Source organism: Oryctolagus cuniculus, chromosome 9 (genome assembly GCF_964237555.1).
Source record: "Oryctolagus cuniculus chromosome 9, mOryCun1.1, whole genome shotgun sequence".
Taxonomy (NCBI): domain Eukaryota; kingdom Metazoa; phylum Chordata; class Mammalia; order Lagomorpha; family Leporidae; genus Oryctolagus; species Oryctolagus cuniculus.
In genome coordinates, this window is record NC_091440.1 from 107,579,404 (window position 1) to 107,651,492 (window position 72,089).

At 39.1% G+C, this 72,089-nt stretch overlaps 1 protein-coding gene and 1 pseudogene across 1 annotated transcript; both read left to right on the top strand.

Moving 5' to 3' along the window:
- The first annotated feature begins 16,523 nt into the window (after positions 1-16,523).
- LOC100343627 (heterogeneous nuclear ribonucleoprotein A1 pseudogene) lies at positions 16,524-18,434 on the top strand (annotated as a pseudogene).
- A 2,174-nt stretch (positions 18,435-20,608) lies between these two features.
- On the top strand, positions 20,609-22,052 carry LOC108176120 (ubiquitin-conjugating enzyme E2 D1). Its single transcript, XM_051841635.2, has one exon. The coding sequence runs from the start codon at positions 20,774-20,776 to the stop codon at positions 21,215-21,217; it is 444 nt and encodes a 147-aa protein (XP_051697595.2). The 5' UTR covers positions 20,609-20,773; the 3' UTR covers positions 21,218-22,052.
- Positions 22,053-72,089: the final 50,037 nt, after the last annotated feature.

The window sequence follows — 72,089 nt, forward strand, 5'->3', positions numbered from 1 at the left end:
AGGGCCAGGGCTGGGCCAGGTTGAAGCCAGGAGCCAGGCACTTCTTTCAGGTCTCCCATGTTGGTATAGGAGTCCAAGCACTTGGACCTTTGGCTGATTTCCCAGGCACTTTATTATTTTTTAATGATATTTATTTTATTTATTTGAGAGGTTGAGTTATAGGAGTGAGAGAGAGACAGAGAGAAAGTCTTCAGTCTGCTGATTCACTCTCCAAATGACCGCAACTGCCAGAGCTGCACCAATCCGAAGTCAGGAGCCAGGAGCTTTTTCTAGGTATCCCATGTGGGTGCAAGGTCCCAAGGACTTGGGCCATCTTCCATTGTTTTCCAAGGCCACAACAGAGAGCTGGATTGGAAGAGGAGCAGCCAGGACTAGAACTGGCATCTCTGTGGGATGCAGCCGCTGCAGGTGGAGGATTAACCTGCTGTGCCACGAGCCCTCCCCTCCCAGGCACTTTAGAAGGGAGCTGAATCAGAAGTGGAGCTGCTGAAATGCTCCCACTGTAGGGGTAATCTAATCAGTTCTGCCAGAATGCTGGCCCCTGGCATTTCCCTGTTTACAACTACTGAACATATTTTAGGGTGAATATTAGAAATACCTGTAATAAAATATACTTATTAGGGGCTCAGCAGACTCATAGAATGGCAGATGTCCTAAATAGCACTCTGGCCTCAGAATCAGCCCTAAAGGCATTTGGATCTGGCTGAAAAGCCCATGAGAGTATTTCAGGCATGGAAAGCCAAGAAACTCTGGCAAAAGATCTCTGTGAGTGAGATCCCAGTGGAAAGAACAGGTCTTCAAAGAAGGAGGGACCTTTCTCTGAAGGGAGGAGAGAACCTCCACTTTGACTATGACCTTGTCTAAACAAGATAAGAATCGGAGAACTCAGAGGGCTTCCATAGCCTTGGAAACTCATGACAAGAGCCTAGGGCGATTACTGATGCCATAGACAGGAGTGTCAATTGGTAAAGTCAACAACAGGAGTCACTGTGCACTTACTCCTCATGTAGGATCTCTGTCCTTAATGTGCTGTGTATTGAGATTTAATGCTATAACGAGTACTCAAACAATATATTTCACTTTGTGTTTCTATGGGGGTGCAAACTGTTGAAATCTTTACTTAATGCATACTAAACTGATCCTCTGTAAAAAAAAAAAAAGAAAGAAAGAAAGAAAGAAATTATCAACTCCCAACTTGACTCTCACTGGGATTAAACATGACAATAGGTCTGATCTGATTTCATCATCATTTAAAAAAAATCATCTATTATTTTTCACTTTATGTTTCTGTGTGGGAGCAAACTGTTGAAATCCTTACTTAATGTATACTAAGCTGATCTTCTGTAAATTAAGATAATCGAAAATGAATCTTGATGTGAATGGAAGGGGAGAGGGAGTGGGAAAGGGGAGGGTTGTGGGTGGGAGGGACGGTATGGGGGGGAAGCCATTGTAATCCATAAATCGTACTTTGGAAATTTATATTCATTAAATAAAAGTTAAAAAAAAAAAAGAAGTGGAGCTGCTGAAATGCTCCCACTGCAGGGGTAATTTAATCAGTTCTGCAAGAATGCTGGCCCCTGGCATTTCCTTGTTTAGAACTACTGAACATATTTTTAGGGTGAATATTAGAAATACCTGTAATAAAATATGCTTATTAGGGGCTGTCACCATGCCTCACTTGGTTAATCCTCCGCCTTACCGCTCCTGCATCCCATATGGGCGCCGAGTTCTAGTCCCGACTACTCCTCTTCCAGTTCAGCTCTCTGCTGTGGCCTGCGAATGCAGTGGAAGATGGCCCAGGTGCTTGGGCTCCTGCACTCGCGTGGGAGACCATGAGGAGGCACCTGGCTCCTGGCTTCAGATCAGTGCAGCGTGTTGGCAGGGGCAGCCATTTGGGGGTGAACCAACGGAAGGAAGACCTTTCTCCCTGTCTGTCTCTCACTGTCTAACTCTGTCAATTATATATTGGCCTGTGCCACGGCTCAATAGGCTAATCCTCCGCCTGCGGCGCTGGCACCCCGGGTTATAGTCCCGGTCGGGGTGCCGGATTCTGTCCCGGTTGCTCCTCTTCCAGTCCAGCTCTCTGCTATGGCCCGGGATTGCAGTGGAGGATGGCCCAAGTGCTTGGGCCCTGCACCCCATGGGAGACCAGGAGAAGCACCTGGCTACTGGCTCAGATCAGCCGGCTGCAGCGGCCATTGGAGGGTGAACCAACGGACAAAACGAAGACCTTATTCTCTGTCTCTCTCTCTCACTGTCCACTCTGCCTGTCAAAAAAAAAAAATGGGAGACCAGGAGGAAGCATCTGGCTCCTGGCTTCAGATTGGTACAGCACTGTCCTTAGCGGCCATTTGGGGTTTGAACCAACAGAATGAAGACCTCTCTCTCTCTCTCTCACTGTCTAACTCTGTCTGTCAAAAAAAAAAAAAAAAAAAAGAATCTCTTCTTAGGCCACTCTTCAGGAAAAAAGGAAGGAGAAACAGAGAAATCAAACCACAGGTCCTAGAAAAATCCTAAAAAAAAATTAGAAAATCAGAGGAATTCTTGATTTTCACCATGCTAGTCCATCACTGTCAATTGTAGTCTGGACCTCTAGAGAAGTCTACTGACAACTCTCCATTGAGAGACAGTACAATGACTCAATATATATACTCAGTAAATGTTAATTAATTGAGTGACCCACTCAGGAACCAATGGGAAAAGGTGACCAAGTTAATGTTGTCCTGCTGAATAGCTCTGTTGATCCAAACTGCAAGACAAAAAAAGGTGCATTTGGAAGAAGAATGTAGTATCCGGACTATTCAAATATATGGAATCGATTAGTAGTATCTCCCCACAATAGATGCCCAGCCATATGATAGTGTGTAATTTATAAAATTTTATTGAGACTGAACAACATCTCTGAGATTTTTATCATTGTCATTTAACAGATGAAGAAACCGAGGTATAGATGTGGTGATTAGGAAATTGTACTAGTGTCTCAGAGCTAATTACCTGTTGAATGTCCATACTACAGAAAGTACTTTATACATTCATTCATACATTCAATCCACATCAAAGAATGAATGACATGCTTCACAGAACTAGAAAAAATAATCCTAAAATTCATATGGAAACAAAAAAGATCCCAAATAATCAAACAGTCTTTAACAAAAAAACAAAGCCAGAGGCATCACAATACTGTATTTCAGAACATACTACAGCGCTATTATAACCAAAATACCATGATACTGGCAAAAATAGACATGTAGACATATGAAACAGAATAGAAACTAACAAATAAATTCACATATGTTCCATGAACTAATCTTTGATAAAAGAGAAAAAAGCATTCCCTGGATAAAGGAAAGTCTCTTGAATAAATGGTGTTGAGGAAATTGGATTTCTACATGCAAAAATTTGAAAAAAGTCCCCTAGCTTACAGGCAAGAATTAACGTAAAATTGATCAAGGATCTAAATCTAAGGTCTGAAATGATCAAACTACTAGAGGAAAACAGGGAAACACTACAAGACAGTATTTTGGCCAAGTCTTTTGGGTAAGACACATAAGCATAGGCAATAAAAGGAAAAATAGACAAATAACATTACATCAAACTAAGGTTTCTGACTAGTAAACAAATAACAATGTGAAGAGATAACTGACAGAATGGAGAAAATGCTGACAAACTGTGTATCTGATAAAAGGTTAATATCCAGAATAAGACACTTACAAACAATCCTGATAAGAAAGAGCAAAGGATAGGGATAGACATTTTTTCAAAGAAATACAAATGACAAACAGGCACATGAAAAAAAAAATGCTCAGGATCGTTTTCCACTGGGGAAAGGCAAATAAAAACCAAAGAGAGATATTATCTCAGTCCAGTTAGAATGGCTATCAACCAGAAATCAAAAAATAACAAATACTCAGAGGATGGGGAGAAAATATACTAGTGGTAGAAATGCATATTAGAGGCTGGCGCCGCGGCTCACTAGGCTAATCCTCCACCTTGTGGTGCCGGCACACCGGGTTCTAGTCCCGGTTGGGGTGCCGGATTCTGTCCCGGTTGCCCCTCTTCCAGGCCAGCTCTCTGCTGTGGCCAGGGAGTGCAGTGGAGGATGGCCCAAGTGCTTGGGCCCTGCACCCCATGAGAGACCAGGATAAGTACCTGGCTCCTGCCATCGGATCAGCGCGGTGCGCTGGCCACAGCGTGCCAGCCACAGCGGCCATTGGAGGGTGAACCAATGGCAAAAGGAAGACATTTCTTTCTGTCTCTCTCACTGTTCACTCTGCCTGTCAAAAAACAAAAAAACAAAAAACAAAACAAAAAAGAAATGCGTATTAGAACAACCATTAAGAAAACAATACAGAGATTGCACAAAATACTATATAACATATATAATATATATACAAATAATATAACACAAATATCCCAATTCTGGGAATATATAGAAAGGAAATGAAGTCAGCATGTGTATGGGATACCTATGTTCACATGTATTTAATACCGCAATTCATAATTGGAAAACATCAAATCAACCAAGCTGTCCATTAACTGATGACTGAATAGACAACATGCCATATATACAAATCCTAAAATTTGCAACAAAATGGGTAGAATTGGAGATCAATATACCAAGAAAAATTAGCCAGATGCAGAAAGACAAATTCCACATATTTTCCCTCAGATGGGGAAGTTCATATATAGAGAGAATATAAAAATAGCTTTTGTATTTTATCAAATACTCAATATTTTATCAAAGTTAGAAAGACATTATTCAAGATGATAAAAATTTTACTCTTTTCTCACTTTTTTGTCAATGTGAATAGTTTCTATTGATATTGAATGAGAAAAATTTGCATTGCAAAAAATTTCATTTCTTGTTTACTTTGTATGTCACCAGATCATGTTTTGCTTTTTTGATCATTATGTTTGGATCTATTTTCTTTATAGCTATTTCCTGGACTTGTCTTTTTTGTAGCATACATTGCAGGTATTGGTTTAGAGCTTATTCTTGATTTTATGGAGCAAATCAAGTAGGGTATCCTCTTTATAGTTTCTGGAAGAATTTGCATGAAGCTATTATTTTTTTCCCTGATTAGCCCAAAAATATGCCACTCACCCCACTATTCCTGGATGTTTCTGTGTGGAATGTTTTAATTTAAGAAATGAACTCTATTGGGGCTGGTGTTGAGCTTCAGTGGATTAAGCAGCCATCTGGAACACTGGTACCCCAGACAGCTGCCAGCTGCCACCATGTGGGAGACCTGGTGGGGTTCTGGGTTCCTGGTTTCTGCCTGGCCCAGTGGGGTCCATTTGGGGAGTGAACCAGCCAGTGAAAAGTCTCTCTCTGTCTCGATCTCAGTCTCTTTGTCTCCTTTTCCAATTTTCACTCTCTCTTAGAATCATATCTATGAACCTTATTTAATGTGTTCATTTTGTTTTAATATAGTAACATAAATAATGTATCAGATAGTAAAAATCAATCCATCAGTCAATATTTGAATTCTTCAAACCTGTTTAGGTGGCAGAACACCTCAAAGCAGGGTATTCTTTTCAAATAACCTTGATTACTCACATGTTTAGCTATATAATCTGAGAATACTGTTAAATGACTACATTGTACATAGAGACCTCTATTCACTACGCATGGGGCATGGAGGCTCTACACTAACTCAGAGTTAACAGTGCATACATTTGTATGAAGAAAAACCATTTTGAGTTAAAATAGCTGATTACCCATTGCATACAGGACTACTTTCAATTATGAAAAGAGGTGAAATGCAAATGGAAAAAAGAAATATACCATAGAAAGAAGAATATTTTCCTTTGGATATTAGAATGCAGAGAGCTATTTTCAAAAATGGTAATATATTGTTTTCCTTGAAAAAAAAGACATCCTTTGTAACATGTTTACATTCAAAGATATTTTATGTAAGCATACAATTTTACAGATTAAAAAAAGGAGAGAGAGAGAGGATACTACCGATATGAAAGAAATCAAACAGAAAGTAAACATAAAACATTTTGTACAAACTCAAAGCTAGTTCTTCCATGAGACTTATAAAACTTCTGCTTGCAATGATCTATAAAAAAGAAAGAGTTATGAGTAGAATAAAATGAAAAAGGGAATTAAAATATAATAAATGTTATTATTTTGAGCTGACATTTATTGAGTACACAATGTATCTCAGGTAATATTCTAAGGAAACATCAGAGGTAGAGTAATATGCAGTCAGTGAGTTGTATAAACTGTTGCTCTTCAGGCGACTCAGGGTGTCAAAGATTTCTTCAGTTGAACCACGGGGTGTTCCAAAGTCCATGGTAAAAGCATGTAAATATTCTGATTTTTAAAATTAAGAATAGATATTTTAGATTGAAAATAATTTTGTCTATCCACAAGTTTTTTGTTGTCTAGCATACCAAACAGCAAGGTTGATTCCTCCCTCCATCTCTGCCACACTGAACTGAATAAGTAAAATTAGAATAAATTTGGATAACTTTCAGTCGCTACATTATTGTATCAATGGATGCTTTTATTTTGCATTTGACAATTAACCAAATCATATGATTTAGCTTTAGATACAGAGGTAACTGCTGCATGAATGAAATGGCACTATCTAATTTAAGTGGATGTATGGAAATGATTAAAACACTATACTATTGCACTGATATAGCTACAGATGCTTTACATCAGTATTTTAAATTCAGGAGGCAGCGCCGTGGCGTAGTGGATTAAAGCCCCAGTCTTCAGCGCCAGCATCCCATATGGGCACCAGTTTGAGACTAGGCTGCTTCACTTCCAATCCAGCTCTCTACTATGACCTGGGAAAGCAATAGAAGATGGCCCAAGTCTTTGGGGCTCTGAATCCGCGTGTGAGACCTGGAAGAAGAGCCTGGCTCCTGGCTTTGGATCAGCAAGGCCTTTGCGGCCTTCTAGGGAGTGAACCAGCATGGGAGACCTCTCACTCTCTGCCTCTGCTTCTCTGTAACTCTGCCTTTCAAATAAATAAATAAATCTCTTTTTAAAAAATTTAAGTTCAAGGATATAAGGAATTAGGTGCAATTGGTTTAACTTCTGTTAAAATAGTTAGATGACAGTGATGCAATTTCAAATCTATATGTTTTTCAACTAATTAGTGGCTTCCTCAGATTCAATCAGCACTGGAAAATCACTAAAACCGCAGGCTAGGGAAATTCTTTACTTTTAATTGTTCTGTTTGTTGATGGACACAACACTGGGTACATTGTCAGCTAATAAACTTTGACTTGGACCTTAACAAAATATGCTGTGTTAACACCCAGTATCAAAGAAATAAGGGCCACTCTCTTCTTCAAAGCTTACAAAATGATGATTCAAAATTGTTGATTACATATTCACAAAATATTTTTAAAAAATCACCCCTACAATTGTGCCAAAAAATTCTTGGAAAATTTCCAAGATATTTCCATTTTGCACATTTTGATGTCACCTTAGTATATTATTAAATTTATTAGCAGAAATTTGCTTACAATTTTCACTAATCTTTGAAATGTCTGGTAGCATCTGTAGCTATCTTTGTTCTGAATATTGGTGTCTTTTGTGTCTTCTTGATTTTCAGAACTTAAGTAAATATACTGATATGCTACAAGAATCAGCTTTTGATTTTTTCTATTGTTTTTCTGTTTTTGATTTCTGCTAATATATTTATGATTTCCTTTACTTTGATGGCTTTTAATAATTTGTTCTTATTTTTTTAAGATTTTATTTATTTATTTGAGGTAGAGTTAGACAGTGAGAGGAAGAGGCAGAGAGAGGTCTTCCTTCCGTTGATTCACTCCTCAAATGACTGCAATGGCCAGAGCTGCGCCGATCCGAAGCCAGTGTGCAAGGCTGAATAACTGATTTCTGACCTTTCTTTTCTTCAGAGAAGCATCTTGTACTTCCCCACGAAGCACCGCTCCAGCTAGTCACACAAATTCTGCTACCCTTCACTTTCAATTTCTTTCAATTCAAAATATTTTCTATTTTCTATGAGGATTTATTCTTTGATCTATGTGTCAATCATAAATATATGCTTTAATTCCCATATATTTGGGGGATTTTACATATATCTTCTGCTGCTGAGTTTTCATACTAATTAAATTACGGTCTGAGAACATGCTGTATGTGACTTACATTATTTCTAATTTGTGGACTTTTCCTGCCTCCAAATATGTCCACACCAGTGAATGTTCCATGTGCATTTGAAGGAAATGTTGTCTCCTGTTAGTGGAATACTCTGTGTATGTCAGTCAGGTCCATTTGGCTGATACTGCTCTTCCAGACTTTCTATATTCTGACTTTTTGTTTAAATTATCTGGCACTCACTGACAGAGGTTGCTGAAGTGTTCAATTGTCATTGAAGGTCTGGACGTTTCTCCTTGCAGTGTTATCAGTTTAGGGTTTATGTATCTTCAAGCCCATGATTAGGTACTCATAAATTTAGAATGTAGATCATCTTATTGCACTGTTCCCTTCATTATTATATAATATTCCTATTATCATTGCAGTAGTCTGTCAAACAGACTTTTCTTTCAGCACAAAAAGATAGAACTTTGTCATCTTCCGGTTTGCATGGTTTAGGTAAGGAATTATAATTACCACAATCTGAAAACTCTGTGATGACCTGTTATTTTTCACTCTTTTTTTTAGAAAGCTCTTGTTTAATGAATAAAAATTTCATAGTTACAGCTTTAGGAATATGGTGCTTATCCACCCCATACCTCCCTCCCACCCCCAAACCATGCCCCCTCCTACTCCCTCTCCCATCCCATTCTTCATTAAGATTTATTTTAATTATCTTTATATACAGAGGACCAACTCCATACTAAGTAAAGATTTCAGCAGTGTGCACCCACACAGACATACAAACATATTTGTGGTTCAGAAGAGATAGAAGACTATATTCAAGACATTTGCTTTTTTTTTTTTTTCTCCATACTGTGTCCATTTTTCTGAGAAGGCCATGGGAGGAATTATTTCATTTATGATATCATAGTTTTATATCCAATATCTCTGAAGAGTTTCAGCATATGTTTATACAATTTTAAAAATTTATTTCAGAGATAGAGATCTCCCACCAACTTGTCACTCCCAAAATGTCCATAAACAGCTGCCACTGGGCCAGGCTGAAGACAGGAGTCAGGAACTCATTGTGGATCTCCATGTGGGTGGCAGGGATCCAAGCCCCAAAGGGTGCACATCACCAGCTGGAATCAGAAGCCCAGGTCTTACGCACTGTGCAACCACTTGCCATATATGCATGCTCTAAAACTTTTTCCTACTAGCTTTTTTGACTTATAAAAAAAAGTTACTGCTGTAAATTCCAGCATCTTGAACATACCTAAATTTGCCCGAGTCCTTTTATGATTTGACAGTGAATATTTTCTTACCTTTTCTGTGTTTGAATCTAATATATATTTTATTGTTTTTATTTTTGTTTGCGGCATGACAAACACTGTAGGTTAGTCCAGAAAAGAACACGGCTCTAATTCTGTTGACTGTGATCTGGTTTTTGCATCATTGCTCCTGTGGTCACCATCGGTCCACCACAGACTTTAAGTTCTTTCAGTGATGTGCAACTGCTACCTCGCACTGCATGTGAGGTCTGGGGAGCTCAGCAGGGTTTCTTTGTATTTTTGTTCCACCTCTTGCTTCAGCAAGCTGTGGTCACCTGCACCCTAAAGGAGATCTCGCTAAACTCTTGCCCATTCCCTCAGTGAGCTGCCTGTGTCAAATGGATGAAGTGTTGGCAGCAAACAGAAATCCCCACTCCAGGTCTAGCTTCAGTCTCGTGCAGCAGCCTGAGTGTGGCTGTCACAGCATTCCCTGCTCCTCCCATGCAGCAGTTAGGTCCCTCCTTGCACCTGTAGGGGGTCTCAGGCAGGAAAGAATTAGACTTGGGCTGGCACTGCACACGTCTGCCTGTGTCACTGTGGGAGCTTTGGCCCAGAGGGTTCCCTGGCCCTTGCTCAGTGATGGATTTCCTGAGATGCCTTGTCATGACCTTTCTCATGAGCTGCCCTGGAGGCCTGTTGAAGAGGCATGGGGGTTCCCCTCCCAACAAGGATTTCCAGTCACTCATGGACACCCAGACGTAGCTTTAAAGGTTTGTTGGGGTCATGGTTGGCCTAGCAGTTAAGACCCCTGCATTCTACAGTTCTTGCTTCTGAGTCAACTTCTTAACAGGAACCCAGGAAGCAGCAGTGATGTCTCAAGTAGCTGTATTCCTGCCTCTCACATGGAGACCTCTCATCCCACTCCCTTCTTCTTTCAAATAAAACAAAGAGTTTGTTAAAATTGTCTGGGTTTTTGCAGATTTTTTTTTTTTAAATTTATGTTATACGCAGGGTTACATACGGAGAGAGGGAGAGACAGAGAAAGGTCTTCTATCTGCTGGTTCATTCCCCAAATGGCTGCAGTGGGCAGCACTGGGTCAATTCCAAGCTTGGAACCAGGACTTTCTTCTGGGTCTCCCACGTAGGTGCAGCGTCCCAAGCACTTGGACCATGTTCCACTGCTTTCCCAGGCCATAGCAGAGAGTTGGATTGGAAGAGGAGCAGCCGGGTCATGAACTAGCACCCCTGCGGGATACTGCACTGCAGGTGTAGGCATAGCCTACTCTGCCAAAGCATCAGCCACTAGATTTTATGTTTTTAAGTAACCTTTATGGCATGAACCTCTCTCTCCCATGTCTTGTCAAAAGTGAAATAGTGTTTGAATGCCATCACCTCCGTGTGGGTTACATCCCTGTTTAGAATTCAGCTGATTGGCCTCACATGTGACCTCAGCACTCTGATGTAATGAAAATTTGGATTTTTATAGATTATCTAGATTTTTTCAACAGAGGGAAAGCAATTTTTGATAGGACTTTCTTTTTTCCTAGTCGAAGAAGACCATACAAATAATTCATCTTTTAACTCAGATGATTCAGTTTCTTTTAAAACATTTCTTGGTGAGAATTGTGGCTAAGTAACTCAATAAGAATTTTATCTATACAGTAACAAAAACTGATATACTTAATCACTTTGGAAATGGGGGAGGAGGTAGGAAAATATTAAAACCTCACATTGTTAACCCAAGAAAACAATTCATACTAAAAGTTAAGCATATTGGGTGTTTCAAAAAGTTTGTGAAAATGTGCGTATCATTTAAAAATTTTAATTTATTCAAGTGCCAGAAAGACACACAAAGAGAAACAGACAGAAGCAGGTAGATAGAGTTTTTGTCCATTGGTTTGCTCCAGACATGCCTGCAATGGTTGGGGCTGGTTTGGGGACAGAGCCAGGATCTGTAAACTCAATCCAGGTCTCCCTCTTGGTCACAGGAACTCAATAACTTGAGCCATCACTACTGCTTCCTGAGGTCCACATTAGCAGGAAGCAGGAAGCAGGAAGCAGGAAGCAGGAGAAAGATGTGGGAATTGAACTTAGGTACTCCTTAGAGGTTTTTCATGTTTAGATGCTCCAATATAGGATGTGAATGTCTTTCTTGGCATTTCAATTGCTATGCTTACTACCTGTATCAGGAATCTCTTTCCTTTCCATTTTCTATGAACTTTTTGAAGCCCTTTTAATATTTTAAATAATCAAACTCTAATATTTCAACATTGTTTATGAAATATTATCTCAGCTTCTGTAGGAAAATCTAGGAAACAATGTCATATAAAAAACACTAATTTGAAATATTCCTTTAGTTTAATGTCTCATATTTTATTTTTCTCTAAGTTCTTTAAAAATATTTTTACAATGAAATCAATGCATATACAGCATAACCCTATTTTTCTAAAAAGCTTCTATCTTCTATTCATCTACTTACTTATCTGTCTATATATCCTACTGTATCTATCTATATATCTACTGTATATTTATATTTACCCTACACAACATATTATGCAATCCACAACTATTATTAAATAGTATGTAATTCTTTGAATTAGAAATATTTTTCTTCTTTGTATTTATCTGTGATTTTCTGTTAAAGAGTTCTGCAAAAATGGAAACCATGTTTATTCTGTGAATAAAAATCAAAATGCATGCCTAGTTTTTTTGAGACTCCTCATATTTCTTAAAAAACAATTGTCAATTTAATTAAAGAAGTATACAAAAATGACTAGAAGTATGTTTAAGAATTTTATGATTATAGATGGTGAAATATTTCTTCTTTGTACTTTAATATAACAATTTTGAACAATAATTTTAAATTAGAGTAGCCAAATATTTAATCTGCACATTTTCATACATTTAAGAATGTTGAGCAAACACATTTTTAAAATCTCATATACGACATTTATTATCAGGTTGACAAAATAGATGAGAGTACACTCAATAGCTGGCAGATATATTTAAGAAACTCCAGAAATGTGTTTCACAATATAGCATCTTAACGCTAAAAAAATTGAAAATGTATTTTAACTTCTGTAGACTCTGAAATAAAGAAAAGCTGTATAGTAATATCATGGATTAGTCAATATCACCTTTTATTAGGATTTTAAAATAAAGTCTAAATACATAAGCAAAAAATTGAAATACATAGTTTATTCATAATACATATTTTCAACAACTTATGAAAACAATCTTTTTGCACAAAAAACTTTTTTGTCAAAAGAATCACACTTTTAAAAAATTTTTATTTAATAAATATAAATTTCAGAGGTACAACATTTGGGGCCAGTGCTGTGGCACAGCGATTAACGCCCTGGCCTGAAGTGCCTGCATCGAATATGGGCACTGGTTCTAGTCCTAGCTGCTCCACTTCCAATCCAGCTCTCAACTATGGCCTGAGAAAGCAGTAGAAGATGGCCCACATCCTTGGGCCCCTGCACCCATGTGGGAGACCCAGAAGAAGCTCCTGGCTCCCAGCTTTGGATTGGTGCAGCTCCAGCCATGGCAGTCATCTGGGGAGTGAACCAGTGAATGGAAGACCCCTCTCTCTCTCTCTCTTTCTCTGGTTCTCCTCTATCTGTGTAGCTGTGACTTTCAAATAAATAAATAAACCTTTAAAAAAAATAAAGGCCGGTGCCGCGGCTCACTAGGCTAATCCTCCACCTACGGCACAGGCACCACTCTTCTAGTCCCGGTTGGGGTGCTGGTCTGTCGCAGTTGCTCCTCTTACAGCCCAGCTTTCTGCTGTGGCCCAGGAGGCAGTGGAGGATGGCCCAAGTGCTTGGGCCCTGCACCCGCATGGGAGACCAGGAAGAGGCACCTGGCTCCCGATTTCGGATTGGCGCAGTGCACTGGCTGTAGCAGCCATTTGGGGTTGAACCAACAGAAGGAAGACCTTTCTCTCTGTCTCTCTCTCTCACTGTCTAGCTTGGCCTGACAAAAAATTTAAAAAAAATAATAAAAATTAAAAAGAGAAAGTACAACTTTTGGATTATAGCGGCCTTTTCTCCCATAACCTCCCTCCCACCCACAACCACCCCATCTCCCATACCCTTTCCCATCCCATTTTTCATCAAGATTCATTTTCAATTATCTTTATATACAGAAGATCAACTTGGTATATGCTAAGTAAAGATTTCAATAGTTTGTACCCACACAGAAACACAAAGTATGAAGTATTGTTTGAGTAGTTGTTTTACCATTAATTCACATAGTACAACACATTAAGGACAGAGATCCTATATGGGGAGTAAGTGCACAGTGACTCCCGTTATTGATTTGAAAGTTGACACTCTTATTTATGATGTCAGTAATCACCCTGAGCTCTTGTCATGAGTTGCCTAGGCTATGGAAGCCTCTTGAGTTCACAAACTCATATCTTATTTAGACGAGGCCATAGTCAAGTTCTCTGCTCCCTCGTTCTTTTATGGCCCTTACTTTCCACCAGGATCTCACTCACAGAGATGTTTCATTCAGGTCATTTTTTTTATTTTTTATTTTTTATTTTTTTTTTTTTTTTTGCCACAGTGTCTTGGCTTTCCATGCCTGAGAAATTCTCATGGGCTTTTTAGCCAGATCCGAATGCCTTAAGGGCTGATTCTGAGGCCAGTGTTATAGGGCTTTTGCCATTCTATGACTCTGCTGTGTATCCCGCTTCCCATGTTGGATCATTCTCTCCTTTTTAATTCTATCAGTTATTATTAGCAGACACCAGTCTTGTTTATGTGATCCCTTTGACTCTTAATCCTATTATTATGATCAATTATGAACTGAAACTGATCACTTTGACTAGTGAGATGGCATTGGTACATGCCACCTTGATGGGGTTGATTTGGAATCCCCTGTCCCGTTTCTAGCTCTACCATTCGGGGTAAGTCCCAATGAACATGTGCCACACTGTACATCTCCTCCCTCTCTTATTCCCACTCTTATATTTAACAGGGATCACTTTTCAGTTAAATTTAAACACCTAAGAATAATTGTGTCTTAATGAGTTCAATCAATGGTATTAAGTAGAACGAAAAAAATACTACAAGAAATAAAATAGTAAGTCAGGAAAAGGGCTGATCAAGTCATTGTTTCTCATAGAGTCCGTTTCACTTCTACAGGTTTCCTTTTAGGTGCTCAGACAGTTGCCACAGTTCAGCGAGAACATATGATATTTGTCTTTTAATTATGTTGTTTTTAATTAAGTTGTTTCACAAACTTGTGGGAGTAACCTGGGGTGTTTTTAAATACACACCACTTTAACTGAAGTGGAAAACACTACATGGAGAGAGGACTGACCTTCTTTAAGTGGTTGTTACACTTAGCAAGTGAGGAAGTGTTGCTTCCCTCCCCTATGCCACCGAAGCTCTAGACTCTACTTGCCAAGGCAGAGCACCAATTGAATTCTTCATTTCTAATATTTCAGTTTAGTTTCCTATCTCTATCTCCTGAGAGAATTTCTCACCTGTCTGCAGATGGTCTAGAGATGGGCATCTCACCTGTTGGACGTGGAGGCTTGCAAGGCGGAGAGCAGATCCTTTGTACCCTGTGACTTAGAGAGTCTGCACTCTATGATTATGTGACATCTACATAGTTTGGGGAAAGTGTGGGGTGTGGCTGTGTCATTGGAAATCACGCAGTCTGACGTCATAAGCTCAGAACTCCTGGGAAAGCAAAGAGGATGGCCCAAGTCCTTGGATCCCTGCACTTGCATGGGAGATCCAGAAGAAACTCTTGGCTCTTGGCTTCAGATCAGCTCAGCTCTGGCCATTGTGGCCATTTGGGGAGTGAAGCAGTGGATGGAAGACCTCTCTCTCTCTCTCTCTCAGTCTCTACATCTCTCTGTAACTCTGTCTTTCAAATAAGTAAAATAAATCTTTAAAAAAAAAGCAGAGAGCCACCTTGCCCAATCTGGGTGTACTCTGGGTGCTTGCCCCATACACAAAAGTGGGCCACAGCTCCCTGCTTCCACCTGCACACACCTCTGGATATCTACTATAAATTACAGTGTTCCAGTATTCTATGGAGGCAAATTCTCAAAAACAAAGCCATCAGAAAAGATATCAACACTTTTCACAAAAATCTCTCCCTCCCTTCCTTCCTTCCTCCCTCCCTCCTTCCTTTTTCTCTTCCTCCTTCCCAATCATTTTTTTCTTTCTGAGATCCAATTTAAGCTTATCTAAATATTTTGACGGTGTCCCACAGTGTTTGAATGCTATGTTCCTTTTTTCACGCTTTACTTATTTGTTCTTTCATTTGGGTAGCATTTTGAACTACCTCTGTGTTTCCTGTGTTTTTCTTTCAGCATTGACACCATGGAAAGGGACATCTCAACTCCAAAGCCATGTTTTTCTTTTACAGCATTTTTATTGATTTTTTTGTACATTTTCAAGTCACACATGATATGCATTACTCCTATTAATTTCTTTATCACATTAATTATAGCTCTTTTAAATTGATATCTTCAAATTTCAAAATTTTAGAATAATTTCTGAATGTCATCTATGACCAACTTTATTTCTGGACCAACCATTGCTACTGTTCTTTCCCTTGTTCCTCAGGCATCTCATTTTCTTGAAAGCTGCTCCATTTTTTTCGAATTGGGAGCTAGTGATAAACAGTATTTATATCTGACAATGGATGCATATCCTCTGGAGCAGTTAGTGTAGGCAAAATAGACAAACTACTCTGGAGTTCATTTGGTTTGGGCTTATTTTTTTGCTATGCTCATGACAAAGCAGAAGTTGAATTCTCTACTTTTTTTTTTTTTTTTTTTTTTTTTTTGACAGGCAGAATTAGACAGTGAGAGAAAGAGAAAGAGGCAGAGAGAAAGGTCTTCCTTTTTCCATTGATTCACCCCCCAAGTGGCCGCTAAGGCTGACTGACACTGCACAGATCCGAAGGCAGGAGCCAGGTGCTTCCTCCTGGTTTCCCATGCGGGTGCAGGGGCCAAGCACTTGGGCCATCCTCCACTGCCTTCCTGGGCCACAGCAGAGAGCTGGACTGGAAGAGGAGCAACCAGGACAGAATCCAGCGCCCCGACCTGGACTAGAACAGGGGTGCCGGCGCCGCAGGTGGAGGATTAGCCTAGTGAGCTGCGGCGCCAGCCTGCTCTACCTTTTTTTTTTTAAAAGATTTTTTATTGGGATACACTCGTTGGCTTACTCCTTTCTGCCTGCGGACGCCGCCGAGGAAGCATCGTCGAGTTCTCTCTTCCCACCGCCGTCATGTCGAAGTCAGAGTCGCCCAAGGAGCCCGAGCAGCTGCGGAAGCTCTTCATCGGAGGGCTGAGCTTTGAGACGACCGATGAGAGCCTGAGGAGCCATTTTGAGCAATGGGGCACGCTCATGGACTGCGTGGTAATGAGAGACCCAAACACCAAGCGCTCCAGGGGCTTTGGGTTTGTCACCTACGCCACCGTGGAGGAGGTGGATGCGGCCATGAACGCAAGGCCACACAAAGTGGATGGAAGAGTTGTGGAACCAAAGAGGGCTGTGTCGAGAGAAGATTCCCAAAGACCAGGTGCCCACCTCACTGTGAAAAAGATCTTCGTGGGTGGCATGAAAGAAGACACTGAAGAGCATCACCTCCGAGATCACTTTGAGCAGTACGGGAAAATCGAGGTGATTGAGATCATGACTGACCGAGGCAGTGGCAAGAGGAGGGGCTTTGCTTTTGTGACCTTCGATGACCATGACTCCGTGGATAAGATTGTCATTCAGAAATACCACACTGTGAATGGCCACAACTGTGAAGTGAGGAAGGCCCTGTCGAAGCAGGAGATGGCCAGCACTTCGTCCACCCCGAGAGGTCGAAGTGGTTCTGGAAACTTTGGTGGTGGTCGTGGAGGTGGTTTTGGTGGCAATGACAACTTTGGTCATGGAGGAAACTTCAGTGGTCGTGGTGGCTTCGGCGGCAGCCGCGGTGGAGGTGGTTATGGTGGCAGTGGGGATGGTTACAATGGATTTGGTAATGACGGTGGTTATGGAGGAGGCGGCCCTGGTTACTCTGGAGGAAGCAGAGGCTATGGAAGTGGTGGACAGGGTTATGGAAACCAGGGCAGTGGCTATGGCAGGAGTGGCAGCTATGACAGCTATAACAACGGCGGAGGCGGCTTTGGCGGTGGTAGTGGAAGCAATTTTGGAGGCAGCGGAGGCTACAATGATTTTGGCAATTACAACAATCAATCTTCAAATTTTGGACCCATGAAGGGAGGAAATTTTGGAGGCAGAAGCTCTGGCCCCTATGGTGGTGGCGGCCAAAATTTTGCCAAACCACGAAATCAAGGTGGCTATGGTGGTTCTAGCAGCAGCAGCAGCTATGGCAGTGGCAGAAGGTTTTAATAACTGCCAGGAACCAAAGCCTAGCAGGAGAGGAGAGCCAGAGAAGTGACAGGGAAGCTACAGGTTACAACAGATTTGTGAACTCAGCCAAGCACAGTGGTGGCAGGGCCTAGCTGCTACAAAGAAGACATGTTTTAGACAATACTCATGTGTGTATGGGCAAAAAAACTCGAGGACTGTATTTGTGACTAATTGTATAACAGGTTATTTTAGTTTCTGTTCTGTGGAAAGTGTAAAGCATTCCAACAAAGGGTTTTAATGTAGTTTTTTCTTTTTTTTTTCTTTTGCACCCATGCTGTTGATTGCTAAATGTAATAGTCTGATCATGACGCTGAATAAATGTGTTTTTTTTTTTTAATGTGCTGTGTAAAGTTAGTCTACTCTGAAGCCATCTTGGTAAACTTCCCCAAAAAGTGTAAAGTCAGAATTCATCAGGCTGATGCCAGGTTCCATTTGAGATTTATTTACAAAATGCTTGGGTGGAGAAGCTGTTCTCAGATACATGAGTTACTGTTGTGACCTTCTGAAGTTCACCATTAAAAGCCACCCAAGCAAAGTCATGGGGTTATTTGGTTATAAGAATGATTGTTGGCACATCCTTTGCAATATATCTAAATTGAATAATGGTACCAGATAAAATTACAGATGGGAATGAAGCTGTGTATCATCCATTATCCTGTGTAATCAATAAACGATTTAATTCTCTTGAAAAAAAAAGATTTTTTATTTATTTATTTGACAGGTAGAGTTACAGACAGTGAAAGAGAGAGACAGAGAGAAAGGTCTTCCTTCCATTGGTTCATTCCCCAAATGGCTGCAATCCCAGAGCTATGCCTATCCAAAGACAGAAGTCAGGTGTTTTCTCTTGGTCTCCCATTGGGAGCAGGGACCCAAGCACTTGGGCCATCCTCCACTGCCTTCCCAGGCCATAGCAGAGAGCAGGACTAGAAGAGGAGCAACGGGGACTAGAACCAGCACCCATATGGGATGCTGGCACCACAAGCGGAGGACTAACCTAGTGCGCCACAGCGCTGGCCCTTCAGTTTATGCTGAATCTGCCACGCTGGTGAGGATTTTCATGCAACACCTCAACCACCCATAATCTTTGCATTCATGAAACACAGAGAAAGTTTCTTTAAGGGCTCTTGACCTTACATACTAGTAGAAGAAAGCAGTTGTTGCTTGCTCTTCAGTGCTTACTAAGCTCCTAGCAGAGAACATGGTTACCTATTGGCCTGGTTGTCATAGTTCTGCATATGCTAATTACCTAGCCTTGGTGGTGGGGTTTGTTCTACTCCTTCTTTCTTGTGTCAGACAGATGGCTCTATCCTTGTGTATGGCAGGTCTCCCACAAGCTGTAGCAAGTCGTATTGGAGAGTGTTATCAACCTGCATTGTGAAGTGAACCATGCTGATCTTCAGAGCTCAGAAGCTTTATTCTCCATCAAACACTAATAAGGAACTATTAAGAAAAAGAATATTTAACTGAGATGCCAAAAAGTGGGGCGGGGGGCAGGGATCCAAATAGAGTTTCTTAGAAATCCCAAAGTGAGAATCACAAATCCATCAAGTAGGGATATTTCCACCGCTGATTGGTTACACCACCAAAAAGTAATTCCCATTGAAAACAGAATTATTATTTGATCCAGCAATCCCACTATTCCTTTTGTAACCAAATGAATTGACTTCAGTGTATTCAAGAATCTACACTTGCATGTTTATTTCAGACTGTTCACAAAAATCAAGATATGGGATCAACCTAAGTATTTCTTAATTTTAAAAATACTTTGTATATAGACATAATGCAATATTATTCAGCCATAAAATAGAATTAGAATCTGTCATTTGCAGCAGCATGGATAGAATTGGAATACATTATTTTTAGTGAAGTAAGCAACATACAGAAAGATGAGTACTAAATATTCTCACTTTTTTAAGATATATTTATTTATTTTAAAGTCAGAGTTACAGAGAGAGACAGAGAGAGACAGAGAAAGAGAGTTAGGTCTTCTGTCTGATGGTTCACACCCCAGTTGGCCACAATGGCCAGAGCTGCGCCAATCCAAAGTCAGGAGCCAGGAGCTTCTTCTGGGTCTTCACATGGGTGCAGGATCCCAATGACTTGGGCCATTTTCCACTGCTTTCCTAGGCCATAGCAGAGAGCTGGATTGGAAGAGGAGCAGCCGGAACTAGAATCGGCACCCACATGGGATACCAGCACATCAGGCCAGGGCATTAACCTGATGCGCCACAGTGCCGGCCCCCTAAATGTCCTCACTTTTATATGGAAGCTAAAACATTGATCTTAAAGCAGAGACTAGAAGAGTGGTTACCAGAGCCTGAGAAGCATGTAGCAGAGAGTGATGGAGAAAAGATGTTGATTGATACAGAGGTGCAACTGGTTATGAGAAATAACTTCTAATGTCTTATAGCAATTATGAATATTTCAAGTTAGTTAGTAAAGATGATTTTGAATATACTCAACACAAAGAAGTAATAAATGTCTGAGTTGATAGACATGCTAGTTACCCTTAGTGGATCATTAATATTGCAAATGCATATTACATATCATACTATTCCCAATAACCCTATATAATTACTCTCCATGTGTCAGTCAAAATAAAATATATTTTTGTTTAAATTTATTTAGAAATTTATTTTAAGATTTAACAATTTTAACATTTTGCAATATACACTTCATATGGTGATATTATATGCATACATATATACATTGTTTTTGCTTTAAAATGGGAATATTTATATCACATAATGTGGGATTCATGTTAGTGATCACAATGTAAAGAAAAGAGGGGCATTGTTATGTATATGATAAAATCCAGTGGAGTAAATACTTATATGAATGTATATAGTAAAAATAATATTCACGGCACATTCGGAGCAGCCACAGGCTCTCGGAGCGAGCCAGCCAGCGGCGAGCTGGGGACGCACCGGGCAGATCCAACCGAGCAGCCCGTGAGCCGAGCCCGCGACCACCCACGCCCCCGAGCCCCACAGCCGTCCCCCGCCAGCCGGTGTCCCCTCTGCCCTCCCTGACCCATGGCGCTGAAGCGGATTCAGAAGGAATTAAGTGACCTACAGCGTGATCCACCGGCTCACTGTTCCGCTGGCCCTGTGGGAGATGACTTGTTCCACTGGCAAGCAACTATTATGGGGCCTCCCAATAGTGCATATCAAGGTGGAGTCTTCTTCCTCACCGTACATTTTCCAACAGATTATCCTTTTAAGCCACCAAAGATTGCTTTCACAACAAAAATTCACCATCCAAATATAAACAGTAATGGAAGTATTTGTCTAGATATCCTGAGGTCCCAGTGGTCACCAGCCCTGACTGTATCAAAAGTTTTATTGTCCATATGTTCTCTACTTTGTGATCCTAATCCAGATGACCCTTTAGTACCAGATATTGCACAAATATATAAATCAGACAAAGAAAAATACAACACACATGCAAGAGAATGGACTCAGAAATATGCAATGTAAAATGAAAAAAAATTTTTTCATATATACCAGAGTACTGTAAAATCTAGGTTTTTTTCATCATTAGCAGTAAATTGAGCACTGTTTACTGTTTCATTGTACCATGAAACTCTTTGATTTTTACCCATCTTAAGTGTGTTTTCTGAAGCAAGACAAAACAAACTTCCAAAAATACCCTTAAGACTGTGATGAGAACATTTATCATTTTGTATGCATTGAGAAAGACATTTATTACGGTATTTAAGATACTTGGACATCTGCATCTTCAGCTTACAAGATCTACAATGCAGCTGAAAAGCAACCAAATTATTTTTTGCTGAAACTAGATGTTTTCACATGAGAAATACTGTATGTGTTGTCTAAGATGTCGTCACTTTTATAAATCTGTATTCAGATTTCATTCTTTGTTAGCTCACTTTATAATTTGTATTTTTTTACTGTATAGACTAAATATATTCTATTTACATGTGTGTCAACTCATTACTTTTTCCTGTGAACAGTATTGAAAAAACCCAACAGCTGATAATTAAATGAATTAACTGTGTCTCCCTTGTCTTAGGATATTCTGTAGATTGATCGCAAATTTCTTAAACCTGAAATGATCTTTACACTGTAATTTTGAGTATACTGATTATGGAGAAACACTTGTTTTGATTTTGTATACTTGACTTAACTTTATTGCAATGTGAATTAATTGCACTGCTAAGTAGGAAGATGTATAACTTTTATTTGTTGCTATTCACATTTGAATTTTTTTCTGTATGGGCTACATTATATTAACACCTTTTACAGATCTTACTGTAGCTTTTTCCATATAAATAAAATGTTTTTTCTACTATTTGTCTTGATTACTAAAAAAAGTGAAAATTACTTTATAAGTAAGGATTAAAGCTCTGTGTAAAATTTTGCATGAAAATTATTTCCAAATTGTGACTATGAAGTCTATTGTGTTTGGCATTAATCACCATTAATTATAAACTTTATTGCTTTAGGTTAGTATCTCTTTATTAAATTGTGTATCTATAAGATCGTATACTTTGGTCTCTTGTAGAGGAGAATTTAGAAGATGGAGTTTGTCTTAAATCACATCTAAAACGGATTATTGCAAAGGTCTTGAAGTGAGTGTAAGGCAGTGTCACCCACCATGAAGAAAATTGTGTTTGTAGACCTGAGGAATCACTAGATTAATTAAAAAAATGCTCTTCTAGATGTAATAGGCAGTGTAATTCTTAACATTTTAAAATCTGAAATTTCTAAAACAGAATTTTAATGCCATCACAATTTGAAAAACATTTTTTATTATAGAAGTTACAAAGAAAATCCTAAATAGATACTTCCTTCTGTTTTTATAAATTGCCAGTTCAAAATGCTTTAAATTAGCAGATTGTAGATTTTAAGAAAATATAGAAAGCTCCAATGTTTAAATTGAGAAAAATACATCTCTTTAGTGTTTAGCATGCTTATCAAACTTGAGTGAGTGTCATTTTTAAGAACAGTTGTAGCTCTTGATTATTGTAGTAGCTGTGTAAGTGTGCAGGAATCTGTGATGGGTGTAGTCGTTAACAAAGGATTTAAATCACTTGAGTATTTGATCATGGTTCACTATTTTATTAAAGCACAAAATAACCTTGTTGTTAGAAATTATGTGTTTTTAAAAATGAATGTAAAATAATTAAATGAATTGTGAAATGGATGTTTAAGAACATATAGTCTTTTTTTTTTTTTTTTTGACAGGCAGAGTGGACAGTGAGAGAGAGAGACAGAGAGAAAGGTCTTCCTTTGCCGTTGGTTCACCCTCCAATGGCCGCCGCGGCTGGCGCGCTGCGGCCGGCGCACCGCGCTGATCCGATGGCAGGAGCCAGGGGCCAGGTGCTTTTCCTGGTCTCCCATGTGGGTGCAGGGCCCAAGCACCTGGGCCATCCTCCACTGCACTCCCTGGCCACAGCAGAGGGCTGGCCTGGAAGAGGGGCAACCGGGACAGAATCCGGTGCCCCGACCGGGACTAGAACCCGGTGTGCCGGCGCCGCTAGGCGGAGGATTAGCCTAGTGAGCCGCGGCGCCGGCCCTAAGAACATATAGTCTTAAAAAGCAACTTTATTAAGTGATGTCTTGAAATAGCCATAACGTGAAAAATACTGCTTCACTGGCTATATATATAAGCTACATTTGCACTGAATTTGACACTCAACATCTTTAGATTTAAGTATTTATTATATTTTGATAGTAAAGGGTTTTGTTTCTTGAGTATCTTTCACTCTTTTTTTAAACTTTTCATTTCTGTGGCATTTATTTTTGAAAGTGTCTTTTTTTCTTTATTAAAGTTTTTGAAACTTGCCTAAAAATAATATTCACATAGCTTTTACTCTTTATATTAATGTCCACATATGAGAGAAAATGTGATATTAATCTTTCTGTGTCTGCCTTATTTCACGTAACATAATGATCTCCAGTTGCATTCATTTTGTTGCAAATGTCAGAATTTCTTTCTTTTTCATGTCTCAGTAATAGTTCATCATATATATATACACACACATAAATATTACATTTTCTTCACACAGTAATCAGTTAATGACATCTATGCTTATTCCATATATCTGTTAAGCACTGGGATGCTATAAACATGGGAGTGCAGGTATCGTTTTCCTTGTTGACTTTGTTACTGCAGGATATATTCCTAGAGGAGGGATGGCTGAGTCATGTCGAAGATACATTTTCAGTCTTTGAGGAATCTCCATACTGCTTTCCATAAAACAGTACTAATTATTGAAGAAGGGCTTATTCTTCTCACAAATGTAACGAAAACGTCTTGAACATTCACCACTACTAATATAGTGTGGATTCAGGCACCCACATTTTTCATCCACATTATTTGACTGACGGAAATGCCTATGTCAGAGAATATATTTATTTTAGAATATCATTCTTTGGGCAAAATACATTGTCACAATTTAAAAATGTGTGTGTGTGTGTGTGATTATTAAGTGAACACAAAATCCCTCTGACAGATGTACAGGTGCTACATCAGCAGTTGTAAGACTTTCTAAGGTACAGTTCATGCTGGTGAATGACTGGAGATGAGGACAAAGTGGAAAGGACACAGTGGACAGGATTTAGATGAGCACATTCTGGAAGTTCTTCTGAGATTTGTGAAACTCACGGGAGTTACTAAATAAGGTAAGGTTATTAGGACGCATTATAATTAGATACAGTGACAGCTCCAGTGTCCTGTGACTCAGATTGATGGGCAGGTAGCAGGAGGCCACAGCGCCTTCCTCACCTTCAGCACTAGGAGGAGCTGGTTGGCATTTCACACACAAGGTGACCTTACTCCCTCTGAGCTCCTGTCTTGTCAACCAAACAGAGCATTAGTATTTTGTGAAGCAGGACAATGAGGATATTCAACATGGATTCTAAGTTATAGGACTATGCTATGATATATGGAAAAAGTGTACAATATGAATTTTCCACCAGATACATGAGTCCAATAATAATAATTTCAAGTCACAAATATATTATTGGCAAGAAGTCACCAACCATTTAACTTCAGCATATTGCTTTAGTTGTGCCCTTTTTAGGTATCCCACTGCTCTTTCCTGGTTTCCTCTTTTCTATCTCACTACTTTTCATAGAAACCTCTTGTAATCATCCTCATCACCACAACATCTTAAATGTTTGGGTGAACCAGCGATCAGGTCCTGGATATCTCAACAATCAAAGCCCTCACAACAGGGGCTGGCCTTGTGGCACAGTGAATGAAGCTGCTGCTTGAGATGCCAACAAACCATATGAGCCCTTGTTCAATTCATGGCTGCTTCACATCCAATTCAGCTCCTGTCAATGTGCTGGGAAACCAACAGAACATAGCCCAAGTCCTGGGACACCCGCCACTACATGGGACACCTGGATGAAGCTCCTGACTCCTATCTTTGGCCTGGCCCATCCCTGGCTGTTGTGGCTATTTGGGGAGTCAACCAGGAGATGGAGGATCACTCTCTCTCTAAGTTTGCCTTTCAAATAATATAGGGCATAAAAAAGCCCTCAGAATATCATCTCGTAGTGTTAATACTCCTGCATACACTGACACACACTAAGTACACATCAGCAGGACAAACTTTTACATGAACTTCATAATCATGTGCCAACATGTCTATGTGACATGCCCACAGAAATCTATAATGGATGTATCAAACTTGTAACTAAAACTAATACCTGATGTTCTGTGGGGAGCAATCCGGACTGGACTGAGTTACTGGAATTAAGACTTATTCTATGCATCTGCTCTCCCACAATATGTCGTTGGGAGAGAAGTAAACAGCTTCCGCACAGCTGCCTCCAGTTCAACCAATAAACTGTAGGACTTGCTCCTGATTGGAGAGCAGCGTACTCGGCGTGTGGGCAGCCGAGTTAGGATTGGCAGAGGAGGACTATAAAGGAGGAGAGAGACGGCATGCACCAGGAACATCTAAGGGGAACTTCTAGCTGAAGGAACACCTGTGCAGCCCCCGAGAAAGCCGGCCGGCGGTGTGCCGCTCCCCTGCGGAAGTGGGGAATGTGGCCAGGGGGAACTGCCCTTCCACGGAGGTGGAAGGGATAGTAGCCAACCCGGGAAGAACCAGCAGCAAACCCGGGGAGGGCCGAGCAGACAGAAAGAACAGCGCAGGGTCTTGTGTCGCTCCTCCACGAAGAGGGGGAGCGACATAATGGTGCCGTGACTCGGATAGAAAACCTAGGACGGATAGGAAACCTAGGACGGATAGGAAACTTAGGAGGGAAGAAACGGGAAGAAGTGGGAAATTACTGGAGAGAGAGACTAGCAAACAGCCTAGGGAAAATATCGGAGAGAGAGACTAGCTAACAGCCTAGGGAAAAGCCGGACGAAAAGGGTGCCGGAAGAAGCTGTTGAAAGCCTAGGCATAGACTCGGATACGGACTACGGGGGGAAGCTGGGAGAAATCTCTAAGGTCGAAAGTGAAAGTGAAAGCTAGAACAAACAGACTCGGACGCGGACTGTGGGGAGGGGCCAGGAGAAATGAGGGAGGAGATTGTTGGAGGAAAGCTTGGGGAAACATACCGGGTAGAGAAAAATGTTAGGGAAATTGAAGCCGCGGGGGGCAGGCCGAGGCAGAAACGAAAGCCTCTTTGGGATTCTCAAGTTAGCCCGGGAATGGGGGGTGAAAAGTTGAAACCAGAAGCTGAAACGTAAGCCAGATTGGGATCCGTCTGATTAGCCCAGGGAGCAAAGGACGGGAAGCCAAACCGTGGGGTGGAGACGTATGCTGGGTTGAATTCGCCAGGCTAGCCCGGGGAACTTGGATTGAATGCTAGTGGTGGACACGTAAGCTACGCTGTGTGACTCGCGGAGGCTGCCGTGCGCAGAGAGAGCGTGCAGGGCACAAGTAGATAGGGAACGGGGCTGGCGCGAGGCCGTGGTTCAGACGCGAAAGGGTTAAGTGCGAGACCGCGGAGTGTGCGCGCAAAGCCGAGCCGCGCAGATGAGAGAGGCGCGGGCTGAAGCAGCTCAGAGCCGGCGAGGCGCCGAGAAGCAGCCTTGGGGAGGAGCCCGCTGGCGGGGCGAGGCGCCAGGAAGCCGCAGGGATAAGAGAAACAAAAGTTTAGAAGTAAAATGAGAGAAATGGGAATGTTGGCAGACAGAAGTAAAATGGGAGAAATAGGAATGCCCGGAGATAGAGAAATAGAGAAATAGAAAGGCCTCCCTACAACACTGCAATGTGAGAGCTTGGATTCGGTCTGCCTGATTAAGGCGGTAAGCACCAGCAAGCAGCTCGACCAGAGTATGAGCTGCAGGTCACCGAAGATAGGCACGAACCAACACTAATAAGTCTCCCCCACAATACGGCAATGAGAAAGCTTGGATTCGGTCTGCCTGATTAAGGCGGTAAGCGCCAGCAGGCGGCTCGACCAGAGTATGAGCCGCAGGTCACCGAACACAGGCACGCATCAGCGCCTAAAAACCTCCTCACAACATGGCGAAGAGAGGACCCGGATTCGGTTTGCCTGATTGATAGGACTTGTAAGAACCTGTGGCAACTCTAGCAAGTAGAGCAGAGTGTGTGCCGCGGGACACCGAAGACAGGCGCGTATCAACGCCAAAAATAAAAAGAAAGGGGGATCTGTGGGGAGCAATCCGGACTGGACTGAGTTACTGGAATTAAGACTTATTCTATGCATCTGCTCTCCCACAATATGGCGTTGGGAGAGAAGTAAACAGCTTCCGCACAGCTGCCTCCAGTTCAACCAATAAACTGTAGGACTTGCTCCTGATTGGAGAGCAGCGTACTCGGCGTGTGGGCAGCCGAGTTAGGATTGGCGGAGGAGGACTATAAAGGAGGAGAGAGACGGCATGCACCAGGAACATCTAAGGGGAACATCTAGCTGAAGGAACACCTGTGCAGCCCCCGAGAAAGCCGGCCGGCGGTGTGCCGCTCCCCTGCGGAAGTGGGGAATGTGGCCAGGGGGAACTGCCCTTCCACGGAGGTGGAAGGGATAGTAGCCAACCCGGGAAGAACCAGCAGCAAACCCGGGGAGGGCCGAGCAGACAGAAAGAACAGCGCAGGGTCTTGTGTCGCTCCTCCACGAAGAGGGGGAGCGACAATGTTCCTTATAACAGTTAATGACAGCTCTAGTCTCATGATTGCTGGATTAAAACATGGCACCAGCTCTGACTTCTCTTTCTCTCACAGATTTTCACAATAGGTCTGGCATCTGGGCCCGTTTCCCCAGCACCCTCCCTACCTGTCCTGACCAAACCACCACCATCTCTCACTTGGTTGACGACAACTGACTTTCAGTGTGACTCCCTTAATTGCAGTCTGTATCGCCCATTCACCACCTAAGGACAACACAGTGTGCAGGGGACTCTAAAATAGGAAGCTTGTTCTTGTCATCCCCTGGCTCAAAATCCCCCAAAAGTGAATCACCACACTCATGAAGAAGCCAAAGTCTTGCTGTGGTCTCTAATTCCTAGATGATCATCCTTGTCATCTCTCTGACCTACTTCTCCATCCTTACTCTGATTCCTCCCACATCACAGATCCTCCTGCTGTTTTCATGCGCAAACCAAATGTGTTCTCCCATCTCTAGACCAGTAGGTCTTCTTCCCAGGATGCTACCTCCTCAGAGAGCTCCTCTAGCTTTCTCATTCACCTCCTTTAAATCATTATACCAACACCATTATCTCATTGAGATCACCAGTTTCTCCCCTATTGAAAACATAAAACCTGTTCCTTCCACTCCCCACACACAAACTGTACTCCCTGACCCAGCAGGGACTGAATAGTGCTCCAAGGCACTCAGGATCCTCTACTACACTATGTGATTTCCTCAATCATTTAGTTCCATCCCTAACTCCCTAGTGCCATTGTCACAGATTTATTTGCTCATTATGGATAAATCTATGTTATTTTACTATTATGAGCTAACAATAATTTTGTGAACTACTGAAATCCAATAGCATGAAAAGTATTAATCTGCATATTAGATTTAAGATTTTAATGGTTTATTTGGAAATGAATCTACTTCCGTCTTTACAGAGAGCAGGTATACAGCTACAGATTGCATTTAAAGGGAGAACTGGGTAGAGAAACAAGTTTTCATCCTTCTCTTCCAACCTCACCTGCCAATACAGCATATGTCACATAAAAGAACAATGTTAATTTACTGCGTTTTGAAGGATTCTCCATTAAGTCAATGGAAAAAATAATGCCTTTTGGGGCTGCTTATTTAGGGCTCTGAGATTTTTATTTGTCATCTCAGTCATCTCACATCTGAGATGTGAGATCACATCGAATTAAGGACATTTTTATTTTATTTTTTTGAAGATTTTATTTATTAATTTTAGAGAAGAGGTACAGACAGTGAGAGGGAGAAAGAAAGGTCCTCCACCTGCTGTTCACTCCATGGAACTGTGCGGATCGGAAGCCAGGAGCCAGGTGCCTCTTTCGTGTCTCTCACAGGGGTGCAGGTGCCCAAGAATTGGGTCATCCTCTACTGCCCTCCCAGGCCACAGCAGAGAGCTGGATTGGAAGAGGGGCAGCCGGTACTAGAACTGGCACCCAAATGGGAGGCCGGTGCCTAACGCAGACGATTGAACTACAGCACCATGGCACCAGCCCCAAGGTCATTTTTAAAGTTTTTAAGAATCTTTACCTGCTGTTAACCCATAATACATGCTTCAATTGCTTAGAAAAAAATAACTGAATGCATAGAATGTAAAATGCAAACTTACAGATGCAGAGCAAGTTTCGTGCTGTCCTGCCACATCCACTCATTTTTGTCTCCTTTTTTATATAATCCAATCCAGTAACTGTATTTGATTTGTGATTGAATGAATTTCTGTGCACAAATTAGAATTACTAGTATTAATCATTACATCAGTAAAAACTTTTTATCTACAAAGAATTGTACAAAATACCAATCATTTCACTTAAGACAATCCTAGCTCATCTACTGTGCAGAGAATCAATGGAAGTGAAAGACCTAAATGAAAGTCTGAATCTCTAAACTCCTTGAGTTTCTCCTTGTCTAAATATGGGAATGACATTATTTATTGGAAGTTTTCATGCACTGAAATAATGCATGCAAGGACCTGACACACTGTAAACCTAACAGGAGTGTATGTTTTTGTAATTATTTCAGTTATATTTTATTCATTTTAAATGTTTTCCTTGGGTACTCACATGTTAAGCAAAAATTTGATTTTATTTCCTAAATGCAATTTACTCTATCCATTTCTCTATTAACTCTCGTTCTCTGTCCCAGATACACAATCCATTATTTTTCCACTTTAGTTAACTTCTATAAAAAGAAAATTTTAATGGTGTCTCTTTTTACACTAGGAAAGGTAGAGAGATATTGTAGAAGAAGTTTTAAAATATGCTTTATTATTCTAAGTCTCTAAAGAATCACTAAAATGAAGTGCCAACTAATTCACTCATTCAGGTATTTTTCTTATGTTCCATTAATCGTGAAGACATAAATAGTAAGGACTCAGTATAATTCCATGGCACATACAGCAAGCCACCTCTGCTGCTCTAGAAAGAAATTATTTAGGTCCCTTAAAGCATGTCTTCTCCTCAACAAATACAAGTGTTTCCACCCTGCAGTCAAATAAGACTCAAGGAAAGCCAACACAGGTAGCCTAACTCAGTCTTTGCAAGCTTCTCATAAAGGTTAACTAAGTGAACATACCAGTTCCTGGATGTCATCAAAATTCACCAGGCTAGAACCCATATTCCGGCATAAATTCCTGCTCTCATCCCACGTTACCTCTTCTTTAGAAAAATAGTACGAGTTTCTTGTCCAGCAAAAGGGTCTTCCATGCAAGGAGCCACAGCCTCGTTCTTCAAAACAAAAGGCAAACCCCATCCCAAGACACCAGGCCATTTAGAAAATAAGATTTTAGGTATTTAATTTTTTCTTCAGAAGGAATTAGCATAAAAGAAGAGTTTTTCTGTACCCAAACATCTTTTCAAACTCGAATGCTTAGTTAACTATAATTTTAAAAATAGATTTAATGAGGAGAGTAAAGTTAAAACCTAAAACTCCTCATCAGACCCAATATCAACTTTTTAAAGTTTATATATTGAAATGGACAGAAGGCAGTAAGTCTATGAAAATAACCTGTCAGCTATTAACCTAAACATTGAGTACAAACCTCTACCGGACGGCACCACTGAATGGTCTTCCAGCTGTACTGAGGAAGTATTCTTTTCTTTTGTGTTTTCCATATACTGTGTTGTACATTTAGGACACTTCTGAAAAACTTCAATCCACATTACAAAATTAACATCACAAATGCCTTTAATAGATCACTTAATTATGATCATATCCTATAATTCTAGATATGAAAGAATATAATGTTGAGTACATGGGAATATGATCATAGAAAATGAAAAGTCAAAATATTTTGAAGTGTCAGGCCATAAAATAGATTTTGCATATAACTACAAAATTTTAACTTGAAATCTATGATTTCTAAGGCACATAAAAGAGTAGTGGTCATTTTATAAAATACAAAACAAACAAAATTAAAAACTTGAAATAGTTTTTATGCCATCTTTAAATAATGATTTCTCAGCATGTGACTCCATGTAGCATTTACACTTTGACATAAGGGATTTGCCTGTATGTATAATGAATGCATATGAGTTCATATAGCTATTTCTAATGTGCAAAAGGAAAGTTAAAAGTCTACGAGAGAAACAGCAGTTTCTTCCATTAAGTTGAGAATAAAAATGTAAAATAAAAAGCATATTGTTCTGTTTTTTTAGAACGCCTGTTTTCCATGTCAGGCACCTAGGTTTGCTTCCTCAGTCCAGTTCCTGATTCCAGCTTCCTGTACATGGAGATGCTGGGAGGCAGTGGTGATGGCTCAAAGTGAATGGGTCGCTGACACCCACATGAACAGATTGCTTTTCTGTCCCACATCTGTGACGCAGCCCAGTCCCCGCTGTTGCAGGCTTTAAAACTTTGAAAACGAGCAGGTGGGATCTTTGTCCCTTTCTTTCTCCATCACTCCCTCAAATAAATAATTTGAAAAAAATCACTCAAGTGTTTGTTACACATCAGAATCTTCATTTCCAATGATGCCCCTATGCTCCAACATTAAATTTCATATCTGGTTGTAAAAATCTATCAATATTGGCCGGCGCTGCGGCTCACTAGGCTAATCCTCCACCTTGCGGCGCTGGCACACCGGGTTCTAGTCCCGGTCGGGGCGCCGGATTCTGTCCCGGTTGCCCCTCTTCCAGGCCAGCTCTCTGCTGTGGCCAGGGAGTGCAGTGGAGGATGGCCCAAGTGCTTGGGCCTTGCACCCCATGGGAGACCAGGATAAGTACCTGGCTCCTGCCATTGGATCAGCGAGGTGCGCCAGCTGCAGTGCGCCGGCCGTGACGGCCATTGGAGGGTGAACCAACTGCAAAGGAAGACCTTTCTCTCTGTCTTTCTCTCTCAATGTCCACGCTGCCTGTCAAAAAAAAAAAAAAATCTATCAATATCAAATACATAGTCCCTTATGTCCCATTCACAATAGGCACAAGTTTTCCTCCATTTCAGCAATCTATTACAGTGTCCATATTCTAGACCACAACTAAAAAGAAAAACTAAAAAACTAAAAGCCTTTTTTTTTTTTTTTGACAGGCAGAGTTAGATAGTGAGAGAGAGAGAGAGACAGAGAGAAAGGACTTCCTTCCGTTGGTTCACCACCCAAATGGCCGCTGTGACTGGCGCGCTGCGTGGATCCTAAGCCAGGAGCTAGGTGCTTCCTCCTGGTCTCCCATGCAGGTGCAGGGCCCAAGCACTTGGGCCATCCTCCACTGCCTTCCCGGGCCACAGCAGAGAACGGGACTGGAAGAGGAGCCACCAGGACAGATTCCGTCGCCCCAATCGGGCCTAGAACCCAGTATGCTGGTGCAGCAGGCAGAGGATTAGCCTAGTGAGCTGTGCACTGGCCAATAAAAGACTTCTTCTTTTTAAAATCCACATTTTCTTGGGCTAATCAATTTCCTTTTCTTTTTCTTATTGCCCTCCCACATCCACACAGGTGCACATACTCACACATATATCCTAACCCTATGCTTGCCAGAAGGAGCAGAGCACAGATGATGCCCAGGATTACTGTGCATGGATTTTCTGTAAAAAAATTAATAATGGGGGGTATATAATGAGCTTGGTAAACAGATAAGAACCTAAGCAGAATGAACATTTATGCTGGAAAGTTGAATTAAAATCACATATTCTTCCTAATAAAAAAATCTCATGGATATTACACATAAATGGATCTCCCAATATATAAAATAATTAAGGAACTAGACAATCCATATCAAATAGATTTGGTTTTTAAATATGTTAATTTTTTCTACATACATTATATTTTCAGAAATCAGAAAACAAGAAAAGTTACCTCTTTTTTTGTGAGCTAGATGTCTTTTGCCCTCCTTTTTCTTTGCATGAGACAATTTCAGTTCTGTGTATGTAACTTTCTCCTCACTCATTTCTGAGAGTTTCAGGCTAAAACACAGAAAGGACCAGAGATATTTCAGGAGACATAATAGATTGAGCTAAAATCGGGGATATGATTCATGAGTAACAGAGAGAGCTACAGGAATGATACACACTCGGGCCTGCAGAAAGTGAATTAAGATCTCTGTAATTCTGGAAATAACATTAAAGCTTTTTAAAAGTTTATTCTATTTATCTGAAAAGCAGAGAGTTTCAGAGTGAGAGAGAGATGGAGGGAAACTTAGAATTTCTATCCACTGATTCACTCCCCAAATGGCTGGCGTTCTAGGGGCTGGGCCAGGCTGAAACCAGGAACCAGGAGCCCCATCAGGTTTCCCACATGGGTAGCTGAGGTCCAGACTCTTGGCTCATCTTCTGCTGTCATCTCAGGCACATTAGCAGGGAGCTGGATCTGAAGCAGAGCAGCAAGGGCACAATCGAGCACTTTGATATGGGAACTGGCATGGCAGGTGCTGACTCAACCCACCCCATCACAATGCTGGCCAGGAAAAAGTAATTTAAATTCCTTTTTGTGATGTTTTAGAAGAGAGATCCTATTTAGTTTATGGACATACTGTATTAAACTTTTAAACTGTTTTAAAGTAACTTAATTAGTTGCCAAAATTTGGGACTGGATATAATTTGTACATAAATATCCAAATGATCAGCACAATATGACAGAGGCACCTCTTACATGAGGGACACACACACAAACACACACTCACACACACTAATTCAATGAACACCCCATGCTGCTATCACATCCCAGTACTCATTTATCTCATCCTCCTGATAGTCACTGATCTTCATGGACATGACCTTAGAGTTGAGAAAAATGAAGGAATGATGGGATTCAAGTTTGGGGCATATGAAAGCATCATAAACTGAGATAACCATCACTTGTAATTCTAACAGCAAGTCTACACAATGCTACAGTTCTCAAATTACAGATGAGAAACACATATTCCCAATTATAATATAAATCTTAACTCGAGGTCATATATTATCTGAGATAACTGATTTTTGTGCAGTTATTTTTGTTATATCAATATACATAAATATCAACAACAATGGTAAATATTTAATTATATTTCTATTGATAAAAATTTTCATATTAGCAAAAATTTCAAACTTTATTACAAGAGAGATCATGAAAAGGTCATTCAAAGTTTGGGTTATTCATTGCTAGTCAAAAAATTGCATCCATTAGGATGAGAATTAAAAGTACATATATAATGTATTAAAAAAGGAAATAGGGGGCCGGTGCCATGGCTCTCTTGGTTAATCCTCTGCCTGCAGTGTCAGCATTCCATATGGACATTGGTTCTAGTCTCTTCAAGTCCAGATCTGCTGTGGCCTGGGAAGGCCGTGGAGGATGGCCCAAGTGCTTGGGCCCTGCACCCATATGGGAGACTAGGAGAAGCACCTGGCTCCTGGCTTCGGATCAGTGCATTGCCGGTTGTAGTGGCCATTTGGGGAGTGAACCAACTGAAGGAAGACCTTTCTCTCTCACTGTCTAACTCTACCTGTCAAATAAAAAAATAAAAAATTGCAAAAAAAAGGAAATAAATATTCCTCAAAACATGTGACAATTATAAACAATTTCACGTCTGACTGTTGAAATTCTTTTGACAAATTCCCATTCTGATCCACTCCTGCCTTCTTCTCTAGAATAAAGGTAACTTTAGATGTTAACATGGATCATAATTTAACCCCACCTTTCCACACATCTCTCCTATACCAAGTGCTACTCTATTCCTCTGCCATCAAGAGGGTGAGAGGCGACGTGGAGATGGACTCACACACCCACAGTAGCTGCTGTCTGTGTCTGTACCTTGGGATGTCCCCAGCTGGAGCACAGGCTTGGTCAGGAGCAGGCGAGCACGTCCCGGCTGTGCTGGCTTCCCCTCTGCTGTGAGACCAGGCGGGTCCTGATGTGTGAGACCGCCCCTCACAGAGACCTTGTGTGAAGGTGCAGACGATCACATGACACTGATATTCCCACACAGAAAGTTTCCAGTGGTGTCAGTGTCTCACTTGTTCCCCCTCACTTGTCAGAAAGGCCATCAAGAATAAAAATTATTTTATGAACATTGAAAACGAACTATGGCAGTTTCTTGAGAGCTTGGGAAATGAAAAAAAAATTGGCATCTCATGAGATTAGAAAACAGTTAACAACAAATTTTATAAATCTATAAAATATAAAAGAGAAATACCCATATCCTGCCTAGCATGATTTCTTCATTTTGCATTTTATAGAATAGGTAAAAATCTGCAACTGTTATATATACGGTAAAAATAGAAAAATGGGCACAACCATTGGCCACTATGTTTAAAAAGTCATCCTAAGAATATCCAGACACTTAATGTGTTACAGTAAATATAAATATACACATTACTGGGTTGATTAATTTGAAAACAGCAGTTTTTTCACTTGTATTCTCTTGAAATTGAAGAAATAAGTTCTCTTTAGTTACTGAAAAAGACAGCTGTAGCAACAGAAAGGCTTAAAAATGTTGAACAGGCTTAAATATAGCTCTTTTTAAAGCATTAAAATAAACATCTTCTGGTTTGCTAGTAACAGCAATAGCTGTCAAAATTTAAAAATTATTTGTTTAATTCAATGAGCAACTCTGCCCTATTTAAACCTAGAACAAGTTGCTAGTTTGTAACAAAATAATTGGTTTTCTTAGGTCAACCGCATGGATCTTCACACCTAAAGGGCTCTCAGGATTCAAAAATCTTCTCAGGAACTTTTGTAATAGCAGCTGAAATCCACGTCTCTATCAGTTGAATCTGTTATTTATTTTCAAGTTATTTTTCTGTGGTTTGAAATTCCTTCCCTCATCACCCCAGATGCAAAATTTCCTCGCCCTTCTTTTTTTTTTTTTTTTTTTTTTTTGGACAGGCAGAGTGGATAGTGAGAGAGAGAGACAGAGAGAAAGGTCTTCCTTTTGCCGTTGGTTCACCCTCCAATGGCCATCACGGCCGGTGCGCTGCGGCCGGCGCACTGCGTTGATCCAATGGCAGGAGCCAGGTGCTTCTCCTGGTCTCCCATGTGGGTGCAGGGCCCAAGCACTTGGGCCATCCTCCACTGCCTTCCTGGGCCACAGCAGAGAGCTGGCCTGGAAGAGGGGCAACTGGGAAAGAATCCGGCGCCCCGACCAGGACTAGAACCCGGTTCCTTGCCCCTTCTAAATCACAGCAAAGTTACATTATTTAGCTTTTTTTTTTAGATTTGCTTTTGGCTTACTCTATTTTTTTTAAAGATTTATTTTATTTATTTGAAAGATAGTGTTACAGAGAGAGGTAGAGACAGAGTGAGCGAGGTCTTCCATCTGCTGGTTCACTCGTCGACGCTGTGCTGATCCAAAGCCGGGAGCCAGGAGATTCTTCCAGGTCTCCCACGTGGGTACAGGGGCCCAAGGACTTGGGCCATCTTCTACTGCTTTCCCAGGACATGGCAGAGAGCTGCAGCTGAAGAAGGGCAGCTGGGACTAGAACCTGCACCCATATAGGATGCTGGCACTGCAGGTCAGGGCTTTAACCTGCAGTGTGCTCACAGTGCTAGCCCCATCTTACTCTATTTTTCTACAAGGAACTAAGGAGGCCTATCTCTGACATAAATCAATATAAAGAGGGAGGGGCTTTTTAAAAAATTTTCAGTCAACCAAGCTTACTCTTAAAGGCAAGCACTAGTTTTTAGGCATCACAGGAACTAAGATCTTCCAGGCTCATACATATTAATTACTCTGCTTGGCTAACGTCTATCTCCAATCTAAGCTATTGGTCATTGGTTGATAATATTTTCACCAAAGCTCTCACCTGTCGTTTAAACACCTTTGCTCTAAAAATAACAATTTTTAGTACCTCTCAGAATTTTTCCGGAACTTTTTTACCTTGAATTTATATACCCTTTAAGGTCCTTGATGCATAACTCGTGTGTCATTATTTTACATCAATTTAACTAGCTGGTATAGCATTAAAATAAAAAGCAACTAATATTACATTGAATGAAAATAATGATAAAGTAGTAGAAACCAAGATATAACCCCAAGATGAAATGTATATTTTATATGTAAATACATATAATATGAAAGGGAGACTGCTCATGATTACATCAGCAGCAGAATAGCTTAATTATACAAATGAGGAATGCATAACAGTTTGAAATAATTTCTCAATACAGACGGCCAAGAGAAAATATGTTTTTATTTTTTAAGTTGTAGATTGATTATACAAAACTATTTTCATGTATGTTTTTAATTTCAAAATTGGTAAAAATTGAATGTTAGAAATTATGAGCTCATAAACTTGTTAAATTATAATGTAAATATTTTGCATAAATGTGGTTGTTAGAAATTAAATAAGAATGTCTGTGAACAAGAAATAAAGGATATGAAGGGTAGTGGTCTGCATTATTTCTGAACCTTAGAATAGTTCTAGGTACAGTTTTTGCTCATATAATATATTAGTATATTCAGTCTCAACTTATTTTGTGTAAGTTCTACATTTCTGCCTTTAGTGACTATAGTTTTAGACTTTGGTTTGTTTTTTATAATAACTTAATACTCCTCCTTCAAAAGCAACATTAACTGTCAACAGAAACAGAGACATAATAAAATCTTACATAAATTGTTATAACTAATCCTTTTCAGCATTATTTACAATGCTTCTCTTTAGTATTTCCTGTCTAAATTATGAAAAAATCCAACAGTTGAGCTATGTTTCAGACAGGAAAAGCCATAATAGTATCTTGTGGTTTGCTAGTTACCTATTTTAATGCCATTTGGTAAAAGTGACAATGCAAAAAAAGAGCATTCTAAAATGTTGGGTTTCCCATAAATGTAAAAATATCCTGAATGCATTAATACTTGGGAGGTTGCCTCAAAAGTAAGTGGGGCATAGCTAGGAAATGAAGGCGACTTGGAGACTAGATGTGCTGTGGGATCTGGATGGAGTCCTGGAGCTGATAGGTATCCATGGAAACATGAATAAGATCTGAATCAAGTCTGGCACATAATTAGTGGTCACAGACCAACAGGGACTCTTGGATTTGACAAACGTATGCTGTATTGTCTTATGGTAATGTAAGATAGTAACATTAAGGTAAATAAACTTGGTTAGGTACCTATGATAATTCTATTATCTTTGCCTTTTGGCTATAAATCTAAAATTTCCTCAAAATAAAAAACTTGCTTCCAATAAGAACATAATACCACTTTCCATGAACTCTTTAAGATCACTTATATACATGGAATGTATCATTGCAGAGAAAGTGTTGTAAGCCTTCAATTAAAGACCTGTTATCTGAGTTTTTTTATTTCAAAAAAGTAAGTAGGTTAAGAATGAAATTCCAGAATGAAACATTGTCATTGAATAGATATTATAACTTAGCCCACAAGGAGTATTTTGTTTATAGAAAAATGGCTTCTTAATTTCAAAATTGTTCATCCTACTGCCTTAAAGATGACATCATGACGAATGGCCAGGACCGGGCCAGGCTGAAGCTAGGATCCAGGCACTTCTTTCAGGTCTCCCATGTTGGTATAAGAGTCCAAGCATTTGGACCATCTGCTGATTTCCCAGGCACTTTATTTATTTAACAGTTTTTATTTTATTTACTTGAGAAGTAGAGTTTAGACAGTGAGAGGGAGAGACAGAGAGAAAAGTCTTCTGTCCATTGGTTCACTCCCCAAATGGCTGCAACTACCAGAGCTGCACTGATCCGAAGCCAGGAGGCAGGAGGTTCTTCCAGGTCTCCCACATGGGCACAGGGGCCCAAGGACTTTGGCCATCTTCCACTGCTTTCCCAGGCCACAGCAGAGAGATGGCTTGAAAGAGAAGCAGCCAGGTCTAGACCTGGTGCCCATTTGGGATGCAGGCAGAGGATTAACCTACTGTGCCATGTAGCCTGAGCCTCCCAGGCAAATGAGCAGGGTTCTCAATCAAAAGTGGAGCTGCTGCAATGCTTCTACTGCAGGGGTAACTTAATCACTTCTGCAACAATGCTGGCCCCAGGCATTTCCCTGTTTAGAACTACTGAACATTTTATTTTTAGGGTGAACATTAGAAATACACTGATTTGAAAGGTCAGAAAAATGACCCCTTAAGAATCCCTTCTTAGGCCACGCTTCAGAAAAAAGAAGAAACCGAAATCAAACTGCAGGTCCTAGATGAATCCTAAAATAAATAAATAAATAAATAAATAAATAAAATTAGAAAATCAGAGGAATTCCCAGTCCTTTCTTGATTTTCTCCATGCTAGTCCATCACTGTCAACTGTAGTCTGGATCTCTAGAGAAGTCTCCTGACAACTCTTCATTGACTGACAGGACAAGGACTCAAAATATATACTCAGTAAATGTTAATTAATTGAGTGATCCACTCAGGAACCAATGGGAAAAGGTGACCAAGTTAATGTTGTCCTGCTGAATAGCTCTGTTGATCCAAACTGCAAGACAAAAAAGGTGCATTTGGAAGAAGAATGTAGTATCTGGAATATTCAATTATATGGAAACAACTAATAGTATCTCTCCACAATTAATGCACAGCCACATGTTAGTGTCTAGTTTATATAATATTATTAAGACTGAACAACATCCCTGAGATTTTTATCATTGTCATTTAACAGAAGAAACCGAGGTATAGATGCTGGTGATTAGGAAATTGTATTAGTGTCTCAGAGCTAATTACCTGTTGAATGTCCATACTACAGAAAGTACTTTATAGATTCATTGCAATCCCCATCAAAGAACCAATGACATTTCTCACAGAACTAGAAAAAATAATCCCAAAATTCATATGGAAACAAAAAAGATCCCAAATAATGCAAACAGCCTTGAAGAAAAACGCATCACAATACCGTATTTCAAAACATACTACAGCGCTATTATAACCAAAATAGCATGATACTAGCAAAAATCGACATGTAGACCTATGAAACAGAATAGAAACTAACAAATAAATTCACATACGTATCTTGACAAATGAGCTAAAAGCATTCCCTAGGTAAAGGACAGTCTCTTGAATAAATGGTGTTGAGGAAATTGGATTTCTACATGCAAAAATTTGAAAAAAGTCCCCTAGCTTACAGGCAAGAATTAACTTGAAATTGATCAAGGATCTAAATCTAAGGTCTGAAATGATCAAACTACTAGAGGAAAACAGGGAAACACTACAAAACGGTATTTTGGAAAAGACTTTTTGGGTAAGACACCTAAAGCATAGACAATAAAAGGAAAAATAGATAAATAGCATTACATCGAACTAAGGTTTCTGACTAGCAAACAACAAAGTGAAGAGAAAACTGACAGAATGGAGAAAATGCTGACAAACTGTGTATCTGATAAAAGGTTAATATCCAGAATAAGACGCTTACAAACAAGCCAGGTAAGAAAGGAGCAAAGAGGGGCCTGCACCGGGGCTCACGTGGTTAATCCTGCGTCACTGGCATCCCACATGGGCGCCGGGTTCTAGTCCAGTTGCTTCTCTTCCAGTCCAGCTCTCTGCTGTGTCCTGGGAAGGCCGTGGAAGATGGCCCAGGTGCTTGAGCCCTGCACCCGCATGGGAGACCAGGAGAAGCACCTGGTTCCTGGCTTCAGATTGGAAGCAAAGGATAGGGATAGATATTTTTTCAAAGAAATACAAATGACAAACAGGCACATGAAAAAAATTGCTCAGGATCATTTTCCTTCGGGGAAAGGCAAATAAAAACCAAAGAGAGATATTATCTCAGTCCAGTTAGAATGGCTATCAACCAAAAATCAAAAAATAACAAATACTCACAAGGATGTGGAGAAAATACACTAGTGGTAGAAATGCATATTAGAACAACCATTAAGTAAACAATACAGAGATCGCTCAAAATCCTATGATATAACACAAACATCCCAATTCCGGCAATATATAGAAAGGAAATGAAGTCAGCATGTGAATGGGATACCTATATTCACATGTATATTATACACAATTCACAATTGGAAAACATCAAATCAACCAAGCTGTCCATTAACTGATGACTGAATAAAGACCACATGCCATATATACAGAGTGGGATGTTACTCAGCCATGAAAAGAATGAAATCCTAAAATCTGCAACAAAATGGGTAGAACTGGAGATCAATATACCAAGTGAAATTAGCCAGATGCAGAAAGACAAATTCCACATATTTCCCTCTGATGGAGAAGTTCATATATAGAGTATAAAAATAGTTCTTGTATATTTATCAAAGTTAGAAAGTCATTATTCAAGATGATGAAAATTATACTTTTTTCTCACATGCTTGTCAATGTGAATAGTGAATGTGAATCATATCTATGAGCCTTATTTAATTTGTTGATTGTGTTTTACTATATTAACATAAAAAATAAGTATCAGATAGTAAAAATCAATCAATCAATCAATAATTGAATTCTTCAAACCTGTTTAGGTGGCAGAACACCTCAAAGGCATGCTATTTTTTTCAAATAACCTTGATTACTTACATGTTTAGTATATAATCTGAGAATACTGTTAAATGACTACATTGTACAGAGAGACCTCTATTCACTACGCATGGGGCATGGAGGCTCTACACTAACTCAGAATTAATAGTGCATACATTTGTATGAAGAAAAACCATTTTGAGTTACAAATAGCTGATTACCCATTGCATACAGGACTACTTTCAATTATGAAAAGAGGAGAAATGCAAATGGAAAAAAGAAATATAGCATAAAGAGAAGAATATTTTCCTTTGGATATTAGAATGCAGAGAGCTATTTTCAAAAATGGTAATATATTGTTTTCCTTGAAAAAAAGACATCATTTGAAACATGTTTACATTAAAAGATATTTTATGTAAGCATACAATTTTACACTTAAAAAAAGGAGAGAGAGAGAAGACACTACCGATATGAACAGAAATCAAACAGAAAGTAAACATAAAACATTTTGTACAAACTCAAAGCTAGTTCTTTCACGAGACTTATAAAACTTCTGGTTGCGATGATCTATAAAAAAGAAAGAGTTATGGGCCGGCGCCGTGGCTCACTAGGCTAATCCTCCGCCTTGCGGCGCCGGCACAAAAGGTACTAGTCCTGGTCCGGGCACCGGATTCTGTCCTGGTTGCCCGTCTTCCAGGCCAGCTCTCTGCTGTGGCCCCGTAGTGCAGTGGAGGATGGCCCAAGTGCTTGGGCCCTGCACTCCATGGGAGACCAGGAGAAGCACCTGGCTCCTGGCTTCGGATCAGCAGGGTATGCTGGTCGCAGCGCACCGGCCGTGGCGGCCATTGGAGGGTGAACCAATGGCAAAGGAAGACATTTCTCTCTCTCTCTCTCTCTCTCTCTCTCACTGTCCACTCTGCCTGTCAAAAAAAAAAAAAAAAAAAAAAAAAAAAAAGAGTTATAAGGAGGATAAAAAGGAAAAGGGAATTAATGTATAAATGTTATTATTTTGAGCTGATATTTATTGAGTACACAATGTTCCTCAGGTAATATTCTAAGGAAACATCAGAGGTAGAGTAATATGCAATCAGTGAGTTGTATAAACTGTTGCTCTTCAGGTGACTCAGGGTGTTAAAGGATTTCTTCAGTTCAACCACGGGGTGTTCCAAAGTCCATGGTAAAAGCATGTAAATATCCTGATTTTTAAATTTAAGAATAGATAATTTAGATCTTGAAAATAATTTTGTCTATCCACAAGTTTTTTGAGGTCTAGTACATGAAACAGCAAGTTTGATTCCTCCATCCATCCCTACCACACAGAACTGAATAAGTAAAATTAGAATAAATTTGGATAACTTTCAGTCTCTACATTATTTTATCAATGGATGCTTTTGTGTTGCGTTTGACAATTAACCAAATCATATGATTTAGCTTTAGATACAGAGGTAACTGCTGCATGAATGAAATGGCACTATCTAATTTAAGTGGATGTATGGAAATGATTAAAACACTATACTATGGCATTGAAATAGCTTCAGATGTTTTACGTCAATATTTTAACTTCCGGAGCCGGCGCCTTAGCATAGTGGTTTAAAGCCCCAGCATGCTGCATCAGCATCCCAGAGGGGCACCAGTTTGAGTCCCGGCTGCTTGACTTCCGATCCAGCTCTCTGCTATGGCCCGGAAAAGCAGTAGAACATGGCTCAAGTCCTTGGGCCTCTGCATCCATTTGGAAGACCCAGAAGTAGCTCCTGGCTCCTGGCTTTGGGTCAGCACAGCTCTGGCCATTGCGGCCTTCTGGGGAGTGAACCAGCAGATGGAAAACCTCTCTCTCACTCTCTCTCTGCCTCTGCTTCTACGAAACTCAGCCTTTCAAACAAATGAATCTTATAAAAAAAATTAAGCTCAAGGTTGCAAGGTATTTTGTGCAATTGGTTTAACTTCTATTAAAATAATTAGATGACAGTGATGCAATTTCAAATCTATATGTTTATTTTTTAACTAATTAGTGGCTTCCTCAGATTCAATCAGCACTGGAAAATCACTATAACCACAGGCTAGGGAAATTCTTTTCTTTTAATTATTCTGTTTGTTGATGGACACAACACTGTGTACATTGTCAGCTGATAAACTCTGACTTGGACCTTAACCAATATGCTGTGATAACACTCAGTATCAAAGAATAAGTGCCACTCTCTTCTTCAAAGCTTACATAATGATGATTCAAAATTGTTGATTACATATTCACAAAATATTTTTTAAAAATCACCCCTACAATTGTGCCAAAAAAATTCTTGGAAAATCTCCATGATATTTCCATTTTGCACATTTTGATGTCACCTTAGTATATTATTAAATGTATTAGCAGAAATTTGCTTACAATATACACTTATCTTTGAAATGTCTGGTAGCATCTGTAGGTATCTTTATTCTGAATATTGGTGTCTTTTGTGTTGTCTTGCTTTTCAGAACTTAAGTAAATATACTGATATACTAAAAGAATCAGCTTTGGATTTTTTCTATTACTTTTCCTTTTTCTACTTCTGCTAATATATTTATGATTTCCTTTACTTTGATGGCTTTGAATAATTTGTTCTTATTTTTTTTAAGATTTTATTTATTTATTTGAGAGGTAGAGTTATAGACAGTGAGAGGAAGAGACAGAGAGAGAGGTCTTCCTTCCGTTGATTTACTCCCCAAATGACTGCAACAGCCAGAGCTGTGCCAATCCGAATCCAGTGTGCAAGGTTGAATAACTGATTTCTGACCTTATTTTTCTCAGAGAAGCATCTTGTATTTCCCCACGAAGTGCTGCTCCAGCTAGTCACACAAATTCTGCTACCCTTCACTTTCAATTTCATTCAATTCAAAATATTTTCTATTTTCTATGATGATTTATTCTTTGATCTATGTGTCATTCACAAATGCATGCTTTAATTCCCCTATATTTGGGGGATTTTCCATGTATCTTCTGCTGCTGAGTTTTCATACTAATTAAATTACGGTCTGAGAACATGCTGTATGTGATTTACATTATTTCTAATTTGTGGACTTTTCCTGCCTCCAAATATGTCCACATCAGTGAATGTTCCATGTGCATTTGAAGGAAATGTTGTCTCCTGTTAGTGGAATACTCTGTGTATGTCAGTCAGGTCCATTTGGCTGATACTGCTCTTCCAGACTTTCTATATTCTGACTTTTTGTTTAAATTATCTGGCACTCACTGACAGAGGTTGCTGAAGTGTTCAATTGTCATTGAAGGTCTGGATGTTTCTCCTTTCAGTGTTATCAGTTAGGGTTTATGTATCTTCAAGCCCATGATTAGGTACTCATAAATTTAGAATTGTAGGTCATTCTATGGCACTGCTTCCTTCATTGTTATATGATATGCCTATTATCATTGCAGTAGACATTGACAGACTTCTCTTTCTGTACAACAAAGATACAATTTGTTGACTTCTGCTTTGCACAGTTTAGGTAAGAAATTATAATTACTATTAACCGAAAAGTCTGGGATGACCTGTTATTTTTCACTCTTTTTTTTAGAAAGCTCTTATTTAATGAATAAAAATTTCATAGTTACAGCTTTAGGAATATGGTGCTTCCCCCCCATACCTCCTCCCACTGCCAAATCATCCCACTTCCTACTGCCTCTCCCACTCCATTCTTCATTAAGATTCATTTTTATTTACCTTCATATACAGAAAACCAACTCTATAATAAGTAAAGATTTCAAAAGTTGCACCCAGACAGAATACAAAGTATAAAGTACTGTTTGAAAACAGGTTTTGAAACATATTTCTGGTTCAGAAAAGATAAATAGTCTATATTCAAGAATATTTGCTTTTGGCAGTTTTTTTTTTTCTTTATTTCAGATATAGAAAGAGATCTCTCCCCAACTTGTCACTCCCAAAATGCCCACAGAGCTGGCCCTTGGCCTGGCTGAAGCCAGGAGTCAGGAATTCATTGAGGATCTCGAGGTGGGTGGTAGGGATCCAAGCCCCCAAGAGTGCACATTAGCAGCTGGAATCAGAAGCCCAGGTCTTAGCCACTGTGGCTATCACTTGCAATTTATGCTTGCTCTACAGCTTTTCCTACTAGCTTTTTTGACACATAAAAAAAGTTTTTGCTGAAAATTCCGGCATCTTGAACATATCTAAATTTGCCGCAATCTTTTTAGGTTTTGACAGTGAGTATTTTCTTACCTTTTCTGTATTTCAATCTAATACATTTTTTGTTGTTGTTGTTTTTGTTTTTGTTTTGCGGCATGACAAACATTGTAGGTTAGTCCAGAAAAGAACACGGCTCTAATTCTGTTGACTGTGATCTGGTTTATGTGACATTGCTCCTGTGGTCACCATCGGTCCACCACAGATTTAAGGTCTTTCAGTGATGTGCAACTGCTACCTTGCACTGCATGTGAGGTCTGGGGAGCTGAGCAGCGTTACTTTGTATTTTTGTTCCACCTCTTGCTTCAGCAAGCTGTGGTCACCTGCACCCTAAATGAGATATCGCTAAACTCTTGCCCATTCCCTCAGTGAGCTGCCTGTGTCAAATGGATGAAGTGTTGGCAGCAAACAGAAATCCCCACTCCAGGTCTAGCCTCAGTCTCCTGCAGCAGCCTGAGTGTGGCTGTCACAGCATTCCCTGCTCCTCCCGTGCAGCAGTCAGGTTCCTCCTTGCACCTGTGGGGGTCTCAGGCAGGAAAGAATTAGACTTGGGCTGGCACAGCACACCTCTGCCTGTGTCACTGTGGGAGCTTTGGCCCAGAGGGTTCCCTGGCCCTTGCTCAGTGATGGATTTCCTGAGATGCCCTGTCATGACCTTTCTCATGAGCTGCCCTGAAGGCCTGTTGAAGAGGCATGGAGGCTCCCCTCCCAGCAAGGATTTCCAGTCACTCATGGACACCCAGACGTAGCTTTAAAGGTTTGTTGGGGTGATGGTTGGCCTAGCAGTTAAGACCTCTGCATTCTACAGTTCTTGCTTCTGAGTCAACTTCTTAACAGGAACCCAGGAAGCAGCAGTGATGTCTCAAGTAGTTGTATTCCTGCCTCCCACATGGAGACCTCTCATCCCACTCCCTTCTTCTTTCTAATAAAATAAAGAGTTTCTTACAATTTTATCTGTGTTTTCGTAGATTTTTTAAAATTCATTTATTTAATAGGCAGAGTTACAGCCAGAGAGAGGGAGAGATAGAGAAAGGTCTACTACCTGCTGGTTCATTCCCCAAATGGCTGCAGTGGGCAGCACTGGGTCAATCCTAAGCCAGGAGCCAGGAGCTTCTCTGGGTCTCCCACGTGGGTGCAGGGTCCCAAGTACTTGGACCATATTCCACTGCTTTCCCAGGCCATAGCAGAGAGCTGGATTGGAAGAGGAGCAGCTGGGACATGAATTGGCACGTTATGGGATGCTGCGCTGCAGGTGTAGGCATAGCCTACTCTACCACAGCATCAACCACTAGATTTTATCTGTTTTTAAGTAACTTTTATGGCATGAACCTCTCTCTCCCATGTCTTGTCAAAAGTGAAATAGTTTTTGAATGCCATCACCTCCTTGTGGGTTACATCCTTGTTAGAATTCAACTGATTGGCCTGACATGTGACCTTAGCACTCTGATGCAATGAAAATTAGGATCTCTATAGATTATCTGGATTTTTTTTGACAGAGGGAAAGCAATTTTTGAGAGGATTTTCTTTTTTCTTAGTAGAAGACTACCATATACATAATTTATCTTTTAATTCAGATGATTCAGTTTCTTTTAAAAATTTCTTGGTGAGAATTGTGGCTAAGTAACTCAATAAGAATTTTATCTATATAATAACAAAAACATATACTTAATCATTTTGGAAATTGGGGAGGAGGTATGAAAATATTAAATCCTCACATTATTAACCCAAGAAAACAGTTCATACTAAAAGTTAAGCATATTGGGTGTTTCAAAAAGTTTGTGAAAATGTGCATATCATTAAAATTTTAATTTATTCAAGTGCCAGAAAGACACACAAAGAGAAAGAAAGACAGAAACAGATGTATGGAAGTCTTGTCCACTGGTTTGCTCCAGACATGCCTGTGACGGTTGGGGCTGGTTTGGGGACAGAGCCAGGATCTGTAAACTCAATCCAGGTCTCCCTCTTGGTCACAGGAACTCAATGACTTGAGCCATCACTACTGCTTCCTGAGGTCTACATTAGCAGGAAGCAGGAAGCAGGAGAAAGATGTGGGAATTGAACTTAGGTACTCCTTAGAGGTTTTTCATGCTTAGGTACTCCAATATAGGACGTGAATGTCTTACTCGGCATTTTAATTGCTATGCTAAACACCTGTATCAGGAATATCTTTCCTTTCCATTTTCTATGAACTTTTTAAACCCCTTTAATATTTTAAACAATAAAACTCTAATATTTCAACATTGTTTATATAATATTATTTAAGCTGGGGTAGGAAAATCTAGGAAGCAATGTTATATGAAAATATTAATTTGAAATATTAATTTTGTCTCATATTTTATTTTCCACTAAATTATTTAAAATATTTTTACAATTAAATCAATGCATGTAGAGCATAATCCTATTTTTCTAAAAAAAACTTCTATCTTCTATTCATCTACTTACTTATCTATATATCCTATTTTATCTATCTATATATCTACTGTTTACCTTTATATATATGTATATATATATATCTCCTACACAACATATTGTGAAATCCACAATAATTATTATTAAATAATTAAAATATTTTTTCTTCTTTGTATTTTTCTGTAATTTTGTGTTAAAGAGTTCAGGAAAATGAAAACATGTTACTTCTGTGAATAAAAAATCCAAATCCATACATAGTTTCTTCATAATATGCATTTCCATAAGCTTTTTGATACTCCTCATATTTCTTAAAAATAATTGTCAATTTAATTTAAGAAGTATACAAAAATGACTAGAAGCATGTTTAAGAGTTTTATGATTATAGATGGTGAAATAGTTCTTCTTTGTGCTTTAATATAACAATTTTGAACAATAATTTTAAATTTAAGCAGCCAAATATTTAATCTGCACATTTGCATACATTTAAGAATGTTGAGCAAACACATTTTTAAAATCTCATACGACATTTATCATCAGACAATATAGATGAGAGTGCACTCAACAGCTGGCAGATAGATTTAAGAAAATCCTGAAATGTGTTTCACATTATAACATCTTAAAGCTAAAAAAATTGAAATGTATTTTAACTTTTGGGGACTCCGAAAGAAATAAAAGCTGTATATTCATATCATGGATTAGTTCAATATCACCTTTTATTAGGATTTTAAAATAAAATCTAAACACATAAGCAAAATATTGAAATTCATAGTTTATTCATAATATATATTTCCAACAACTTGTGAAAACAAAATCTTTTAGCACAAAAAACTCTTTTCGTCAAAAGAAACACACTTTTTAAAAAACTTATTTAATAAATATAAATTTTGAAAGTACCACTTTTGGATTATAACGGCTCCCCCCCATGACCTCCCTCCCACCCACAACCATCCCATTTCCCACTCCTTCTCCCATTCCATTCTTCATCAAGATTCATTTTCAATCATCTTTATACATAGAAGATCAACTTGGTATATACTAAGTAAAGATTTCAGCAGTTTGCACCCACACAGATACACAATGTATAAAGTACTGTCTGAGTAGTAGTTTTACCGTTAATTTGCATAATACAACATATTAAGGACAGAGATCCTACATGGGGAGCAAGTGTATAGTGACTCCCGTTGTTGATTTAACAATTGAACTCTTATTTATGACGTGATTTTAAATGTACACCATTTTAACTGAAGTAGAAAACAGTGCTCAGAGAGACGAATTGGCCTTCTTTAAGCGGTTGTTACACTTAGCAAGTGAGGAAGTGTTGCTTCCCTCCCCTCCACCACCGAAGCTCTAGACTCTACTTGCCAAGGCAGAGCACCAATTGAATTCTTCATTTCTAATATTTCAGTTTAGTTTACTATCTCTGTCTACTGTGATAATTTCTCATCTGTCTGCAGATGGTCTGGAGATGGGCATCTCACCTGATGGACGGGGAGGCTTGCAAGGCGGAGAGCAGATCCTCAGCCCCCTATGACTAAGGGAGTCTGGCACCCTGTGATTATGTGGCATCTACATAGCCTGAGAGCAGTCTCTTGGTCCTAGGATCCCAGTCTCTGCAGATCTCTGAAACTCTAATGTGCTACAGTGCCCACCTATGGTATTATACCCCTTGATTCTTCAGTCTTTGACTTGATATATATTTTTTAAGATATTCTCAGTTGATAGATCTTCAAATATTCCTTCTGCAAATTCTATCATTTATTTCATTCTGAAATCCAATTTAAGCTTATCTAAATATTTTGATGCTGTCCCACAGAGTTTGATTGCTTTGTTCCTTTTCTCACCCTTTACTTATTTGTTCTTCCGTTTGGATAGCATTTTAAACTATCTCTGTGTTTCCTGTATTTTTCTTTAAGCATTGACTCCATGGAAGGGATATCTCAACTCTGATGCCCTGTTTTTCTTTACAGCATTTTTATTGAAATTTTTGTACATTTTCAAGTCACACATGTTATGCATTATTCCTATTAATCTCTTTATCACTTTAATTATAGCTCTTTTAAATTGATATCTTAAAATTTCAAAATTTTAGAATAATTTCTGAATCTCATCTGTGACCAACTTTATTTCTGGACCAAGCATTGCTACCGTTCTTTCCCTTACTCCTCAGGCACCTCTTTTCTTGAAAGCTGCTCCATTTTTTATAGAATTTGGGAGCTAGTGATAAACAGTATTTATATCTGACAATGGATACATATCCTCTGGAGCAGTTAGTGTAGGCAAAACAGACAAGCTACTCAGGAGTTCATGTGGTTTGGGCTTAATTTTTTTGCTATGCTCATCACAAAACAGAAGTTGAATTCTCTTTTTTTTTTAAATATTTTTTATTTATTTATTTGACAGGTAGAGTTACAGACAGTGAAAGAGAGAGACAGAAAGGTCTTCCTTCCATTGGTTCATTCCCCAAATGGCTGCAACTTCCGGAGCTACGCTGATCCGAAGCTAGGAGCCAGGTACTTCCTCCTGGTCTCCCATTGGGAGCAGGGGCCCAAGTACTTGGGTCAACCTCCACTGCTATCCCAGGCCATAGCAGAGAGCTGGCCTGGAAGAGGAGCAATGGGGACTAGAACTGGCGCCCATTTGGGATGCCAGCACCGCAGGCGGAGGACTAACCTAGTGCACCACAGCGCTGGCCCCTCAGTTTATGCTGACTCTGCCATACTGGTAGAGGTTTTTCATGCTACACCTCAACCACCCATAATCTTTGCATTCATGAAACACAGAGAAACTTTCTTTAAGGGTTCTTGACCTTACATACTAGTAGAAGAAAGCAGTTGTTGCTTGCTCTTCGGTGCTTTCTAAGCACCTAGCAGAGAGCAGGCTTGGTTGCCTGTTGCCCTGGTTGTCATAGTCTTCTGCATATGCTAATTACCTGGCCTTGGTGGTGGGGTTTATTCTGTTCCTTCTTTCTTGTGTCAGACAGATGGCTCTATCCTTGTGTATGGCAGGTCTCCCACAAGCTGTAGCAAGTAGTATTGGAGAGTGTTATCAACCTGCATTGTGAAGTGAACCATGCTGATCTTCAGAGCTCAGAAGCTTTATTCTCCATCAAACACTAATTGGAACTATTAAGAAAAAGAATATTTAACTGAGATGCCAAAAAGTGGGGGGGGCAGGGATCCAAATAGTTTCTTAGAAATCCCAAAGTGAGAATCACGAATCCATCAAGTAGGGATATTTCCACCACAGATTGGTTATATCACCAAAAATTAATTATGGAATTATTATTTGATCCAGCAATCCCACTATTCTATTTGTAACCAAAAGAATTGACTTCCATGTATTGAAGAATCTTCTGCACTTGCATGTTTTTTTCAGACAGTTCACAGTAATCAAGATATGGGGTCAACCTAAGTGTCTATTAATGAAAAAAAAAACATTGTATATAGACGTAATACAATATTATTCATCCATAAAATAGAATTAAAATCTGTCATTTGCAGCAGCATGGATAGAATCAGAATACCTTGCTTTTAGTGAAGTAAGTAACATACAGAAAGATGAGTACTAAATGCTCTCACTTTTTTTTTAAGATTTATTCATTTATTTGATAGAGTTGCACAGAGAGAGAGAGGCAGAGAGAGAGAGAGAGAGAGAGAGAGAGAGAGAGAGGTCTTCCATCCGATGGTTCTCTCCCCAGTTGGCCACAATGGCCAGAGCTGCGCCGTTCTGAGATCAGGAGCCAGGAGCTTCTTCTGGGTCTCCACATGGGTGCAAGGGCCCAAGCACTTGGGCCATCTTCCTGCTTTCTCAGGCCATATCAGAGAGCTGGATTGGAAGAGGAGCAGCCAGGACCAGAATCTGCGTCCATATGGGATGCTGGCATTTCAGGCCAGGGCGTTAACCCGCTGCTCCACAGAGCCAGCGCCCTAAATGTTCTCACTTTTATATGGAAGCTAAAACATTGATCTTAAAGCAGAGACTAGAAGAGTGGTTACCAGAGCCTTAGAAGCATAAAGCAGAGACAGATTGTAAAAAGATGGTGATTGGTACAGAGGTGCAACTGGTTATGAGGAACAACTTCTAATGTCTTATAGCAATTACTTGAAGATGTCAAGGTAGTTAACAAAGCTGATTTTGAATATACTCAATACAAAGAGGTAATAAATGTCTGAGTTGATAGACATGCTAGTTGCCCTTAGTGGATCATTGATATTGCAAATGTGTATTAAATATCATACTATTCCCAATAACCCTATATAATTACTCTCCATGTGTCAGTCAAAAATAAAATATAATTATGTTTAAATTTATTTAACGATTTTTAACATCTTACCAAATTCACTTCATATGGAGATATTATATACATACATAAATACACTGTTTTTGCTTGAAAATGGGAATATTAATATCACATAATATGGGATTCATGTCAGTGATCACAATATGAAGAGGGGCATTGTTATGTATATGATACAATCCAGTGGAGTAAATACTTATATGAATATGTATAGTAATAATAATATTCACATGGCTTTTATATGTTTTATATTAAAGTCCACATATGAGAAAAAGGTTGATATTAATCTTTCTGTGTCTGCCTTATTTCACTTAGCATAATGATCTCCAGTTGCATTCATTTGGGTGCAATTCCCAGAATTTCATTCTTTTTCATGCCTGAGTAATATATCATATTATATCCTGTATATATCATATATAGACACACATATATATTACATTTTCTTCATACAGTAATAAGTTAATTACATCTATGCTTATTCCATATATCTGTTAAGCACTGATATGCAATAAACATGGGAGTGCAGGTATCTCTTTCCTTGTTGACTTTGTTACTGCAGGATATATTCCAAGAGGACGAATAGCTGAGTCAGTCTTTTGACAAATCTCCATACTGCTTTCCATAAAAGTTGTACTAATTATTGAAGAAATGCTTATTATTCTCACAAATGTAACGAAAAGGTCTTGAACAATCAGCACTAGTAATATAGCGTGGCTTCAGGCACCCACATTTTTCATTCATCTTATAAGACTGATGGAAAGTCCTATATGAGAGAATATATTTTAGAATACCATTCTTTGGGCAAAATTTCATTGTCACCAATTAAGTGTGTGTGTGTGATTATTAAGTGAACACAAAATCCCTCTGACAGATGTACAGGTGCTGAATAATAAGGTGTAAGTATTTCTAAAGCTAAGGTACAGTTCATGCTGGTATTTGATTGGAGATGAGGACGAGGTGGAAAGGACACAGTGGACAGGACTTAGATGGGCACATTCCGGAAATTCTTCTGAGATTTGTGAAACTCACGGGAGTTACTAATAAGGTAAGGTTTTTATGACGCATTATAATTAGATACAGTGACAGCTCCAGTGTCCTGTGACTCAGATTGATGGGCAGGTAGCAGGAGGCCACAGCCCCGTTCTCACCTTCAGTACTAGGAGGAGCTGGCTGGCATTTCACACACAAGGTGACTTTACTCCCTCTGAGCTCATGTCTTGTCAACCAAACAGAGCATTAGTATTTTGTGAAGCTGGACAATGAGAATATTCAACATGGATTCTAAGTTATAGGACTATGCTATGATATATGGAAAGAGTGTATAATATGAATTTTCCACCAGATATATGAGTCCAATAATAATAATTTCAAGTCACAAAATTATTATTGGCAAGAAATCACCAACCATTTTACTTCTGGACATTACTTTAGTTGTGCCGTTTTTAGGTATCCCACTACTCTTTCCTGGTTTCCTCTTTTCTATTTCACTTTTCTTAGGACCCTTTTGTAATTATCCTCATCACCACAACATCTTAAATGTTTGGGAGACCCAGGGATCAGGTCCTGGATATCCCATCAATCAAAACCCTCACAACAGGGGCTGGCCCTGTGGCACAGTGAATAAAGCTGCTGCTTAAGGTGCCAACAACCCATATGAGCTCTGGTTCAATTCATGGCTGCTCCACCTCCAATTCAGCTCCTGTCAATGTGCTGGGAAACCAACAGAACATAGCCCAAGTCCTGGGACACCCGCCACCCACATGAGACACCTGGATGAAGCTCCTGACTCCTATCTTTGGCCTGGCCTATCCCTGGCTGTTGTGGCTATTTGGGGAGTCAACGAGGAGATGGAGGATCTCTCACTCTCTCTAACTTTGACTTTCAAATAAAATAAAGCATAAAATAGCACTCAGAATATCATCTCGTAGTGTTAACACCCCTACATACACTGACACACACTAAGTACACATCAGCACCACAAAACTTTTACATGAACTTCATAATCATGTGCCAACGTGTCTATGTGACATGCCCACAGAAATCAAAATCTATAATGGATGTATCAAACTCCTAACTAAAACTAATACCTGATGTTCCTTATAACAGTTAATGACAGCTCTAGTCTCATGATTAAAACATGGCACCAGCTCTGACTTCTCTTTCTCTCACACATTTTCACAGTAGGTCTGGCATCTGGGCCCGTTTCCCCAGCACCCTCCCTACCTGTCCTGACCAAACCACCACCATCTCTCACTTGGTTGATGACAACTGACTTTCAGTGTGACTCCCTTAATTGTAATCTGTATCGCCCATTCACCATCTAAGGACCACACAGTGTCCAGGGGACTCTAAAATAGGAAGGTTTTTCTTGTCATCCCCTGGCTCAAAAACCTCCAAAAGTGAATCACCACACTCATGAAGAAGTCAAAGTCTTGCTGTGGTCTCTCATTCCTAGGTGATCTCATCCATGTCATCTCTCTGACCTACTTCTCCATCCTTACTCAGATTCCTCCCGCATCACAGATCCTCCTGCTGTTTCCTCGAGCAAACTAAATGCTCTCCCCCCTCTCTAGACCAGTAGGTCTTCTTCCCAGGATGCTACCCTATCAAGGAGCTCCCCTAGCTTTCTCATTCACCTCCTTTAAATCATTATACCAACACCATTATCGCATTGAGATCACTTGTGCGTCCCTTATTGAAAACATAAAATCTCTTCCTTCCACTCCCCACACACAAAACTGTACTCCCTGACCCAGCAGGGACTGAATAGTGCTCATGGCACTGAGGATGCTCTAGTACACGATGTGATTTCCCCACCACATTTAGTTGCATCCCTAACTCCCTGGTGCCATTGCAGCAGTTTTATTTACTCATTTTTGAAAAAACGATGTCATTTTAATACTATGAGTTACAAATAATTTTGTGAACATCTGAAATTTAATGCCATGAAAAATATTAGTCTGTAGAATACAGATTTAAGATCTTAATGATTTTTTGGAAATGAATCTACTTCAGTCTTAACAGACACCAGGTGTACAGCTACAAACTGCATTTAAAGGGAGAGCTGGGTTTAGAAACAAGTTCTCATCCCTCTCTTCCAACCTCTCCTGCAAATACAACATATGTCACATAAAAGAACAATGTTAACTTATTATGTTTGGAAGGACTCTCCCTTAGGACAATGGAAAAATAATGCCTTTGGGGCTGATTATTTAGGGCTCTGAGATTTTTATTTGTCATCTCATCTGTCATCTGAGATGTGAGATTATATAGAATTAAGGACATTTTTAAAGTCTTTAAGAATCATTACCTGGTGTTAGCCTATAATCCATGCTTCAACTGCTAAGAAAAAAACATAACTGAATGCATAGAAGGTGAAATGCAAACTTACAGGTTCTGAGCAAGTTTTGTGCTGTCCTGCCACATCCACTCATGTTTATCTCCTTTTTTATAGAGTCCAATCCAGTAAGTGTATTTGATTTGTGATTGCATGAAAATCTGTGCATAAATTAGAATAACTAATATTACTCATTACATCAATAATAGCTTTTTATCTACTAAGGACTTATACAAAATACTAATCATTTCACTTAAGACAATCCTTGCTCATTTGCTGTGCAGAGAATCAATGGAAGTGAAAGACCTAAAAGTCTGAATCTCCTGAATCTTTGTGGCTTGAAAGATACCAAGAAAGGGCCATGGTGGACTTTTTAGAAAGACACAAAAATCTCCAAGCATAGTAATAAAAAAGAGAGAGGTAGGTATGGATGCGCTCAATCTAGAACTTCTCTTCATCAAAAAACACCTTCAAGAACATAGGAAGTAAAGTTACAAATCTAGAAATACAGTAATGTAGTTCTAAGAAGTAATGAAGTAGCTGGGGCTGGCGCAGTAGGCTCAGCAGGTTAACACCCTGGCCTGAAGCCCAACATCACATGTGGGCGCCGGTCAAGATCAGGCTGCTCCACTTTCAATCCAGCTCTCTATAATGGCCTGGGAAAGCAGTAGAAGATGGCCCAAGTCCATGGCCCCCTGCACCCTCGTGGGAGACCAGTAAGAAGCTCCTGGCTCCTGGCTCCGGTTCGGTGAAGCTCTGGCCGTTGCAGCCATCTGGGGAGTGAACCAACGGATGGAAGATCTCTCTCTCTCTCTCTGCCTCTCCTCTCTCTGTGTAATTCTGACTTTCCAATAAATAAATAAAACTTTAAAAAAAGAAGAGAAAAAATAATTTCTTTAAAAAAAAGAAGGAATGAAGTACTTTGTATAAATCAATTAGAAAAAAATCATCCAAAAGAAAAACATGAAGAAAAATCAAGAGTGAATGTTTCATACAAAACATACATGAACAATAAACATTCAAGGATATCAAGTTCACTAGAGATCAAGTAAAGACAAACAAGGCTACAAGGTAATACTTTAGAGAGAGTGAACACAAGTTTTTAGGATGGTAGCAATCAATAGATTATCTTCAAAACTATCAGGAAAAACATATTGAAAAATATTGTGGAATCATTTTGTAAAATTGGAACCACCCAATAATTGCACTCATACAGCGGTTTGTCATGAACTGCAGAGGAGACACATGAAAGACGTGCACAGCTGACGTGTCTAAGGATGGTTAATGAAGAGCTGCTCATCACAACAGCAGTGGAAACAACCCAAATTCCCATCACCTAGAGAATGGCTAAGTAATGTCTCTCCATACAGCTATGGAAATCAGAACTCTAGCCACAAATTTTAAAGCAGATTATGCAATTAACTTACTATGTGAGCAAAGGCAAACAAACTAAACTCCTTGAGCTTCTTCCTTGTCTAAAATATGGGAATGGCATTACCAATTTCATAGCTTTTATGCACTGAAATAATGCATTCAAGGATCAGAAACACTGTAAACATAACAGTAGTGTATATTACATAATTATTTCAGTTATATTGTATTCCTTTTAAATGCTTTCCTTGGGTACTCAAATGTTAAACAAAAATTTGATTTTATTACCTAAATGAAATTTATTCTCTCCATTTCTCCATTATTTTTCCACTTTAGTTAAATTTTATAAGAAGAACATTATAATGTTTTTTTTTTACATCTATGAAAGGTGTAGAGATATTATAGAGGAAAGTTTAAAATATACTTTATTGTTCTAGGGATAGGAAGAATCACTAAAATTAAGTGCCAACTAATTTACTCATTCAGGTGTTTTTCTTACATTTCACAAATCGTAAAGACATAAATAGTAAGGACTAAATCTAATTCCATGGCACACACAACAAGCCACCTCTGCTACTATAGAAAGTGAAATTATTTAGGTCCCTTAAAGCATGTCTTCCCCTCTACAAATACAAGTGTTTCCACCCTGCAGTCAAGTAAGACTCAAGGAAAGCCTACACAGGCAGCCTAACTCAGTCTTCGCAAGCTTCTCATAAATGTTAATTAAGTGAACATACCAGTTTCTGGATGTCATCAATCTTCACAATGCTAGAATTCATGTTCCGGCATAAATTCCTGCTCTCATCCCACGTTACCTCTTCTTTAGAAAAATAGTACCAGTTTCTTGTCCAGCAAAAGGGTCTTCCTTGCAAGGAGCCACAGGCTGTTTCTTCAAAACAAAAGCCACCCCCATCCCAAAATACCAGGCCATTTAGAAAACAAGATTTTAGGTATTTAATTATTCTTTAAAAGGAATTAGCATAAAATAAGTTTTTTTCTGAACCTAAACATCTTTTGAAACTCGAATACTTAGTTAAATATAATTTTAAAAATAGATTTAGTGAGGAGAGTAAAATTAATACTCCTCATAAGATCCAATATCAACTTTTTAAAGTTTATATATTGAAATGGGCAGAAGGCAGTAAGTGTATGAAAAATAACCTGTTGGCGATTAACTTAAATATTGAGTACAAACCTCTACCAGATGGCACCACTGAATGGTCTTCGAGCTGTACTGAGGAAGTATCTTTTTCTTTTGTGTTTCCCATATCTTGTGTTGTGCATTTAGGACACTTCTGAAAAGCTTCAATCCACATTACAAAATTAACCACACAAATGACTTCAACAGATAATTATGATCATATCCTATAATTCTAGATATGAAAGAATATGATGATGACTACATGGGAATACAATCATAGAAAACGTAAGGTTAAAATATTTTGAAGTGTCAGGCATAAAATAGATTTTTATAGATAACTACGATTATTTGTAATTTGAAATCTATTCATTCTAAGGCATATAAAACAGTAGTAGTCATTTCATAAAATAGAAAACAACAAAATTAAAAACTTGAACTAGATTTTATGCCATCTCTAAATGATTTCTCAGCATTTGACTCCATTTAGCATTTACACTTTGACATAAGGGATCTGCCTGTATGTATAATGAATGCATAAAATATGCCCTGCATAATGAGTTCATGTAGCAGTTTCTAATGTGCAAAATGTGGAGGATGGCCCAGGTCCTTGGGCCCTGCACCCGCATGGGAGACCAGGAGGAAGCAATGGCTCCTGGTTCGGATCAGCGCTGTGCGCTGGCCACAACACACCAGCCTTAGCAGCTACTTCTGAGGTGAACCAACAGAAAAAGGAAAACCTTTCTTTCTGTCTCTCTCTCTGTCTCTCTCTCTCTCTCACTGTTTAACTCTGCATGTAAAAAAAATCTATTAGAGAAACAGCAGTTTCTTCCATTAAGTTGAAAATAAAAATGTAAAATAAAAAGCATATTGTTCTATTTTTTTAGAATGCCTGTTTTCCATATCAGGCACCTAGGTTTGCTTCCTCAGTCCAGTTCCTGATTCCAGCTTCTTGTTCATGGAGATGCTGGGAGGCAGTGGTGATGGCTCAAAGTGAATGGGTCGCTGACACCCACATGAGCGTTTGCATTTCTGTCTCATTTCTGTGACGCAGCCCAGTCCCCACTGTTGCAGGCTTTAAAACTTTGAAAACGAGCAGGTGTAATCTCTCTCTCTCTTTCTTCCTCCATCCGTCCCTCGAATAAATAATTTGAAAAAAATCACTCAAGTGTTTGTTGCACAACAGAATCTTTTCATTTCCATGATGCCCCTAAGCACCAACATTAAATTTTATCTGGTTGTAAAAATCTAGCAATATCAAATACATAGTCCCTTCATGTCCCCTTCACAAAAAGCGTGACTCTTCCTGCAGTTCAATAATCTATTACAGTGTCCATATTCTAGACCCCAACTAAAAAGAAAAAAAAGACTTCGTATTTTTAAAATCCACCATTTCTTGGGCTAATCGATTTCCTTCTCTTTTTTTTATTGCCCTCCCACACCCACACAGGTGCACATACTCACACATATATCCTAACCCTATGCTTGCCAGCAGGAGCAGAGCACAGATGATGCCCAGGATTACTGTGCATAGGTTTTCTGTAAAAAAAATTAAAAATGGGGGGTATATAATGAGCTTGTTAAACAGATAAGAACCTAAGCAGAATGAACATTTATGCTGGAATTTAGCGTTAAAATCACATATTTATTCTGATCAAAAATCTCATTGTTATTATACATAAATGAATCTCCCAAATATAAAACAATTAAAGAACTAGACATTCCATATCGAATAGATATGGCATTTAAATATGTCAATTATTTTCTACCTGACATTATGTTCTCAGAAATCAGAAAACAAGAAAAGTTACCTCTTTTTTTGTGAGCTAGATGTCGTTTGCCTTCCTTTTTCTTTGCGTGAGACAATTTCAGTTCTGAGTATGCCACTTTCTCCTCAGTCATTTCTAAGAGCTTCAGGCTAAAACACAGAAAGGACCAGAGATGTTTCACGAGACATAATAGATTCACGAATAACGGGAGAGCTACAGGAATGATACACACTCGGGCCTGTAGAAAGTGAACTATGATCACAGTAATTCTGGAAATCACAGAAAAGAATTTTAATAAAATTTATCCTATTTATCTGAAAGGCATAGATTTCCAGAGAGAGAGAGAGAGATGGAGAGAAAGTTAGAAAGAGAATTTCTCTCCACTGGTTCACTCCCCAGATGGCTGGGTGGTAGGGGTTGGGCCAGGCTGAAACCAGGACCCAGGAGCTCCATCAGGTTTCCCACATGGGTAGCTGAGGGTCAGACTCTTGGGTCATCTTGTGCTGTCATCTCAGGCACATTAGCAGGGAGCTCGATCTGAAGCAGAGCAGCAAGGGCACAATCGAGCACTTTGATATGGGAACTGGCATGGCAGGCGCTGACTCAACCCACCCCATCACAATGCTGGCCCAGGAAAAAGTGATTTAAATTCCTTTTTGTGATGTTTTAGAAGAGAGATCCTATTCAGATTATGGACATACTGTATTAAACTTTTAAACTGTTTTAAAATAACTTAATTAGTTGCCAAAATTTGCAAATGGATATAATTTGTACATAAATATCCAAATTTATACTTTCTCTTGAAAAATTAACTTGATACTCCGTACATGTATTAGCTCCAAATGATCAGCACAATATGACAGAAGCACCTGTTACATGAGACACACACACACACACACATCCACACACACACTAATTCAATGAACACTCCATGTTGCTGAATCATATTCTCTCACATCCCAGCACTCCTTTATCTCATCCTGATAGTCACTAACCTTCATGGATATGACCTTAGAGTTGAGAAAATGAAGAAATTATGGGATTCAAGGTTGGGGCATATGAAAATATCATTAACTGAGATAAGCATCACTTGTAATTCTAACAGCAAGTCTACCGAAAGCTGAGATCTTCAAATTATAAATGAGAAACAAATATTCCCAATATATCTCCAGGGGCCTGTGCCATTGCACAGTGCATTAATCCTCCATCTGGGGCACCAGCATTCTATATGGGCACCCCTTCTAGTCCTGGCTGCTCCTCTTCCAATCCAGGTCTCTGCTGTGGCCTGGAAAAGCAGTAGAAGTTGGCCCAAGATCTTGGGCCCCTGCTCCTGCATGGGAGACTGGTAAGAAGCTCCTGGTTTCTGGCTTCGGATCCCACAGCTCCAGCCATCACGACCATCTGGGGAGTGAACCATTGGCTAGAAGACTTCTCTCTGTCTCTCCCTCTCACTGTCTGTAACTCTACCTCTAAATACATAAACAAAATATTTTAAAAAATCTTAACTCAAGGTCATATATTTTCTGAGATAACTGATTTTTGTGCTGTTATGTCTTATATCTATATACATAAATATCAACAAAATGAATTATTACATATTAGACTAGATTTCTATTGATAGAAAATAATCATATTAACAAAAGTTTCAAACTTTATCACAAGTGACATCATGCTAAGGTAATTTAAAGTTTGGGTTACTCATTGCTAGCCAGAAAAATAGCATCCATTGTGATGAGAAATAAAAGTACATATATAATGTCTTATAAAAGGAAATAAATATACCACAAAACAAGTGACAATTTTAAAAAATTTCACGTCTCACTGTTTAATTTTTTTGACAAATTCTCATTCTGATCCACTCCTGCCTTCTCCTCTAGAATAAGGTAACTTAAGATGTTAACATGCATCATAGTTTAACCCCACCTTTCCACACATCTCTCCTGTACCAAGAGCTACTCTATTCCTCTGCCATCAGCAGGGTGAGAGGCGACATGGAGATGGACTCACACACCCACAGTAGCTGCTGTCTGTGACTGTACCTTGGGATGTCCCCAGCTGGAGCACAGGCTTGGTCAGGAGCAGGCGAGCACGTCCCGGCTCTGCTGGCTTCACCTCTGCTGTGAGACCAGGCGGGTCCTGATGTGTGAGACCGTCCCTCACAGAGACCTTGTGTGAAGGTGCAGACGATCACATGACACTGATATTCCCACACAGAAAGTTTCCAGTGGTGTCAGTGTCTCACTTGTCCCCACCCATGTGTCAGAAAGGCCATGAAGAATAAAATGAAGTTGTATGGTCATTTAAAATCTACCTACAGCAATTACTATAGAGCTTGGAAAATGAAAAAAAAAAAAAAACAGGCATGAGATTAGGGAACAGTTAACAACAACATTACTAAACCTGTAAAATATGAAAAGAGAAACACCCATATCCTGCTTAGCCTGATTTCTTCAACTTCCCTTTTATAGTATATGGAAAATCTGCAACTGTTATATAACTGGTAAACATAGAGAAATGTCATATATGCACAAACATTGGCCTATATGTTAAAAAAGCCACCCTAAGAATATCCAGTCTGATTATTTTACAGTAAATATAAATGCATACAATCCTGGGTTGATTGATTTAAAACAGCACTTTTTCCACTTGTATTCTCTTCAACTTATCTGAAGAAACAGATTCTCCTTAAATAAGGAAGAGACAGCTCTAGCAACTGAAAGACTTAACATGTTGCATGGGCTTAAATATAGCTCTTTTTAAAGCATCAAAGTCAAAATCTTCTGATCCACTAATTACAGCCATAGCTGTCAAAATTCAAAAGCTATTTGTTTAATCCACTGAGCAGCCCTATGCCCTAATTAACCCTAGAAGTAGGTGCTAGTTTGTAACAAAAGCGATTGTTTTCTTCAGATCCAACACATGGATCTTCACACCTAATAAGCTCTCAATGTTCTCACACTTTTAATTCTCAAGAAAGTGAGTAACATCAGCTGAAATCCATGTCTGTATCAGCTTCCTCCTTTATTTATGTTGAAGGTATTTTCCTGTGTCTTGAAATTCCTTCCCTCATCAGTCCCTTTAAATTAACAGCAACAAAGCTAGATTCTCTACCATTTTTTTTTTTTTTGATTTGCTTTTGGCTTCCTCTATTTTTCTACTAGGAACTCTCTTCAGGAGGTAGGTCTCTCACATAAATAAATGTATTAAGGAAGGTTTTTTTATTTTTTTAATACTCCAGGCAACCAAGCTTTCTCTTTTTTATTTTTTTCTCCTAAAGGCAAACATTAGTTTTAAGGCATGGCCAGGAACTATGATCTTCCAGGCTCACAAATAATTATTATTCTGTACAGCTAACGTATATCTCTAATCTAACAACTATTATTCATTGGCTAATTATATTATCACCAAACCTCTCACCTGTCATTAAAACACCCTCACATCTTTACACCCAAAAATACCAATCTATTTTTAGCACCTCTCAGAATATTTTCTTTACTTCTTTTCTATATGAAATTTATATACTCTTTAAGGTCCACTGAAGTACCATTTTGGGACATTATTTAATACCAGGTTAATCTAGCTGGTATCACAACTCCAAACAAGAAAAAAAAAAACAATATTATATTGAATAATGAAGCATTGGTAACGTAGTAGAAACCAAGATATAACCCAAGATGAAATGAATGTCTTAGTACATAAAATAAGAACAGGAGAACTGCTCATGGATGCATAGCAGCAGAATAGTTTAAATATATGAACCTGGAGTGCATACAGTTTTGAAATAATTTTAAAAAAACAAAGATCCAGGAGAAAATGTTTTTAATTTTTAAATTACTTCTTATAAACCTCTATTTCCATGTATTTTTAATTTAAAGTTGGTAAAAATTTAAATGAGTGTGAGAAATGATTACTTCAATAGTCTGTTATATTACAATGAAAAAATAGGGACAAATTGGTTATTTAGGAAATAAATAAGAATCTGTGTGAACAAGGAGTGAAAAATGAGAGGACATGGTCTGCTTCATTTCTGACACTAAGAGTATTTACATGAAATTTTTGCTCAGTAACTAATATATCAGTATAATCAGTCTAATTGGGATTATTTTTACAGTTTTGTCGTTAGTGTCTGAAATTTTGGGCTTTTGTTTCATTCTTCTAATCACTTTTTACTTTGCTTCTATAGTATCATAAAAGTGTCAGCAGAAGCAGAGCCATAGTGAAAAGTCAGATGCTTCCTCATACCGACAACTGCTCATGCTGGTTTCCCAGACTTCCCATCTCAAGTATACAGTTATGGAATTATAGTAAGTTGAGTTTGGTTGCTATACAGGAAATGTCAAAATAACTCTTATGGTTTTCTAGCAATCCTTTGAATGCCATTTTGGTGGGTGTGACAATGCCAAAAAAAGAGCTTTCTTAAATGTTTAATTTTCCAGAGATTTTAAAAGATATTCAATGTATTACTTGCTAGGTAGCATCAAAAGTAAGTGAACACGGCTAGGAAATGAAGGAGACATGGTGTGTAAATGCATTGTGGGAACTGTGATTGGGTCCTGGAGCCAAAAGACATCCATGGAGAAATGAATGAGACCTGATCAAGTCTGACACGTAATTAATGGTCACAGACCAACAGGGGCCTCCTGAATTTGACAAATGTATGATGTATCATTGTATGGTAATGCGGGATGATTACATGAGGGTAAACAAGCTGAGCAGAGTATTTGACCTCTCTGTATTATCTCTGCTGCTTTTCTATAAATCTAAAATTTCCTCAAAATTAAAAGTTGCTTCTTAAAAGAAGTATAGTAATATTATCATATCACTTTCCATGATCTCTTTAAGCACACTTCTATACATGGAATGTGTCATTACAGAGAAAGTGTTGTAAGCCTTCAAAGAGCTGTTATCTGAGAATTTTTGACTCAAAAACCTGAGCAGGTTAAGAATGAGGGTTGGCTTTGTGCCACAACAGATAAAAATGCTGCCTGTGACTCCAGCATCCCATGTAGCTACTAGTTCGTGTCTCAGTGGCTCCACTTTTGGTCCAGCTCCCTAATGGCCTGGGAAAAGCAAAAGAAGGTGTCTTGCAACTCTACCACCTATGTGGGAGACCCGGATGAAGCTCCTGGCTCCTGGTTTCAGCCTAGCCCAGCCCTGGTAATTATTGCCACCTGGGGAATGAACCAGCAGATAGAACACCTCTCTCTTTGCTCCATTCTCTGTAACTGACTTTTCTTTGTTGTTGCTTTTTAAGAGAAGGCAAAAATATATTTAATTATATAATTTAACACAGTAGTTTGCTCTAAAAATAGAGAATTCTGGAGCTATTGTTAGCACATCGTATAGTAAGCCATTTTTATCTCGTACTTGCACTTTCTCATTTCATACCTAAACCTGCTATACACACACACACTACAGGAAGTGCTGATCTTGCTTTTACTCCCATCTCCATGCTTCATGGTCACTAAGTTGGCTAACTTGTTTTCTGCTAGTAACTAAGAAAAAGCTCTTTTACCCAATAAAGTTTCTTTTATTACCTAGAAACCTTTTATTGAAAGTATACAGACTTCATGTATTTCATACATACAAATTTAGGAATAGTCATTCTTCCCACCCTTCCGTGCCTCCCACTGGCACTCCCATCCTTTTTCCTCTGTCCTCTTGTATTCCCCATCTTATTTTTGACTAAGATCTATTTTCAATTAACTTCATATACGTAACCTTACCCTAAGTAACGTGTTCAACAAATAATACAAAAAAAAAAAAAAAAACCCACAACTGTTCCTCAACAGTTGACATAAGGGCCATTCCAAGTCATCACATCTCAAAGTGTCAATTTCACTTCTATAGATTACATCTTTGGTACTCTATTAGTTACCATAGATCAAGGAGAGCATATGGGATAGCCTTTTTGGGACTGGTTATTTACTAAGTATGATGTTTCCAGTTGCATTCATTTTGTTGCAAATGACAGGATTTCTTTTTTTCACTGCGTAGTTTTCCAAGCTGTACATATCCACAATTTCTTTATCCAGTTTTTGTTTGATGGACATCTGGGTTGCTTCCACATCTTAGCTATTGTGAATTGGACTGCAATAAACATAGGTACAGATAATTTTCACATGCTGATTTCATTTCATTTGGATAAATTTCCAGAAATGGGATGACTGGGTCATATGATGTCTATGTTAAGATTTCTGAGGTATCTCTATACTGTCTCACACCGTGGCTACTCCAGTATACATTCCCACCAACAGTGGATTAGGGTACTTTTTCCCCCACATCTCACCAGCATGTTGTTTGTTGATTTCTGTAGGAGAGCCATTTTAACTGGGGTGAGGCAAAGCCTCACTGGGGCTTTGATTTGCATTTCCCTGATGGCTGGTGATCCTGATCACTTTTTCATACGTCTGTTGACTATTTGTACTTCCTATTTTGAAAAATGTCTGTTCAAGTTCTTTGTCTATCATAGCTAGACTGTTAGTTATGGTTGAGTTTTTTGAGCGTTTTATAGATTCTGGGTATTAATACTTTATCAGTTGCATAGTTTGCAAATATTTTCTCCCATTCTGTCGACTGTCTCTTCTCTATGCTGAGTGATTCTTTTGCAGAGCAGAAGCTCCTCAATTTGATGTAATCCCATTTCCCAATTGTGGCTTTGAATACCTGTGCTTCTCTGGTCTTTTCGAAGAAGCTTTTGGCTATGCCAATGTCTTGCAGAGTTTCCCCAGTTTCTCTAGTAATTTGATGGTATTGGGTCACAGATTTAGGTCTTTGATTCATTTTGTGTGGATTTTTCTGTGAGATGTAAGACAGGGGTCTTACTTCATACTTCTGCATGTGGAGATCCAGTTTTTCCCAGTACCATTTGTTGAAGAGACTGTTATTGCTCAAAGGTATGATTTCTAGCTCCTTTGTCAAAGAAAGTTGGTTGTAGAAGTGTGGATTGATTTCTGGAGATTCTATTCTGTTCCATTGTTCTATCCACCTGTTTTTTTTTTTTTGTAGGAGTACCAGACTGTTTTGATTATACCTGCCTTGTAGTATGTCTTGAAATGCCTGCAGCTTTCTTTTCTGTTGTATATGAATGCTTTAGCTGTTTAGAGTTTCCATATGTATTTTAACATCATTTTTTCTAGATCTGCAAAGAATGTTTTGGCATTTTGATTGGGATCACAATGAATCTGTAAATTCCTTTTGGTAGTATAGACTTTTGGATTATATTGTTTCTTCCGATCCATGAACATGGGAGATTTTTCCTTTTTTATCTTATTTTATTTCCTTCCTAATGTTATAATTTTCATTGTAAACATCCTTGATGTCCTTGGTTAAATTTATTCCAAAGTATTTAATTTTTTTTGGCTATCGTGAATGAGATTAGAAGTCATTTCTCAGCATGATATTGTCTGTGTATACAAAGGCTGTTGATTTTTGTGTGTTAATTTTATGTCATTATTTTACCAAACTCTTCTATGAAGAGTTCCAATAGCCTCCACTAATGGAGTCTTTTGGATCCCCTATATAGAGAATCACATCATCTGCAAAACGCAGATAGTTTTACTTCCTCCTTCCTAATTTGTATCCTTTTGATTTCCCTTCCTTGCCTAACGGCTCTGGTTGAAACTTCTAGGGCTATATCAAATAGCAGTGGTGAGAATGGGCATCCTTGTCTGGTTCTGGATCTTAGTGGGAATGCTTCCAATAGCCATTCAGTAAGATGCTGGCTGTGGTTTGTCATAATTTGCTTTGATTGTGTTGAGGAATGTTCCTTCTATACCCAGTTTGCTTAAAGTTTTTATCAGGAATGGATATTGTACTTTATCAAATGCCTTCTCTGCATCTATTGAGATAATCATGTTTTTTCTTCTTTAGTGTGGTAATGTGATGTATCACATTTTATGATTTGTGATCATGAAACATCCCACATTCCTGCATACCAGAGAAAAATCCCACTTGGTCTCAGTGAATGATCTTTCTTCTGTGGTGTTGGATTTGATTTGCTAGTATTTTGTTGAGTAGTTTTGCATCTATGTTAATCAGGGAAATTGGTGTATAGTTCTATGTTGTATCTTCTTCTGGTTTGGGAATTAAGGTGACAGTGGCTTCATAGAAGGAATGTTGATGATTCTCTCCTTTTCAATCATTTTGAATAGTGTGAGAAGAATTGGAGTTAGTTCTTCTTTAAATGTCTGGTAGAATTCAGCAGTGAAGCCATCCAGGCCTGGGTTTTTTGTTTGTTTGTTTTAGTTTTTTGTTTTGGAGTGTGAAGGGTCTTTATTACTAATTCAATTCTGTCTTAGTTATTTGTCTGTTTAGGTGTTCATTGTCTTCATAGTTCAATTTTGGTAGGTTTATGTGTAGAGGAATCTATCCATGTCTCCTAGGTTACCCAGTTTGTTTGCATGCAGCTCTTTGTAGTAATTTCTGATGATCTTTTCATTTCTGTGGTATCTGATGTTACATTTACATTTTCATCTCTGATGAAAAATAGAGTAAGCTGGGGCTTGTGCTGTGGCACAGCAGGTTAAAGCCCTCTCCTCCAGTGCCAGCATCCCATATGGGCACAGGTTTTAGTCCAGACTGCTACTCTTCCAATCCAACTCTCTTCTATGGCCTGGGAAAGCAATAGAAGATGGCCCAAGTCTTTGGGACCCTGCACTCATATGGGAGACCCGAAAGGGACTTCAGGCTCCTAGCTTCTGGCTTTGGATCACTGCAGTTCTGGCCTTTGGGACCAATTGATGTGTGAATCATCAGAAGGAAGACCTCTCTCTGTCTCTCTGCTTCTCCTCTCTCTGTGTAACTCTTACTTTCCAACGAATAAATAAATTTTTAAAAAAGAATTAGACTATATCTTTAATTCTCTCCTAGCCTGTAGGGTTTCTCATGAGCAGTCAACTGTGAGTTTAATTGGAGATCCTTGACAGTAATCTGGTGTTTCTCTCATGCACATTTTAGAATCTTTAGTGTTTTACTGTGGAAAGTTTGACTGCAATGTCTGTGTGTAGATATTTTCTGGTCTATTAAGTGCAAGAATATTTAACACAGACTCCAAAAGGGGCGGGGGCTGATCCAAAATAGTGAGTTTCTTAGAAACCATCAACAGAAGATCATGAATCCATCAAGTAGGGATCTTTCCACCACTCTACTGATGACCACATCAAAAGGTAATTCTCACTGAAAATAGGATTATTATATGATGCAGCAATCCAATAACTTCATATGTATCCAAAAGAATTGACATCAATATATTGAAGAATCTCTGCACTTGCATGTTTATTTCAGATTGTTCAGAATAATCAAGATATTAGACCAAATGAAGAGATTGTTAATGGATAAAAACATTGTATGCATATGAAATATTATTCACCCATAAAATAGAATGGAATTCCATCATTTGCAGCAGCGTCATAGAATTGGAATGAATTATTTTTAGTGAATTAATCCCATAGAGAAAGACAAGTACTAAATTTCTCACTTTTATATGGAAGCTAAAACATTGATCTTAAAGCAGAGAATAGAATAGTGATTATGAGTGGTAGCTTTGGGATCCGCATGGAGGAAAGGCCTATACTTCCGGGAATGGAAAGTTCCTACCTACATGTACTTCAGGGGAAGAAAAGTCCTTGTCAAGGTCCCTGTGGGTGCCTAAAGGTCAACCAATGAGGATCAGACCTGCCTCAACCTTTAACCCCCATGCCCTGAATCTATAAAGGAGCTCTCCCAATCTCTGAAGCACGACTTCCCCGGCCCCCGCTCTGTTGCTCTGTTGGGACCGGGGAACCTTGCCCGGGAGCAGAACCCCAATAAAAGCCTGTGAATTAATTGATTCGTCTGCCTGGGAAGATTTGTTACACACCAGGCACCTTGCAATGAGAGCCGTGGAAGCTTATAACAGAGAGAGTAACGGAGAGAGGACTGTTTATTGGTATAGAGGTGCAACTGTATATGAGAAAGAATTTCTAATATCCTATAACAATTAGTAGAACACAAGTTAGTTAGTACAGATGATTTTGAATGTTCAAAACATAAAGAAATAATAAATGTCTGAGTTGATAGAAGATGCCGGTACTCTTAGTTGATCACTACATATTGCAAACATGTTTTAAGTATTCTCAAAAAACATAAAATTACTCTCTATGTGTCATTCAAAAAATATGATATATGTTTTAGTCTAAACTTATTTATTTATAAAATTTATTTTAAGATATAATAATTTGAACATTTTGTCACATTTACTTTACATGTGGTTATTATATGCATATATACATTCATTTTTTTGAAAACAGGGATATTAATATCACATAATATGAGATTCATGTCAATGACTATGAAGTGAGGAAAAAGGTGCATTGTTATGTATATGATATAGTTCCATGAAAAAATATTTCTACCTATATATATTATATATTAAGTAATAAAATATCCACATAGTTTTTCTACTTCATATATTACATATGAGAGAAAATGTCAAGTTTGTCTTTCTGTGTCTGTCTTATTTCAGTTTCATAATGATTCCACTTCCATTCATTTCTTGCAAATGTCAGGATTTTGTGTTTTGTAGCTGAATAATAGTTCATCATGAACATACATATGCGTGTTTATCGCATTTTATTCATACAGTAATCAGTTGATGGGCATCATGGTTTAGTCCATATATTTGCTGTGAAGCACTGGGCTTTTAAAAACGTGGGAGCACAGGCATCTCTTTCATTGTTGACTTCATTTCTGTGGAATGTGTTCCTAGAAGAGGGTTGGCTGAGTCGTGTTGTAGATATATTTTCAGTTTTGTGAGGACTCTCCATACTGCTTTCCATGATGGCTGTACTAATTAAGGAATCATTCTTTTCACAAATGTGATGAAAATATCTCTTACAATCAGCACTATCAATATAATGTGGCTTGAGGCATCCACATTTTTCATCCACTTTAGTTGTATGATGAAAAGCCCTGTGTCAGAGAATATATTTATTTTAGAAAGACATTCCTTGGGCAAAAATTTATTATCACAATCTAAAAGTGTGTGTGTGTGCGTGTGTGTATACTTCAATGAACCCAAAACCCTCTGACACATGTACAGGTGCTTAATAATAAGGTGTAAGAATTTCTAAAGCTAAGGTACAGCCATGCTAGAGAATGACTGTGGATGTGGAAGAGGTGGAAAGGACACAGTGGGCAGGATTTAGATGGGCAGAAGCTGGCCGTGCCGTGGCTCAGTAGGCTAATCCTCGACAAGGAACTGGATTGGAAGTAGAGAAACCATGAATTGAGACAGAGCTCATATGGGATGCTGACATCACAAACAACAGCTTAGTCCACTGTGCCACAAGGTCAGCCCCTGGTATGAGGGTTTTGATGTCTGGGACATCTAGAGCCTGATCCCTGGAACACCAAATATTTAAGATATTGTGGCAATGAGGATAATTATAAAAGGTTTCTAAGAAAAGCAGTGAGATAGAAAGGAAGAAAACAGGAAAGAACAGATTAGAGTTATGGGACAGATCTACAAGAGCACTACTGAAGAAATACATGGAATTTAAATGGTTGGTGACTTCTGGCCAGTAATAATTTTTGTGACTTCAAATTATTCTTATTAGTGAGACTTATATATATGGTGGAAAATTCAAATTACATACTTTCTTCCATATATCACAGCAGAATCCTATAACTTTAGAATCCATGTTGAATATTTTCATTGTTCAGCTTCACAAAATACTAATGCTCTGTTAGGTGGACCAGACAGGAGCTCAGAGGGAGTAAGGTCACCTTGTGTGTGAAATGCCAACCAGCTCCTCCTAGTGCTGAGGGTGAGGAAGGCGCTGTGGCTCCTGCTACCTGCCCATCAATCTGAGTCACAGGACTCTGGAGCTGTCTTTATATCTAATTTGTCACTCACATGAGCTTCAGTATTTCCAGAATCTGCCCATCTAAATCCTGCCC

Coding starts and splice junctions, on each gene's coding strand:
- LOC108176120 (XM_051841635.2), top strand. CDS start 20,774: ATGGCGCTGAAGCGGATTCAGAAGGAATTAAGTGACCTACAGCGTGAT.